Source organism: Bombus vosnesenskii, unplaced genomic scaffold (assembly GCF_011952255.1).
Source record: "Bombus vosnesenskii isolate JDL3184/JDL3185 unplaced genomic scaffold, Bvos_JDL3184-5_v1.1 scf7180000013273, whole genome shotgun sequence".
NCBI classification, from domain to species: Eukaryota; Metazoa; Arthropoda; class Insecta; order Hymenoptera; family Apidae; genus Bombus; species Bombus vosnesenskii.
The window spans coordinates 4,038,054-4,101,010 of record NW_022882931.1 but is presented as its reverse complement, the minus strand read 5'-3'; the positions used below and the strand labels follow the sequence as shown (position 1 = coordinate 4,101,010).

Sequence of the window (62,957 nt, the reverse complement as noted above, 5' to 3'; positions counted from 1 at the left end):
TTAAAGAGCTCGGTAGTAATTTCACGTCGAAGAAAAATGGTGCTGCCGTTGCCTCGGTCGTTCGTCATGATACGACCAAGTTCACCGGCGGAGAACAAGAGGCCGACGCACGGGAAATTGAAACGATGCCCGGTCTCTCGTAGGATGATCGGCAATATCTCACGCGATGGAACGTGACGCGGCGTTGCACGAGGTTTTTGCAGGTGACAGAGGAAAATTATTCGCAGTCACGTGCCGATATTATCGTCTGGTGGTCGGATACGTAAATGGTATGTGTCTCTGGCGTTCCAAGAAAAGTAATTGCATAGCCATGTTTTTAAGATATAAAGAAATACTCCCTTCGATTTCATGTTTGCGTAATTTTAAGAATGTCTCGGAAACTTTAGCTTTAACTGCGATACGTTACGATTCGATTTGGATTCTTTTATGTCGGTTTGGAGTTTATGAGGTGAGTTTAAGTTATGGGAACATCAGTTTTTGTAGGAACTCGAATAATGGAGCGGTGTGTTCAATAAAGTCGTTAGGTAAACTATCCGAATAATCATTGATCGAAGCATCGTTCTTTTTTCGTACATAAAGACCCGCACTTTCTAAAGAATAAATAGCGTAAACTTTCCTCGCTATAGCTTTACGCGAAAAATATACGCGACGTGAAAGACTTAATAGGAAGTCAGTTTCCTCGCAGGATGTACCACTGTAAACAGAGAAGAGATGCACACCAGCCATTTGACTTTCAAAGTGCATTTCGCGAGGGAAATATTAATAGAACGACTCGTAGCCGAGTTAAAATTCAGTTAGGGAAAGTTTTTGAAACTTACATGTTAGGGAGAACATTTTTCTACCGATACCCCGATTCCCTGGAGCGTACGTTCGCTTTTTTCCTTTCACCCTTTTTCCACGGCAAAAACTTTCCTAACCCGTCAAACGCCGAATCATTGCCCGACTCAAGGTTTTCAATCCCTGATTGCCGATTCAGGATTACACGGTGTTAATGTCGGCTCATCGAATCGAACATTACGCGATCCATTCGCGCGTAACCGCAAAAAACTGGCATCGATTTTTCTTTCGTTCCGGAAAATTAGATTCTCGTTACGTTCGTGACTATTATTCTCGTTTGAATCTCCGATGATGGGCACAAACCCGTTTCTTGCAAATACGAAGATCGTATAAAATCGCTTTGATTGCTATTTTTATGCGGGTATTTTCACAGGGACAAAGAAAAAGAAACGAATCGGCCTTGGAAAATCGGAAGATAAATAATGCGGCTGGCGAATCTGAGTCGTGTGAAACATTTGACGATTGCACGCGAGCATGCGAAAATTTCGAAACTCGTGCTGTTGCCTCTTCGCGCTCTCTCAATATTCCATTATTCAATTATTATTCAGTTCCAGTGGAGAGCCAATTAGTCAAGTTAGACGCCGCAGACTCGGAACGTATTTGACGAGCGCGGGTAAAGTTTGCGAACGATCCGAAGGTCCGTGACCTCCGTTTCAAATATCTCGCTATTTTCCGATTTCCGCCGTTTCGGTGTTCATTTCTAAATCTCTACGAATTCGTGAATGCAATTCTGTCATATATTAAGCAATTCGTGTTACGCAATTCTTTAATCATAATCTAGCTCATCCTCGGTATTCAGAAATCAGAACTGGCTTCTGTTTCAACTATATTCGAGAGTTATGTTGGAAAAAGAGAATTAGATTTTATCGAACCGACTTTGTTCTACGATAATTGCCGGGACAATCGAGAATCTCGACATGCTGCAAAAATTTATGAAAACTATCTTGCTGAAAATTTATGATAACTATCTTTCAATAATATATTATGGAAATTTACTACGTACGTGGAATAATATATTAGCGAAACGTAGAAACCACGCTATCGCTTGTCATCATTTGTTAAATTTGACCACTATTGTTGTGTATCGCGTATCGTTTTGCGGAATAATTGTCATTATTACGGTTCAACATGCACGAGATTTATTTCTTTGATCAGAATGCTCGATAAAACCTACTCCTTGACCCAGTTGTTGGGGACATAAATAAAGTAATGTATTTTTTTTCTTTTTTCGTTTTGACGGGGAAGATTCGTGAAAGAGAGCAGAACAGACCGTTGAGATATCGAAAGAACAGAGAAGGCAGAGTGGGAAAGGGTGCAAAGGAGAGGCGGAAGCGTGAGGATTTATATATTGAGAGCACGAAGTAAAAAGGGGATGAGACATAGAGAAAAATGAAGACAAAAGAAAGTAGAAAGATGACAGGAGAAAGGAGATGGCGAGAAATCATGTTCAACACGTGTTACTCTTATCACGTTCATTTTAAAACACAGAGCTCTCGCCGTTCTTTTGACGAGAAGCGTAATAAGAACGAAAGGCTTGGGATACTCCTCGCGAGTTTCATCCGAATGTTACTCGTTAATACGAACTTCCTGTATCCTACGTGTTCTTTCGAGGGGATTCTATTTTTCTTCTCTTTTGCTCTTGTAAACGTTTCGAATTATTCCGCGATATTTCGTCCCAGGCTTTTGGCATTAAATATAAAAAGATGTGTCGATGTTGTACCGTGTCACGTTTTTATTCGTTCTCCCTTTTATCGTAATTATGTAAAATACGAAACGAAAGAGCATGTGTTGGTATATCGGAGAAATCTGCGTGATATATTTTCTTAGAAGGTATTACATTATATTTTACCGTGTACACTAAAGAGGCAGAATTGTTTTGGTATTATGGAATAATGGAGCAATCTTGTGCTTCACAATGGCCATCGTTGAGAAAAGACGGAATATCGCATAATGAATAACAAAATTGTAAATATTAGAACAAACAATTGAAACGCAAGGAAAGGAGGACATTCAACCGAGAAGAATTAAATTGTAGGATCTTCAACGTAGAAGCGTGTTTGTTAATAATTCCAGCAATTTCTATTCCAAGAAGAGACAATATTTAAACCAAGTCATCGTAACGACACAGAGAATCATAATACGATATTTTGTGGCTTTCCTTTATCGAGAAACCCATCATCCACGGGCGAAACTCATACCAACTATTATTATCCGCGATATCAATGAAACAACGACCAAGATATTTCATATACTTTCATCTTCTGCTGTTGGCAGGGGCGTGCCTTCGTCGAGCAGTAGATATTCGATCTAAGAACAAATCAGAAAAACACAAGCGTGGTGGAGGAAGCGATGACGAAGAGAAAAGGGGTTTGTATATCGAGACAGCGGAAGATGAGGGCATAAGAAAAGAGGGTGAGAAAGCGTGCTCAACACGTGTTTCTCTTATCGCGTTCATTTCGAAGCGTGGAGTGCGACCCCTCTGATACCATCACGGCCTGTACTCGTCGCAGAAACAGCGGCAGCATCGCGAGCACACACCAGGGCCTGATTTATTTCTCTCTTCAATAATTCTCTTTTATTTTCTTGCTTGCCCACCGTTGCTTGGCCCGCAGCTACCTTTTGATCTATCGCTCTCTCCCCCGCGACGTCGATTCATTTTTATTTACGAGCCGATGCCCTCTACTCCATTCTACGTTCTACGTTTCTTCCTCTTTTTTTTTTTCATGCGCTTCTCTTTTCCTCTTCTTCAACCTACTATTGGAATCATTATCGACGTATCGGGTATCGCGACACACGCGACCATCCTTTTGCAATCGAATCAAAGCAACTCATCTTCTCGATGAATTTACTCCTCGTTATTTTTCGTTTTTTAATTAGATCGTCCTGGGCTCGAGTTGCTTTTAGACCTGAAGCTTCTTTGATGGAAATGGAAACTGCGAAACTCGCGAATAGATACAGAGATAAGTCTACCTCTGTTCTCAACGTTCTGTTCTCTAGTTGAATTTCACTTTATGTTGAAACGTACATATACAGCGAGAGTTAAACGGGGTTACTTTGAAGGCACGAAATTTATTCGAGAATTCCTAAAAGTATGTTGCATCGATTGAAGATTGATTGAAAAGGTATAAAGTATGATGCGCTATGGAATACCAACTAATAGCAAAAGCTAACTATAACTATAACTAAATTTGTAGATAAGTTATTTTTGTAAGGCTTACGCTCACTTCCGACTCTCGCTGTATTTTATTCTAAATTTCGATATCTACGATCAAATTAATAGCCAAGTCATTTATTTTTTATTAACCATTTCCCTTAGATACGATTAATATAGATAAAATATACAAAAGTGTTAAAATCGTAACGCGTTTACCAATCCACAAATAAATTTAGAAACAATTTTTCTTATTTTAAGGGTATTAATCCGTTACGTGATATCTGATCAAACATAGAAATCGTTGCGTTTGTTGAGAACCGAACTCGTTACTATCCTGAATAAGTCGTGCTTTGGTATACAAGGGATTCCGGAAGGTGGCCAACAAAACGAGATTTCAAAAGATTTGTTTGCAATTGATGCGCGACTCGTATTGATTATTAAGAAAAACAGACTGTCGGTCATGAACAGGGTGATGGGAACAACGCGATGTTTCCGACACGAAGGAAATATTTGTCGAAGCAAATTCGTCCGCGTCGAATCAGCAGACTGTAATTGGATTTAATTGCCGCGCCAATTCTGCTAAAGTACGAGCTTTATCATTAATTGTCCGACCCGGTAATTAAGTTATACGCGCCAGATGCAAGGCCAAAGAAAGAGAGCAAAGGCGAAAAACAGAGTAAGCTTTTTATTGTTCAATTACAATCTGGTCTCGCGTGAGCCGATGAATACCACTACATCACCCACGTTATATCAAACGTTTATCCCATGGTTTTCAAGATCGAGCTATCGGTCGAAAATCGTCCGCATGCAGGGAATCTATTTTCGCGTCCACGGGATCAGAACTCGCGATACGCTGTTTATGGGGTTTTTATTGCATCGTCGAAACGAGAATCGAACTCGCCCATCGACGAAGAAGCATCTCGTAATCGATTCGATTTTGCACGAACGAAAAAAAATGTGTTACAAGCGCACACATAGACAGAGGGCAGCGATAGGATGGAGGAGTGAGGAAGATCGAGATCGATGCGGGAAATGTTGCCGAAATTCGAGGTGCGGGAACAACGTGCATTCCCCCGTTTATTTTTATTCAATATAACCACCCGTTGGCGACGATATTCGAATCAGGCACGAGCGATCTCTTGAACCCTGTTAAAAATGGCGTGCGCGTTAAAACGAGCAAATAGAAATAAAGGGCAGACAGCTGGTACAACAAAAATGGTGGCTCGTAAAGAGTCGACGATTTAGGATCGCGGCTCTATTTCGATCAACGACGGTCGAATCGAAACCGAACCATGCATATCGTAATGCTTTTCCGGCCGAAGTGGTGCACATCGTGTTCCGTGTTCAGCGACGTGTTCCCGTCGCACCGGGTGAAAAAGTCGCGTAAAATTTCGACCGACTAGGCGAACAATTCCGCTACGTTCAGAACTTCATCAATTCGCGGATTAAACAATGAACGAGATGAAACCCGACGGAGTTTTCTGCCTGTTGGACGCTGCAAGAGCTTTGATCGCCTTTTTTCTTTTTAATTTTTTGTAAATTTCTTTTTTTTTTTTTTTTTGCCTCTCTGAAGACTGGAGCCCGTTAAATCGACCGAATTTCTCCACTTTGATTTCGCTCTTAATTACGTGCGTACGCTCTCTAGTCCATCTACATGTTCTACACCGTTATACTATGTCGTGTTGAAATGTTTCCAGAGTAGAATCTCTCGATGGTTCGATACCAGCGAGGGGGTGTTATTAAAAGAATATTCAAGGCGACACGTGGACAGGAGACGCGGAAATAACAGCTGTGAGACATCTGGCATCTGGCATTTCGTTGCTGAACGGTTGAAAGAATCTTTCTCTTGTAGCGATTGCCTCCTCGTCGATGCGTTTTACGTCCGAATGAATTCTCTTTATTATTACTTGGTTTGCCAGGTAAAACCGGTATCTGAAATTGAATAAAATTAAACGCGTTTAAAAACGATTCTCTGTTTGTATACGACGAATATCGGGAAATAAATTTTTCAAGAGATATCTAATTCAATTGGGTAGATTCAGTCGGAAGAAATGTAACAAATTAAAAATGTAGAATGGCAGACGCGAGCAGTTCGTTCGTGTTTGTTAGAATCTTCCCTGGCTTAAACGATGTCACGTGTTTGCGGTGACGTTAATTTTTCCTGTGGAAAATATGACGAGAGAGGGCAAATACAGGCCGCTTGAGAATTTCAAACTCTGCAAATCGTGAAACATTACGCTGAACGATGAAATTTCTTTTTGCATAAACCGTCGGTGAAATTCATAAATTATAAATTTTAATCGTTCGAACGTTTCATGGTGAATGAGATTCGTCTTCTCTGCCTTCGTCTCTGCCACGGGCGAATAACGATACTTGTTTGCATAAAATATTCGTTAGTCATGGGGCTAGCGGTTGGAAACATTTTGATAACAATGCGAGCGATTATCGAGCTTCAAATGGAAACTCGCGAAGATCCTGATTCTTTATAAGATGCTTGTTAAGATGTATCGAAAATTTGTGAAACTTTTTCATATAATAAAACGCGTATCGTCTCTCGAATGCGGTATATTTCATACTTTCAGGTTTGGATAATATTCTCATGAAGAAACGGGCTAAAAAGTTAGTTTATTAAAGCATCATTTTCTAATAAGCTTGTTTATTAAAGTTCCATAAGATTAAGCTCCTGTAAAGTTTGTTCGTTAAAGCGTGACTTACTCGAAACCGAAACTACTTTGCTACGGACGACAAGACACCGATCTATTTAGCCGTTCCTCCGTGTTTCGTAACTTTTTTAATATGACATCGTAATTAAACATTATTCCACTATGAAAAGTACTATACATGTTCTATATTATTATTACTCGTAGAAACGTCATTTAGTTAGCTATTCATGATTACACAATCAGGGTACAATTACAGCGGTAATTAACATTCAAATATCCATTACACTCGATGTTGTTCTATGTAAGTAGAATAGGCCAGTCATTTATCAGCCATTCTCATCGTACGTTTGTTACCGATTTCTCAATTATTTATGCCGCTTCAAAAAGTAAACGTGGCACTAAAAATTAATCAGTTTTGTGTCGTTAATGCCGTAAGACATTTACAAACCACAAAAATTTATAATTTTTCATCGAATATAAAATCACACTTTCCACTTGTTTTCGTGACGTAACAAGTTTTTCATCTTACAAACGCGTTACTGGAAAATGTCAACCGACGCTTCACAGAAGAAGGCAGGAACGCAGCATAGTTCAAAACCGTTGGTCGTACGAGCACACGAATATATATATATATATATATATATATATATATATATATATATATATAGACAATCGTCGACGGAAAATATGATTATACGACATCAGCTGACAAGTGAGGTATGCATCATCTTGCGACGAACAACGCCTTATCGATTCTTACCCAGTTTCTGGGTACAGCGTGCTTAAGGGTAGCTCGCGACGTCACGTATCCAATAATTCTCCAGGGCTTTCGAAACATACGGTCCATCGCGAGCAACTTCTGTCCCTCCTGTAAATCACATTAAGCCCTCGCAGTCCTATGACCGCACGTTACTAGACGATATATCAATAGAAGGCGCGTGGTTACAGAGGCAAATTTCTCTTTCGAACTGTCCGCATTTCGAAACGCGTCTAAGTGGACGTAATACTCCGTCAAAATCTTTATGAATGGCTTGATTCACGCTCTTCAAATCTGCAAACGATAGGACCACGACTGGTAACGAGAAAACGATATAATTTCCCCGACTCTCGAGCGTGGTAGACGAAACAGTAATAATCCTGGAGAGTAAGACAGAGATAGACAGATAGATAGATAGAGAGAGAGAGCGGGGGAGCGTGAAAAAGGGTAAAGGATGAATTCAAGAGACAGCAGAGCGGTATTGGCTCGAAATATCTCTCGTCTCTGCCACTTTTCCAACTCCGACGCGTGCATTCTTGATATACGAGCGAACTGTCCTCGATTTTCTCGAGTGCATTCCTCAGATCGGAAAGCCGATAGCGTGTCGATAAATTACACCGGCAGATTCCCCGACCGATTTTTATTTATTCATCGTGGCAATGGGCTACCCTAGCCTTGCCTGACCGACATACATGGGAACCGTGTGGACGATGGGGAAACTCCGGCTTTGCCTTATGGACCGACCATGTACGTGCACAGGGCGAGGGGCAAGATCGTAGAGAGAGAAACGAAAGAAAGAGGCAGAGTGGAGGGAATTACGGGGCGAAGTAAACTTCTCTCGCGTCAAGTCTGATAAGGATGAAGCGGCTTCGACGCTGTCGCCGGAAAAATACGGGATCAACCGTGTCGATGGTGTAGTGTACGTGCACGTGGCCATTGTTCCTATTTTGGGACCTGTGAAATTTTCACGCTACTGCTTTTAACTCCTTCGTATCCGTGAACAAGACACTTCTAGATGCAATTTCCTCTATAAATTCGTAAATATCGTGAGGTATCACGTTTGCGTATGTGAAACAACTAATCGTATTGAACGTAAGTTATATACAATGGCTGGCGGAAGTATTTCAACGCTTGTAGAAACTTTTTATCAGTGTATTGCATACGCTGTACGAAATTTTTAATATTAACGTTGTAACAAGACACGAGCACCATAATTTCATTGGTAAAATTTGAAGCCAATCACGATAGTCCTGTCTCATTAGAGTGCTGGTGAAATTTTAGGAGGATTCGTGTAACACATATAGTATGCTTCATGGTAGGTGTTCGAGTACTTTTACAAGCCATTGTTAAAATTAATGAGTTGTAATCTTGCATGAATTACTAAAATTACAACGTTTCACATGATTCTTTGATAGCAACTATGGCACGATCCCTGAACGATCCTATAATAGGAACTCTGGCAACTCACGAGCGGCTCTAGCTTCTCAATCATATATGCAATACGTTTTTACCACGTACAACTAAGTCTCTACATAGATCTATGCATCTCAATTTTCAATGAATACCATAGCCTAAGCATCTGACACATTTCTTTTAGTTTACTCGTATCTTATCTTACACTTCACCCTTTACGCTTATCATTTACTCTACAGATATGTTTGATTTTTGGAAACAAATTCTCCTTTATCTTTCCTTATGCCAATTAATATGTAGCGACACTCGGCAACAATGTATATCGCCGAAGCGAAGTGCCTAATGAGCCATCAATATCCCAAGGGTCCTTTCGTCGAATGTTCGAAAAGAAGGCGTGCGTGGCAACGGTCGCGGACGCCTAACAAACGCGTGAATAGTGGGAATACTGAGGGGCGACAAAAAGAAAAGAATCGAATCCGATCGACAGTTAGGTTCGAACCAGGAAGCGATAAAATCGAGTAGTAATCAGGCAGCGAGATCGACTAGCGAAACCGAAAGCGATACACGACGCGATCAAAAGAAGACACTTGTTAATAAATATATTGTTGATCTAAACACCGAGTGATTATTTAACGCAGTATACCCAATAACACCTCAAATATTTAGCCTTAATCCTCGACAAGCGGAGACTAGATCATATACTGCCAGGAATATTTTACTATGTACGGATGAAACGTAAAGTCGACTGAATGTGGTAATAAAATTTACTTAGAAAATAAAATCTTCGTATAAAGATCATAAAAGAAAGTCTTGATGAGTACCTCTGTTTCCGTGTAAAAAAAATAGATGTGATTTATCGCGTTCTTGCCTGCACTGTTCACATAAATGTAACGGAAAGTAACGAGTATAAAATTAGCCTTCTTTATTCGAGGGTTAAATATTGAAAGATATAATGAAGTATCTTGTTCATAGCGTTGTACGAAGAAAATTACGTCGCGAGATACCTGATCCCCGTGACTGCATAGATGACGAATGAACGTTCGAAGAGATGGAATAGATGAAATGTGGTGGCGATCGAGGGAAATGGATCACGGATATTGCTGGTGCAGTACGCGGCTGAGAATCGGTTTAAAGGATAAGTAAAATAGAGCGTAAAATTTTACGTAACGACGGTTTCGTAGCTTCTTTCTTTATAGCTGCGTAACGAAGCACGGAACGGGCAAGTTAGAACGATTCTTCTGATTCGAATCGTACCGCGTTGCGGCCGTGCATTTTATCTCGGCCGTATTTTTCTACGGTTTCACTTTTAAGCGCGATCGTCGCCGCGATATTACGGCGCTCGGTCGTGATTGAAAGAACGATAGAGCAGCAGGATTGTTTTTAGTGCATCCGCCGGGGGTCACCGAAGGGAATTTATGAGGTGATTTTAGAATCCGAAATGGGTTGTAAATCTTCTTTAAGTGAGAATGGTGAGATATTGAAGAGAAAAAGGGCTGAACGGGTTAATCTGTTTGTACGACGTAGTCAGAGCTTCTTGATACCCTTTTGCTTCTCACGTATGACGCTATTAAGCTTAACATTATCGAGTAATAAGTAGCACGCAAAATGTCGTGCTTTGTACTTTGGTAGTAAACATGTTATCGACTGGTGTTAAGGAATCGTACTGAATGCTTCATGGGTCGCTGTGATAAACCAGGCTTCTCGTATAAACTACAAGGCACTTGAAAACTTTATTCGCCTTTTAGTAGTGGTATTTTAACTGTTCGATATATATAAAACAGAGGGGAAATTCGATTTATTATATTATATGCTGGTCTCGTGATAAACTTTCCACGTTGTCGTTAAACGAGAAACAAGAGAAAAAGTATGATTATCATCCAAGTGGAAAAGCCTATAGCGGAAATTCCGAAAATTCAATTGTTTAGACGAACCGCAAGCTAAACGAAACAACCACGTTCCATCCCTACGTTGAACGGGTCCCGAGGAAATTTGTAAACACGAATAATCGAGCCCGCTTAAGCGCGCTGCGATACTCGATGTGTTACACGTTTTAACAGTGCATTAACTACCGAGAGGGGGCGGCGTGGTCGATGGGAAACATTGGGTGCGAACGCGTGCTAACGCAAACGCGTTGATTAATCTTCCCTCATTCGTTGGGCCGCGACGCGTTACTCTTTCACGGCTAAATGAAAAATCCACACGCCTTCAACAATGGCTCATCCTGACGGACACCTTTGAGTCGCCTACACTTCTCGTTCTCGTCAAAGAAAAATCCTCCGTGACATTGTTACGCATTTAGTAGAGCAATAAAATATACATTTCTATTGAAATTTGAAATTCGAGTAAAAGAAGTTGTAATGTAATATGTATAAAGAAAGCGATCGTGTCAAAGTGTACAAGTTATTGGAATTTAATATAAAGAATAACGAAGAAACAATACGGAGCACATAATGGTTCAAGAACAAAAAGCTCTTCTGTCTTTCACGGTATGCTATTTGTAGACTTTCTTAGTCGATTAGTCAGTCAGAGTACGATTTTTGCCTTAACCAAAGACTCAAGGTTTTCATGTCAGGTATCGTAGATTTTGTAGAATCGAGAGTTATAGATGCGCACCATATTCTTGAAGAAGATACGTTCTGACGTTTCTCCAGAATTGTAGCTAGTTTCATCGTCATGGAGTCGATTGACTTTGGCACATGTATCTATGATCAGTATCGGTCAATCGATCGCCTGAAGATGAAGTCACCTGGAATGTTCGCGAAACGTATCTTCGTATCTTCCTGGTATCACAACGTATTTTCCTGAGAGATAGGTATGGCTCACACTGGAAGAAACCACGATTATGAAGATTATAATATATACAATTTATATATTTAATTTCCTGGTAGCAAAGCTACCTGCGGTACAGGTGAAACTTTCTTCAAAAACACGCATCATTCAACTCACATCTGAAAGTTTCGATCTTAACAATTCTGCAATTTCTGCTCCACATATTCCGAATGTCGTTCGAGAGTTACTCGTCAAAATCGCGTGTTACCGTTTGTTCGCAATAATCTACGATCTTACGACACAGTAACGTAATTACAAGCAGTTTATTATAGTGTACGATATCATCGTAAAGATGATCGTGTGGGTTTCGTCGACCGACCGCATAATTAATTTTCTTCTATGCGAGAAAAAGACCTTAACAGGTCATATCGCATAAAATATAGCTTTTCTATTGCCAGTTCTTTCTCTCTGCCTCTTGGTGTGTTATAGAATATCCTGGTTGGAGTAGTTTAAAATATCATGGCTGTACGCGGAAGCTCCCCCCCTGGCAAATTCTTCCGAACGCATTTTTGCCGGAAGTAAAAAGAGAAGGGTCCCGGATGGAGGGAGAACGAACGGGTTCCTGGTGAAGCTATCGGTATTCTAATTACTCGCAGCACGAAAACAGCTAGCAGGAAGTCGGAACGCGTAATTACAGTCGGGGACGGCGCCTTATTAAGGTATCTCATTTTCTTCGAGGCTGCCGGAGGTGGGAGGAGGGGCGGGGGTTTCCACCGACTGGTCGATGGCTTCTCCGTACTTCTTCATCGAGTTTTATCCAATAAAGCCCGCGCGTTGATCTTCGTCGTTGGAAAATACGATCCACCGAGCTCGGTCACGAGCGAACAGCCACGATGGTCAACATCGATGGCTAATACCGTGAGCAAAAAGCACCCTTTCCGGCTTAGTTAGTTTCTCCTGGCTGGTAGAGAGAACACGAGCTCGTTGGAAACGAGCGAAGACACTTGGCAATTGAATTAGGTCGGACGTGAACTGCAAGATCCTTGTTAACAATGAAGCGAAATTTCGCGATACGTTCGAACGCGTCTGCCACAAGGAAAATCCAGTTTCCGTTGGGTTAGATGCACAGTCGCTTTTACGCGGGAAGTTACGATTCGGCGAGATTGACGCGCGGCTTACAGGCCACACAGTGGTCAATGCATTAATGTAGGAAACCGCGAGACTTCATGATTTTCATAGTCGACGATGATAATTAGTTTCAATTTAGTTCAGAGCACGGCGAACAGTTGCCGTCGTGCGACTATCATCGCTCTGAATTAGACGAGCCGCGGCGACTTTAATACGCGAAACGATAATCACGGATAATTCAGTCAAATGGAAATTATCACTCAGGAAAATCAGGGGAGCGAATTAGCACTAAAAGCGACGGATCTTTTAAACGGCTGACGTGATTATCCAGCGAACCGCTCACGGTGCACACAGATTTCTCAGATCGCAGTTTCGATCTCGCTCCTCGATCTCGCTCCTCGATCTCGCTTCTCGATCTACTCCCCCTCGATTCAAATCCCGCGTTGGATTCGACTTTTAGTTTTGTGCAACTTCATCACCGAGATTCCAGGCTTTAATGACAGAACTTTACTCGTCATTTGCTTTTCGACGCACGCCGAGTACGTTGGCTTTTACTCTCGGTAGAGAATTTAAAGGCAATCCCCTTCTCGCCTATACTACATCGTACACCGACATCTACAAGCTTTTGAGGGTAACACAGCCGCACAAATCAAGGGAGTATAAGGACGAGACTGTGCTGGCTTGTGGGCGTTTCAGGCTTACATCAACGCTGATTAATTTTGGAAAATTAGCAAACGATCTGTTCTCTCTCTCTCTCTCTCTCTTTCTCTCTTTTTCTCTTACTAGTATTAAAGAGAAACAGTGGAATGGTGTACGAATCAGCAGTGTGTCGGTATCGAATCGCGTTAATTAGCCAACGCCTGTTAGAAGAGGAAGAAGTAGAAAGAGAATGAAGGGAAAGGTTGTGACACACGAGGGACTCGAGAATCTTTCAGCAATCTGCGAAACATTGTGAAGTCTCGCGGATTGGCTGAGAGTTTAACATGCTTTCAACCTAAAGTTACATACATTCGCGATTAAAAGGAAAGTACTTTCGAGTTGCAAGAACAGTTGCGAGCCTCTGAAAACGGCGCGCTTTCTTGGCACGTTCTCATACGCGGGCTTTCATGCGAACGTTACGACTATTGCAGTCTGGGGAGTTTCGAGCGAGAATTAGCTCGGCGCGATTAAGCTTACGCCCCCGGATCGAGATAATCGTTAGCGCCAAGTGATTTAGATACGGCTACGGTCGCCATGGAAAACTTTGTATGTATCCCCGGCGCCGTTCTTAATCCTAACGGCTCTATTATGGGAAGACAATAGACGCGTGCTGCGATTTCTTTTAAATAAGATTATAGCGAAGAGAAGATTAATATCTGCTATGGTTAAGAATTTTATGATCCGTTTTAATCGTACCGTTGGCCATCCCATTAAGAATCAAGAGATAAAGTAACGCTTAAAAATTATGTAAATGAAATATTATTAAAAAACTTAAAACAACTAACATATTCTTTTGCAAAGGTATGTGAGTGTAAAGGTATATAAATAATGTAAAAAAAAGATTTTTAACAAACGTTTGGTATTTCCGTTTAGAAGCATAGTGTTAGAAAGCAGAAGCTAATAACGTAAATAAATTGAAGAAAAAGCTGCAAATAAAACGTTAACGCAATATTGGTCCTTTATAGGTCAATCGTATAATGTGTAGTATTGGTAATTGTCATATTTTCAAAGGATCATTTGTGCCAGGCAAAATGAATGGATTGGAAAGAATTTAACAATGAATATATTGTTTCAACAGCAAATAACACAGGTTTAATGTAATTTATTTGTGGAGGTATGATTTATTTAATGGTAATCTGTGTTTGAGTATTTGTAGCGTGTGTTGGAAAGGGTGTGTCTGCTTTATCTTTACGTACCATGATTGATGAAAAATTTCTAGAAAAATAGTGATGCGAGTAGACGCGAAGTAGATATAAAGTTCATAGTGGTGAATGATGAACTGTGGAGTGACTTGTGCAATAAAATTATAAAGCTGGATCATGCAATCTGACGAATTAGGATATGCGTTTTAAATGGCTCGAAGTAAGTTTAATTTTTTAGTTGGTTTAATGGATGGTTTTATTGCTGTTACGTGCGTTGGTAAAACGGTTTAGAAATTTATGGGAAAATATGTGTGTTTTGGAGAGTAAGAGGTTAAGAAGCTCGTAAATTTGAATCAGAGTTTGGGAACTGTAGAGTAATTTCTCTTTGCTAATTAAATTATGCTGGTCTTCTGTAACTCGATTTCTAATTAATCGTAGAGAAAAATCATATTTGACTCCAATTTCTCTTCGATTGTTTGTTAGCGTAATAAAATAGTATGATAGACCCGTAACAAGTAAGCAAACGTAAAATTTAACACTTTCAGAGCGAATGTTTCTTTTAATAACGAAACCGATAATATAATGCTATAGATTATAGTATACTCAAATTAAAAAAGGCGAAAGAGTTACGTGTAATTTTTATATTTATGATGAATCGTATAATTCAATATGTTTCATATCCTGGAATTCATCGTTAGTCTTACTAGGATTAAAAACATAGATGCACGATTTCACGAACCTAAAACTAATGCAATCGTTCAAAACAAATTCACCACTCTTGAAACAGTCTTAGCTCGTCGTAGATTCTTCGGTAGATTCGTCACGTTATAAACGATCACTGTAAACGTCTCGTCTTTCTGTCTAATTATACAAAGTGAATTATTTAAAATATCTATTGCAATCGCATTTTCTGATTAATCATGCGATTTCTACTACACGATGCACATAGGCACCAGACGAGAGACGAAATCGGGGATCGATAGAGCCGTGGTGCGATCGGTCTTTGGGGAAATATTTGCAGAGGCAAGGGGTAAGTTCTCGGTTATATAGACGCTGGTGATCTTATTTCTGTCGAAAACTGGACGTACCTTCGGACCGGATGGATTTTGAGTGCATTAAAGATGGAGGCAATATCGGCGATGGGATTATCTTTGGACGGGCGATATCACGAACGAAAATACTCTCGTTGCAGTCGAACGGAGCGAACAGTTCGTCGCAGGACCGTGTCCGAGGATTAAGCGAGAATTACCTTGGATTCCGGATCTCGAATTCCGCCCACTTAATCCTGTTTCTGTCGGTCTACGTATACGCGCGCAACTTGAATGCCATTTTCTTGTTCGTATAATTCTTTGCCGGTTAATCTTAAATCCTCTGTTAATTGCATCGTTGTAAGAGACACTGCGAATGCCACCCTCCATGGAAATTTTCTTATTACCTTTTTCCTTGCTGCGTTTCGAGGAATGAATAACGAGACTCGTGTTTTCTAAAGAGATTGGGGCTCGCGTTGACTTGCTTTAAAATTATTCTTGTGTCATATTCGCGGCGGGCCGAGAGAAAATTAAGTGTCACAAAAACCGCAACAACTTTCAAGATAATAACATAAACTCAAAAATCTCCATTTTTATTTAAAGCGCTTGAAGCAGTTTTTTAAATTGTATGTCGCTCAGCCCTGTTCTTTTCTTATGGTATATAAGACCCGAAATGAATGTATATTTTAATAGGTAGTGTTAAAATATAGATGAGTTTTAAATATAATTTTACTCTCTTTTATATGCTCTACGTTCTTTATGAATAAAATATTGCAAAAAAAAAGATATCTAAAGAAGTACAAACACGAAGAGGAAGTAAAGAGAATAGCAAAATTAATTATTAGATTATACAATATTTATTTTTTCTAAGAACTTATATTTTTAAAAAACAAGGAAAAGGAATTCACAAGGAAAAAGGTAGTAATTTCCCAAGTGGAATTTCAAGGATCGGACAATTAAGCACGGTTCCGCGGTGCACTCGACGACCACGCCAGCCTGACGGATATTTTTGTTTCCAGGTGAGACTGTGCTGAAACGACACGTGCTCCAGGGATGCGAGAAATCGCCGGCCCATTAGAGTTCCATCCCGTGAGGCAAGCGTTGCCGAGCGGAGCGTAAAACGAAGCGTATCCACCTAGGATTCTTCCAGAAACCATAAGAGAATGCAATCCTCTAGAACGCTGGAGGGATAATAAAACAGCAGAGCATTCCTTAAACGACAAGGCCATGGGAAGAAGCGCGCGGTTCTATCGAAGAACCTTCGAATAAATATGAAGAAAGAGGAGTTCCACGAGATTTCACGAACCGAGAGGAAAACATTGTCTACCGTCGAAGGATCTTCAATTATCACATTTCGGGTGGAACGAGCGTGTTTTCGGTTGTCTTAATCTCGGTTCGATTCATGCAAACCTCAAAACGACGTGAGAATCAAAAGAGTAGCGAGCTGTTGAAACTGGATGTCGTGAACATGGTAAAGATAACCGATCGAACGAGATCGTATCGAGCCTCCTCGTGATCTAGCCAATCGTTTCTCATGAAAATAACCGTTGGAATCGAAGAACGCGGTGAAGCGAACTCAAAGAAACCACGAAGAGTATAGGAAAGTGGCATAAGAACGAGAGTAACCCAGTTCTCGTTGGCTCGTCGGTTTCATTTGGATATCTCGATTCCCTTTATCTTGGTCGATTTCCATTCCTGGCGACGAACGTCCCGTCGTTTCACATCCTCCCACGTCGTGTACATAAAAATATAACGAGCACCGGCACGGCTTATGGGGGACAACGGGGGACCAAGGGTGAAAGGGAAGAGGATAGAGCGAGGCCACGCGATATACTCGCAGTATTGGCCGGTATAATGTCATAAAACCTGCAGAACAGTCCATCTACGTGAGCGGTAAAGCCGTGGACGACGTCCTAACGCTCGGAATTGGTACACTGGGCATTCGTCCCGGACACTTTCGACGGTTGCTTTATAGTATTCCACGCTATAGACGAGGACTGCTTCTTCAAAGAATCATCGTCCATCTCGACGAATTCTCTCGGTCACTATCGCAACCGGATAAACGTTTTGTAAACAGTTCTCTCGTGTTTTTAGGCCAGACGATTTCTGATAGATCCTTCGTAAAGCGAAGCAAGAACTATTTTATACGAGTGTTACCATCGTTCGTTCGAATAAGGTAGTCAGCGAACTACCAAAGATTTTGAATTTTCCAGACGCTTCACATTTAAAAAGTATACTCGTAATGGAATAAATTCTCTCGTTGCAAAAACTATTGCCCATTCCAGCTTTCAAGTCTTGATGTAAACAGGCCTTTTAAGAACCATCAAAACTTTTTATACGAAGACAATGCTTAATCTCCAATATTCTTCGTAAAACTATCAACGAGATAAACCAATTTCATAAAAATTCTAAGAGTATCACTGCTTTTATCGTTGTTATGCCCACGTGCAAGTGTTTCCTGCACACTTCACTGCACGATATCTGAGTACGAATCACGAAAAATGGATCAAGTGCACGTGAAATCGTCGAGGTCGACCTCGAGGAGCAATCCGACGAAAATGGCGTGCGAGAAAGCGAGCAGGCGGCTCAGGACGATCTTGGTGAAGGCATCCCGTCTTGGCGTCTCGACGACGGAAGTTGCCAAGCTGCCCAGCGCCAAGAAACTCATCCCGCAGAGAGATCACGGATGGAAGTTGGCGGTGTTCCTCCTGGTGATGTTCGGCGGTGGCGTGATCGTTGCGTTAGCCTGTACGGCGAGGAAAGGCTGTTCGAAGCTGGAGGAGATCGTAAGTAACATTTTCAATGAGTTTCTTCGTCGAAAACGTCTGTTTAAAATTTATCGTTTTGGCTGAATTTCGGAAAACGATATGTAGATCTTTATATGTATATATAGATCAGAGGAAGCTTTCGATATTTTTGGTGAATTAGAATTTTTCGTATTTTTTATCTTAGCGAAGTTTCAAAACTAATGTGTTTTTCAAAAAATTTTCTATGTGGAAGATATTATTATTTAATTGAAAAGTTTATAGAGAAGATTGTTAGACTATATATAAACTTTTTATAAGGAATTATGAAATTAACTTAAATATCAGTGGATAGAATAAATTCAGTATCGAAAAATATTATTATGACTAACGTAGAACTAATTTAAACGTTCGACAGCATAAATTTAACGCAGAGAAATAATAAAAAAAGAGATTCAGTTCGAATGTTTATATTATCTGACCTTGTTTGCGAGTTAAAACTGTTTTACTGTTTCAATAATTCCCGCTGGATAGCGTGCTTGCGTAATTAATTCCATTCAAATATTTACGAGCCATACTTTCATATCTTATGTATGATTCCGATGAATATTTGCAAACGCTCTTTTGATATTGCGTGAATTATATCCCTTCGTAGCGCTCGATAAGAGTAACATATATAAAAATTGTCGACCGATAATTTTTGCTAAAATACGAATTATCTCTGATATATTTCTATCGTTCTGAATTTATTCACAGAGAGTCTCTGTGTTTCAACGCTCGTTTCACCTGAATTAGTATTATTTTAATGTTTCTTCAAAAATGTTAAAAAAGAGCAATGGGAAAACTTTCACGAGCAAAAAGAACTAACGAGATAGACCGACTTCTCCTTTCTTTTAAATGAAATGGTATATCTTTTTCGACCTTTTCTTTTTCTATAATGGACCTTCAAACGAATCACTGGACGCACGAGAAGAGGATAATTGAAGACCGTTTTAAATCCCTTTGTTACGAGGCAATGTTATACATACTGATGAGGCGAATTAGGCTCGTACGGTTACACGAGTGCTCGTAAACGAGAAAATGTTGCGCGTATAAGTACGGAGAGATTTGAAAGCACGGTCACGGCAAAAATATGTATAGACTTGAGTACAAAGAGATCTAAAATGGCCGTCGATGATCTGCATTCATAAATCCTTGCATTCGTCTGTGAGAATTCTTTGTCACGCGAAGAAAAGAAAAAAAGAGAACGCATTTAAAATTCACTATTCTTTCTAACCAGTAAAGTCCGTGCTTTATTTCAAATTTATGGAATAAATCTTCCCTCGAATCCTGTCTCTCGGGTGAAAAACATTTTGCATTTGGGAAACTTGAAAACGGCAGTCGCGACAAATAGCCACTCTTCTAAATCTACTCTAATATCTGTTTTCAATCCGCGCTGCAGACAACACCTATACTTTACCGCATCCGACGGAACCACGATGATAAAACTATATTCTCAACTGAACCATCCCGATAGGAAACTAAAGATCCGGATCAAACTCTGTGGGGAGATTTCCATCGATCTAGGGAAATAACGCTTTACGTCTGACTATGGTCGCTTTATTCTACTGTCGCGGTTCAACGTGACACTAACACCACTCCGTTGTGGAAACAGAAGGGGCATGAGATTAAACGTGACCTTTCGCGCGACAACTCATTGGGTTTTCTCCTCTTGGAGCCTAAAACTTTCTGGATAGTGGTTGTCCGACCACAGGAGATAGGACGTGCATGCGCGAGATATCGACTAGAGTGTCTGTGCCAAGAGAGAAAGGAAAAGGGCGAGAAAGTAAAGCGTCGGAACGGCGTGGAGAGAGAAAGCCATCGAACGGAGTGTCTGGCTCGTGTACAAGAAACTAGCATGATGAAGAGAGAGTGAGAGGAAGTGGGAGCGAGACAAAGAGTCAGAGTGAAACGGAGCGAGAGAGAGCCGTGTTAACGATGTTTCGTGTAGAGAGGAGACCGGGCGCTGAAATTACAGATCAAGGGGTTTCTAAACAATTACGCTGTCGGCAGGAGGTCAGACCGAACAGCGTGAGGTTAGAGGTTACGGCTCGCAGGAGCCGAGGCTTGCGGCCTGCGGCTGGTTGCGGACGAGGGTCGAGGCTAACAGGAAGTGCTCTCTCACCGCTGGCCAATGGCCGGGTTGGCTACATCGGCGACTGGCTAGAGGAGCGGAGCACCACTCTCCTATCCTCTGATATTCCCTTGGGCACCGACCGGGTTCCATTGTCCCTTCAGGGCAAAGAGAGATAGATACGTCGAAGCGGGTGAATTTCGGAGGGCGATGGTAAGAGTGGGATGGTTTCAGCGGGTGTGGTACGGCGGTCGAGTGTGTGCTCCGAGGCGAAGGCGAACCTTACCGCGGCTTTCTCCATGGGAAAGCCTGTACACAACGTTACGCGCGGATCGATCGGTCGCAATAACCACAACTTGGAAAGTTCTCTCTCTTTGAATGGTCGGCAGGATTGGTAGCGATTTTCACTGACGCGGCACGAAGCCGGTCTCGTGATCATCGGGGCTAACCGGCTGATTGCCGGTCAGAAACATCGCCTCCGGGCTTCTCCAACCGAAGCTTTCCCTGACGCGTTAGCGAACCGAACCCTTTCAAGGTATTCCCTTTTTCTCCTTCTCTCTACGCTTGTCCGTCTTCCTCGATCCCTCTATTCAACCTTCCTTCCTTTAACCTCCGCTTACGTCACTAAGTTACCTCGTGCTGCTCGTGTTGCACGTGCGAATCTGGTTTCTTGAGCTCGATTCAGGGTCCTTGACGTACTAGTCTACCCATAGACGAGACCAGGAAGCATGACCGAGACCCTTTGATGTCCGCAAGCAGATCGGTCTCCGGGCCATTGCTTATATAAAGCTTGTTAACGCTATCTCGCTACACGGTTGATGGGCGTACATGCATATTCGGTTAGGCGAGCCGAGATATGGAACACCGGCCGAGATGGTGCGTGAAATGTAAAGTAGGACGATCTCTGTTATCGTAGTTGCCCATATCTGAGCAAGTATCTATTCGGAGGAACCAGCGCAAATTTCGTTATTCCTGTATACCACGATTTAACCGATTCTCACCTTAGTATCATCTATCAAAACTGATATACGGAAGAAATTAGAAAGAAGATAGACGAGAAGTGGGAATCCCACAATCGTTATCAAAATTCCATAAATTAACCGACCTCCGCTTCATCATCATCTATCAGATATATAATAAAGATATAAAACCCAAGGAGCTAAAAATGTAAGAAAAGGAACAGCATTACGGAGATATGGAAGAATGTACGATGTCGAAAGGTACAAAAATTGCCACGATCTAGAAGCCAGAGGAAAAGGAAGAAGGAAGTAATCGAGAAATACGAGGGCAATGAAACAATAGACAGGGTAAAACTGGACTGGCCGCGTTTCCACTGGCGATTCCACGTTGAAAATCCACGTCTACGCCGTCAAATCCCATCACGGGGACGGCATAAATTTCTCTGGCGGCTGAAACCAACCTCCCTTTTCATTCCCTGGCTCGCCTGGCCCTATAGATACCTCCTCGCAATGTCATGACTCGCTTGCGTTCCCGCAACCGTGTCACACGAAGCAGAGAGCGGACATTTATGATTCCGTTCGTTCCTCATCATGCGTGGAGAACGCGCCTGGCTACCGTTCCACACTCTGCACACACGTACGCGTAGACACGGGTATACATTCACGGGCATGTAGCACAAGCTTGCGTGAACGCACGGCTCGTTGTATATAGGGTGTTTTTCGAAATTCTAGTCACGCTGACTCGATTGCAATAATTTCTAGAAATTGAAGCCACGAAACAAAATCGCGTTCGTCCCAGTGTCCCGAGGGAAGAGCGGATAGGTGTATATATTTTTTTAATTGGACCTGGTCGAGCGAAAAATTTGCAACGCGAATACCGTGGCTGAGTATCGCCGTCAAACGAGAGAACACTGTAAGCATTAGTTCGAAAAGTTTAATTTTGTGAAAAGGCTGGCTCGAATAAGTGGTGTCCGCGATGTGATTGGTAAATCTTTCGCCATTGGAACTGAATATAGCACGCAATCGATTTTTTATAGTATGTTACGAATGCGCGACAATGGTTTTAATCGTCGTTCTGGTCGCTTTTTTCTCTATTTTTCATACGTGAGTTCTTTTATCACTTTGAAATTTGTCCAAAAGGTCTATAGATTTCCTTTTAGAAATCCTGAACCTGAAATCGAAAGGTTCGAAGTTCAAATGAAAGAAAAATACGAATCTCCGGATCGTCGCTCAGCGATTGAATCGGTCGATTCGCTTCCTCTCTGCAATTTGTGTTTGTGTTTCAACGTCAAACGGCACTTGGTCACGGAGGAAATTCTCTCTGAAGAATACTTGAATTAACTCTTTAAGCGGCGAGAGTGGATATATCCGAGAAAGTAAGTTTTTCATACGATAGATCGAGTGGATATATCCATCACTGTCTTTATTTGTTTGGGGGAACGTGATTGCCCGTTCGGGTGAGATCCTTTCCTTTATTTCCTTGTCTGTCCACTCTATCACCGATGGAAGCGTTCTTAACAACTCTCAACAACTCTCAATCGAGTACTTCCAGTTTAACTATCCTATAAAAAACATTAATAAACTCTCACACTATTATCTCCAATTTGTCATTCAATTTTAAAATTAATACTCTAATTAGAAGCTCCATTCTTTATATATATTTGTTATTTAATTTTATTCATACATAAATATTGATTTTTAAAATATTGGTTATAAAACTTCATGAATTTGTCGTCTATTGCTAAAAGGCTTATGTCTTTGGATCGCATAGGTTGAGACTCTTCTTAATTATATCATATTAAATTACACTCTTAATCGCTAAAACTATAACGATATTTTACCATCCATACAATTTGACTCATCGTATCTTTCTCTTACTATCTTCATTTTTCAAAGTGATATATATTCGTGAAAGTAATATATTCAAAGTCATATGATACATAATTTAATCAGGTGAAATTGTATTATTTAAAACCCACTATACATCAAAATAAAATTAGTCAGAGGAAATAACAAGTACCCTCCACTAGACGTCACTCGATGAATGCTCATCGACCAACGAAAAGTCAGCCCCCATGGTTAAGGCCATAATGATCAATTACACGGACCATCGTTGTATGTTGTCGCGTATGGACGTACGCTGGTACGACTCGTTAGAGAAGACAGGTGGCATCCACGCTGTCGGGCGTTGCACGCGAATCAACTAGAAATCACCCGATCCGCGGACAGATTCACAGAGACCAGCACAATTTCGAGGTAACCTCGGGAAAGCTGTGTGGGATGTCCGTCAGTAGTGTCAGGAATATGATCCTCGACTGCTCGTCGCATCAGATTTGTCTCTACGTCTTGTAATTAATTAATGCATTGATTTACCCTCCAGTTACGCCATTCGATTTCCCCGCTTATGATTAATCAACAGGAATACGAAAAAAGGCGATTCTACTCGATTTCGATGAAATATTCGTCTTGGTGGGATTTCCACTGGCAAATACTTGTGACAAAGGATGACAAATTGTCAAACTTGCACGAGGATTTATCAGGAATGGAAATATGAGTAAACTAGAGGATTTCGATCTGTGATTAATGAACACGGATTTCAGTTTTATTCCCCAACATGCAGGAAATATTCTTTCGAGATATAGTTTTTAAAATATGTAGCTATAAATTTATGAAAAAAAAGAGATTTTAAATTTGGTTGATAGGAAATCTCGTGATATGAGTCCAGAATCGAAGAAGATACGAGATTTGCACATGTCGAGGATAAAATTCGGCTGTCAAGAGAATACGCGCAGATCGTAGATACAAACGAAGTTGCAACTGGGACACATTCTTGGCAACAGTGTGATAGGAATCAATAGTTGAACTAGTTACAAATTAACATTCAACCGAAGTACGAATTTGGATTTGAGCATGACACAAATTAGTAATAGTGTAAATATATTTTATGCAACCAGTCAGAGTTAACCCACGTTTGTTTGACTGTAAACTAATACGTATACGTCACAAAGTATTAGTACGCTTCATCTACGGTGTTTCTATGTTTCCATCCGTTATTTACATATGTACGTATGTTTCTAAGAAACTGCCACCAAATCAAATTAATATCAAATTAAACTGCATTAGACGTGGTCGATTAAAATGAGCCTGGGAAACGAGGGACGCAAGCGCGGCAGTTAGTTGTTCCGTTGTCTCGTAACAATAGAACGACAAGTGTCATTAGGAGCAATTTTCTTCGCTAAACAACGCGATGTTGGATGTTTTACGGTGCAATCAGGGTAACAAGCAATCACTCAAACGGATTAAACAAAATTTCGTAAAGGTTAGTCGGCCCAGGAAGAACGTCGAGGGAAAACACAGATAGAGACATAACGAACGAAAATTGGAACGCTCGAGCAGCAAAGTAAATCACATTGAAGCCGTGCAAAGGATCCACACGACCTTGTTTCGTTTCCTGTCACGGTATCGAGAAGGCCGACATGACGATGGCGCGCTGCGACGCTGCTCCGCGCTAGAAAAACGAATGCAAATGGAGAAACGCTTTCGAACGAGCCACGTCGATCCGATTACCGTCGCGACCCGTGGACGGGTGTCACCGGCCATTAGTGGGAACTCGAATTTCAAATCCCGTTTCCGTGATTACCGCGCCGGAAACGAATCCGTGAAAGAGAAGAGGTACGAAGAAATGGAGAGAGAGAGAGAGAGAGAGAGAGAGAAAAGAACAAAAATACACGGTTGGAAGGTGGTTGAAGGGAAAGCACGGATCTGTGACAGCTGCTGATCATTCCGTGGAATCCTTCTGTCGGTGATCGAAAAGTCGAGCTTCTGAATATCAATTTGTCCGCAGAGTTGCTGACATTCTACGCCATGTGACTTTAATCGCGGTTCGGGATTATCAAACGGGAGAGAGGGAAGTTTTTGGTCGCTTTATCAAAGTCGGCCCTCGGTAATAAGTCGTTGCTCGAACGAATCAAAGGAAGAGCCATTTCGAAGTTGAACCAAGATGGATATCGTTGGATTCTCATCTAAGGAATAACGAAATGTTTTTTCGAGGTCGAAGAGATTCGATGGAAGTTTGCATGGGACTTACAGGGTCGGTCGATGATTTTATCACCAACGATTAATCTGTCTTTGACCTTTCGAGTCATTCTTCCCCAGGCTAATAAAGGATGTTCGCCCCGACTGACGCAATTCAAAATTTCAGTAGATCGATGCAAAAGGCAGAGAACTAAAACTGGGTAAGATCTCAGAGCCAAGATATCTTTAAAGATGGATAAGAATTCAAAGAGAAATATTGTTGCAAAGATCTCGAGTAGAAAAGGAACGCGATAGTCAGACAATCGAAACCCACGCTCCTATCGTTATAAATATGGCATCACCGCAAAAAATACAATCTCCATTTCAACAAATCGACCTGCCCTAGACCCATCCATCACGCATCGAATCGAAATCAAAATCCACGCGGCATCTTTCATATCAGCCATAACGCTGAACGATCCTACACTGAACGGCGTTAGCAGCATGCAGTGTTCCACGATAATGTCGAGCCTTCGTGACATAAAAGGTGGCAAAAGCAATGAGGAGCGGAGGAGGAGAGGCGGAAGGAAGCAGTGTAAATAGAAAACGAGAGAGAAGGTAAAAGAGACAGGCATAAGAGGGAAGAGAAAGAAAGAAAGGGAGGGAGCGAGAAGGTGGTGAAAGAGCGAGTGGAAGCTGGCAGGAGGGGTTAGGTTCGTCGGATGGGTCGAATGGGTGGTGGATGGGCGGTGGATGGGCGCTAGAGCGTAACCTGATATAGCTGCCAGCAAGCTGCCGTAGACCGGTATCGTATCCTCCTCCCGTTCCTCCCTTCTCTGAGTCTCTGTCCCACCTTCAGCTTCCATCCTTCTTTGCCTCCACTCTTCGTCTGACTGCATACGCTTCCTAGAGATGCACGGTTACCCAGGAATATTCCCAACGTAAATGCAGCATCGATGTTTTCTCAGCGTCGAGGCATGTAGACGATTCTCCCTGTCTTTCGCTTGTTCCTTTCTCTCCTCCATCGTCCATTTCGTATTCCTATTCTCCTTATTCTTTTCCTCGATGCTGGTTCTGGTTTATCAGCCTTTCTTTCTCTTCTTTCTCGTCTGCTTCGGATGTTACATCGTACCGATGCCTTTTTATTCGCTGATCCAGAATACAGCAGCTGTTACAGCCAGGAGACAGCCTAATAGGGCAACTGCTCGATATTCGCTCGAGACAATCGCGGGTCCTTCGACCTTAAACCTGAGCGTAGGCGTAGGCGAGACGATCCCCGGAATTGAATATCGTTTTGCAACGGCTGCCATCCGGTTAGAAGCGCACCGTCTTTTATCTTCGGTAGCTTCATTGCTCCGAGAGAAATTTGTAGGAAGTGGTCTGATTACGTAACACAAGGTGGCTGTAGAAATAATCTCGCTACTCTGCGGTAAAGTTTCTACGAAAGCCAGGCCGCAAGAATTGTGTCGGAAAATTCGAACGCTACAGCTCTACGATTATGTTCTACTTCTTTTCACTTGGTATTCTTTTCCGAATCGAAGCGCGGCAAAGTTTCACTCGGGATCTTCGATATCTAAAATTCATTGTTTCCGCCCTAGCATCTTCTTAGCTTAGAAGAATTTCCGAGCTTTCATCTTGAAATTACCTCGCTGCTCTTCTTAACGCGGAGAAACAAGAGGAAAAAGGAGCAACTATCGAAGAACTTCGCCGAGATGAAAATTGATTACGCGATTTCTCCTCTTTCATACCCTCCCCTAACGCTTGCGTTACGTCATAATATTACGCAAGGGATGAAAAAGGAAGGAGGTGCAACGAATAAATAGTAAAATAGCGAGATTGTACGGTCTCATTATCGCAATTCACCTGTGATAGTTATGAAATATTCCTAGCGTCATTACGGTTTCTGCAAATACACGCTAGCAAACTAAGGGCGGTGAGTTCCGCGCGGGCTATCAGCGCGTTTTCGCCGCACGCGCCGGCTGATGGTAGCTGTTGTGCTTGCTCCTTTTGTTCTCAGTTGTTTCGCGAAATTCTCGGGAATTCATTGCCGACACACGGTAGACAAATGCAGCAAATAGAATTACCCTACTCGCAGTGAATTATTAAACGTATATTCGTGATGTATTCTTAATTAAAGTCCCTGTGATTCGTCGCGCAGAACGTTGATGAGTACTCTTAGCGTTACCCACGTAGAAGGGTGGATCTCATCGTGTGGTCGCAAATATTATGAATTTTAATTAAAAACAAACTAATCTTCACGGTCTTTTTGACAGTCGGTTTAGATGTCGACAGGTTATAGGTCATTCTGGATTTAGCACTTTTCATGATAAAGAGATCGAAAGAAAGTCACGAATCGCGGTTTGTAGAACGTTTGTTTATTTATTCACAAGCTCGATGAAAATGAAAGTTCCTGTGGTAGGAGGTAGTAAAATATTTTAACCACTATTCTACCGCTTTCTCTTTTATATTTCAGTTACGTATGACATGATTTCATACTACGTTTCATAAAAACGCGATTGCCTTTCAAGGAAACGCTCTCTAATTAAACTAAAAGACTATTTAAAATATAACCTGCAATTTTTCTGAAAAGCACCACGCTGTACCGTGAAAACCAAGTCTATAGTATTCAAAAACTTCAATCCCTTTTTAAAAGCAACAATAGAAGTAATCTTACATCATTAGTCAACACTCTAACTGCTCCATTAAACCAAGTTAAACGACTTTATTTAATAATTTTCTTCGTAGATGAAATTAATTCTCGTTTAATAACGCCGAGTCAGTGTTGGCCATGAAGTTTCATTTTCGATATTTACGTCCTTTGTTCCCTTCTTGTATTTTTCCCGCGGAATTGGAGCGCTAGCTCTGTGAGTCACATGTAGTGGCAGCCACTCAAACAAGCGTAATTTCTCGTCGATCTGGGGTAGGGGGGTGGGCCTATTAACCTCGGTAAAACGCACCGGCTAATTAGCTCCGCCTCGTCGATACTCGTTATAAACCGTTCTTATCGATATCATAGGTTTGGAACGACACCATTACCGAAGTTCAGTCCGTGGAAACGGTTTTGTCCTCCGTTTAGGGCAACTTGAGAACTCCATTATCCTCGTGGACCGCTCCCTGCAGGCATTCCCGAAAACCAAGCAACACCATTGACCAAGATCCTCCAGAAGGTGGAACGAGGATTGTTGTAACTAAATGGCCTTGAACTCTATTAGATACCGGAATTCGGGTATTAAAATCTCTTTTTACACGTCCGCATTCTCCGCCGGCCGTGTCATAACGGCGTAATGCAGCCGATTAATGCTAAGGTTACGCAACTGGTAATTAGACGGTGTGGGTATTCGTTAAGCGTTAATGTTGCTTGTAACGTGTGTTTATTATGTTGTTGGAACACGATCTCTAATGGGCTATCTTGGTTACGAGTGTTGGAATTGTTTTCGAGAATTGGAGGATGGTCTTCTGTTTCATTAGTGGGTAGATTAATAAAAGAAGAATTCATAAAACTAATGCATTAGTAAAAATCGTCATTATCGGAAGATTGAATGATATACTGGCGTTTTAAGGTTTAATAGTAGTAATTAAGATAGTTGGAGATCTCGTTGCTTGGATCGAACATTGCCGTATAAACTTGAAATAGCTGGATATCTTAAGAGTAGTAAAAGTTTGAACTACCGTGATTATCTAAGTATTCGATTAAGGGCTACGCTCATGTAACGCTTATTATCTCGTCGGTAACCTATTAGAATTATTTTCCAATTTTTCCAGAATACACTGTGCTACTTGTATCATTTAGTTCGAGTAAAGACTAAAAAATTATATATCATTCGGTTTGCTAGATTATGTATTGCACAAATCTTTGGAACTTAAGTATTTAAAATAGGAAGGATATTCGTATAACATTGATCATATCTTTTCGATAATCTATCAAAATTGTTTCGTAATTTTTTTAAAAGATCCTACATTATTTTGTCATATTACTTGTAAAATTTAATCGAAATGACAAATAGAAAATACTTGCTAAATAATATACGTTTCAATGAATACATTGATCATGAATTTTACAAGCATTATTTATAATAAAAAACACGTTTGTTTAAAATCTCCTCAATAACTTATCAGAATCATTTGGCAATTCTTCCAAAACATCCGGTAAACTTTCATTGTATTACTCGTAATATTTGGTCCAAATAACAAATAGAAAATATTTGTAGCGTGCTGTATATCAATCAGGAAGTTGAGTCATGAATTCCACAGGTTTGACATTTTATTGGAAGACAGGTAATGAAAGTGTTACAGTCCATAGATTCGCGTAGCTTCCTTGAATAATAAAATTACACGCAAAATTAATTTCCCCGCCAGACGCTTCTGGCGCAGCTTGGCGGCTCGTTAATCGCAGTCCGTTATGTTTACATCGCATTAAAATTACATCCCAACTTAGGAAATTTATAACACAACGAATTTTCCATCGGTCGATTCACGCGAGCGCACTGCGCCTATCTTTTACAATCATCAATCATCCTTGCCAAGAGATCAACCATACCAAGAAGACGATGCGAGTGAACAGTCAACCCTTTACTTTACTCTGCCAAATTCTCAAAATCTACCCTAAATAGAATAACAATAATTCGAAGAGAAACTTTTTAACGTTTTAGATTTTCAACCTTCATAAGGAATAGATAACATATTTGTGATTCTTAGGGTTTCAATCCCATTCTGGTTCATTTGCAGACCTGAAACTGTATCTTAAAGGGACAAGGTTAGGTATCTGCGGTGAAGAAGTGAACTGAAATGTTACGAAACGTCAGAATAAAGACACAGCTTACTGATAATACGATTGAAACCCGAAGAATCACAGGTATGTCAATTTTAAACGTTACGAATCTTGCAAAACTCTTGGAATACTGATTACCGAGGAAAGATGGATTATCTTACGTCTTTTACGCTTTAAGCTTTCCATTAAAACCCTGTTAAACCGGTAGAAGCTGAAGTCAGTGGAAGTTGCTGGTAAGGTAACCATCAGTAGCGATTCACTGGCTGCAAATCTTGGAAAATCCTAATTGACTACGATTCGTTAATCCCGGCACCTCGAAGAAGATCGTCGGAATGTCACGTTAGGCGAAACATCCGATTCCCTGTCGATCTATCGATATTCTTGTAAAAATACGCTTTCGCCGAGCGTGGCTGGCAGCTCGTCGTTGCTCAGCCGTCCATGGCCGATAAAACGACGAGACGAGCGTGGCGGACAATTTCGTTTTCGCCTGACGAGAGTTCCAAACGAGCCCAGTAACAGCATCGGTGCCAGCAGCAGCCAGCATCGAACCGATCTACGTAGGATCTGGCAGCAGCTGCAGCGGCGCCCGTGACTGCAGCTGCATCGAGGTCGACCGTATGGAGGAGAGAAAGAGGTGTGTGCACGTGAAGAGAGAAAGAGAGAGAGAGAGAGAGAGAAGGGTGTGAGAAAGGGAGAAAGAGAAAAGGGTGCGGGGGAAAGGGTTCTTGCATCCGGCAGGGTGCAAGTGCTGACGTGTAGCAGCGTGCACGTATTGCAAAATAGAGGCAGAGAACGGCTGATGCAGGGTAAAGAGTGTGTGCAACGATGGAAAAGAGAAGCTTGGACGATGCACCAGCCGTGCAGCCTACCACGTGGACCACCCGTTTTTAAAGAGCTTGTATCGAGATTCTTTTTGGACCGGACTACTGTCCGGGAGATTGCCTATTTCAAATCGTTCTGGATTATGAATTTGCAATGTACATTTTACACTTCTAGCGGGACGCGTGACTATGAACAGTCTGGCTATTGGGATACTTGGAATTCTTATACGGTGTCAAGCTATTGAATATTTTATCGTATATGTAGATTCGTATAAATGTTTTAATTTCTATTGGAAATGTTCACGAACTTTACTTCCACCGGGCGCACCAGTCCTTTCATAGGTAATTAAGTTAGTAATTTAAAAAATTTCATTTTAAAAGAGGACTTGTGCCATAGCTGAAACTTAAAGTAATATGTTATATACCATTTTCAACTTTTTGTTTTACTAAGAATTTATTTGTAATTTTCAATAGCATAAAATTAATCTTCCAATTTAAAACAATTTTATTTCGATATGTTCGATCTTCTGCGTTAGAATAAAAAAGTGACTGTATCTGGTGAATAATTGTCGAAATAAGAATTCCTGAGCATAGCCTGATTTCACAAGAATGGGCGAAAACCGTAGAATTTAAACGCACGTATTTCTCAAACAAATTCGAAATGAAGAAAATAATGACTTACACTGCGATTCCCTAATTTTACTTGAGCTACGTTGTATTTCATTTTTAAAGAAGTATTGACATTTTGTTTTATTGGCTAGAATAAGTACGGTAAAGCTACTTCCTCTGATACGTATCTTAATAAATTAAAGTATCCTTTGCTAGTTGAATCTATTGCGTAGATCCAACAGGTATGTATTGATATTAACGTCGAAAAATGACCAATAGGAAAATTGGTAAAGGAGGATGTTTTTAACGTCCAAGTATTAGATTCTTAATTCTGAGGAATTTCATATGGAGCATGTATGAATTATCTCCGCGAAAAGGAAAACAGAACCATTAAAATCAATATTTGCTATCTTCTCCATTCTTTATTTAGCTCGTGAACGATGTAACGAGATATCAATATTGAATTTCCGTACGATATAATTAGATTTTCTCGCACGAACCACCTGCGCACTGTTTGATGAATGAAACGTGGAACAGTCTCTACTTACGTTGACGTTTCATCAGCAGTTTATTTATTTTTTCATGTGTCCCTGTACAAGATAGGTCTCGCGTATCGTAAAATGTCGACAGCCGGTGTTCCCAGGATGAAACTTTAAATTCTTGATGAACGCGGTCGGAACGATGTAATAAGAAACTCCCTGAGAGGAAAAGAAGTCTCTTCCGCTAACCTCCTTCCTTTTCAGGTGCTTCTTGCATAATTCGCGATTTCGTAATTTGGCAAAGGGTGTTAATTAAACCGGCAATCTGTTCCCTCGTTTCTCCAAAGCAACGCAGCTGACGCCACGACAACGCGCAACTTTCTGTTTGACACTAGATACGTGATATTTCGCGAAGGCAATGAACCCAGCAACGAAGGGTGTACTGCTCAGCTGGAATGAATTTAAAGCTCGTAAACTCGCTTTCGAACAAATCGCATCGACGAGCCTCTGAACGATTCCACGCTTCGCTAATTATTGTGTCTTGATGCACGTGAGATTCTTTCGTGCGTTCATTCTCTCTCTTTTCCTATATTTTTATGTATGTATACTATCGGTTATAAGTTTTAGCATATCCGCTCGTTATATTTATCGAAAAATTCTGATAAAAATTTTACTTGATTTAAAATTTTACAGAATAAGGCTCATACGATGCGAGAAAAGCGACTGTAAAATAAGAGAAAAAATAGCAGCAGCGAGAAAAGTTAATTGTTTCACTGTAGGCATATCTTATGACTTAACACGGCTGGCTTAACTTTGTTAACTTGACTTGAAAAATGCATTCTTCTTTCATAAACGATTACGATGTTAAGTTACAGTGCAGTAGTCCTAAATTAATCTCTTTGTGTTCTAGTTAACGTATCCATTCTGAAAGCTCTGTGCTTGAGTTTTTGGAATCTAGATTAACTTTTAATTATTTGTGGAATATAGACTATAGGATATAATGTTGTAGTTAGCTGTGCATGATCGGTCTGTTTTTTGAAAGTTTGACCCCTGAAAGCGAAACTTTGAATAAACAGTTTTTTTAGGAAATGTATTAAGAGAAATTTTACAATCATTTACGGCTGATTCTGTTTTCGTAATACGTATGACGATTTACTATCTAAATTCATTCGTTAAAATAACAAAACAGGTTTGCGGATTGTCAGTCAACTCTTGTAGAAAATAGACGAAGTTTGGCCTTTGGAATGAGTAAACTTCCGCTTCGACACGTTCTACCCTCCTGGTTAATTCGAAACCCGCTTCAATTCGAGATACGTAAATTCGACGCGACGCATGGTGCTGCATTTGACTAACTGACTGATGATATCATCGAAAAATAAGATCAAATTCGAAGAATGATTGTTTCGATTTTTGTTCGCTTATGCCGCAACGAGAAAAGAAAGTTTCAAATACATAAGCAAGCCTCGTCGAACCATTACGCCCAATTAGAAACGAATTTCACACATACGTCTCTTACTCGCGTCCTCTCATTCGTTGTCTCTCGAATTTCAACGCGTGCGACGCACGACTGATCGACGGAATTGCCGTGGAAACTAGTTGAACGAACTGTAATTACGCGCACACGGGACGGTGTCGCGCTTCGATTCGAGTCGCACGGGAGACTGGCCTTGTTTCGATGGTACGCAATCGCTCGCCGCGAATTTCGTGCCTCGGATCCGCGATACACATCACTGATCACGATGAACCAGACACCCACGAAATTATGAACGCGATAATTAATTAACTCTCGTCGTTTGGAGGAAAGTTGGAGCGCGGTGAACGCGACTGCCGGCACAATGCATCGACGAGAACTTGCATCGGGAAGTTTGATTCACACCGTAGGAAATGATTAGCCGTGTAAACAACCGCTGCTGAATTCTGTCGAGGCCGTGATCATTTGATAATTATCGGCTTAAATATAAGACACGACTTGAAAAGCGGAATTTCGGCAAATTTTTAATAGGAAAATAAAGAATATTTATTTAATTCCGGAATTATCAATCAAACTGACCAATTCGTAATTTTTCATAGAAATCGTCTGGACTTACAGTAGCTGGAAAAGGTATTGCGTACACTCCTATTTTCCAATAGGATCAACCAATTAGATTCTACATTTTATTTTCATAGCACTAAATTTTTGTAGCCTAATAAAAGTAACTTTAATATATTTACAGGCAATCAATTGACTAATTAACGCACCGAATGAAAACTTATTTCTCCCTTGCATAGCTTATTTTGATTTCCCTGGAATTGATTTTATACTTTAGACGTTGAAAATTGCCAGACTAACATTGAATGAAAATTCACGAATATTTTATTCATCGCTATATAAATTTTGCGAAAGCTTTTTATAAAAAAACATCGTGCATTGAAAAACATTGCGAACAGTTCGACAGTTCATTACTCACAGTTCCTATAGTTCCACTAAAGTCCTACTAAAATCAAAAGGGAAATTCAGGATGATACAAGGTCAGTTCTAATAAAAACCAGCGAATACGCCAAACAAGCGTTGAGTCGAAATAAAAATTAAAATATTAATAAGCATGTAACAAAAAACGCAGAGGAAGTTTGAAAAACATTGAGCTTCGTGAACGTTCTATATACGGTGTCTCATCGAAGATATCCATAGAGCTAAGAAATCGCCGCGTCAGTGGTTCAGGAGTGGTTGATAACGCGGTTAGATGAAGGAAAAAAGAAAGAAGAGAGAAAAAAAGAGGAGATACACACACGGAGGGTTAGAGCAATAACGTAGAGGCGACTGGTTTCTAAAGAGAAGGCAAGAATGCGCAAAGAAGGCAGGGGAAGAGTGGAAAAAAGTAGGGAAGGACGTGTTCAGAATAAGAAGACATCGCGGAGGCAAAAATCAGTCGGTGGAAATATTTTAGCACCACAGCATGAATCCCTCGATGACAATTGTAGCACGCGAGACCTAGTCCCGCAGCTTTTTCCTTTTACGGCGTGGTCGTAGAGCGTCTCTTTTTGCGCTGCGACAAGCCACGCACTTCTGGCCGGAAGCGAAATTTCCGTATTACGCTCAGTAGTATGTCTCGTTGCCTCGATATCGTTTCGCGTTCTTCTCATCCCACCGGCGCAGCGGCTCGTTCCTTGCTTTGATCAACGTTCCTCGGGAAAAGGACATCGTGTTGTGTGGCCCTTTGTGCGGTCCCGGCGTGGCATGGTAACCGTTGCCTGAAAGGTTACGCTACTGGCTGTGCACTCCCTATCGACGACACGACACAACGATGGTGCGCGATTCTCTCCGCCGAAGAGGGAGGAGTAGGGAACGAGTCGACCAGACCCGGAAGTTGGGACGCGAAATTAATATTAAAATATGCATGAAGCGCGGTCGCGTATTGCCGTCACGGAATTCGTTAGCGCGTTCTTATCTCGGGCTGGTTTTCTGGCCCCGGCACGAAAGCAATATTCTAGTGTTACGAGGCACGAGCAGCCCAATATACCCCGGTTCGACTGACCGGCTCGATGGTTCGATCGGCTTTGCTCGATCAAAAGACACGATGCAACCCTTTGCGCCTGCCGGTCCTTTAGGGGTGTAGCATATAAATTGCTCCCATCGATTCTACGTCAGCGATTGTGCGACGTCGATGCAACCAGCTCCCGTTGTAGCCTTTCTCGTCTATGTATGTCGGGCTGGATGAGCTTAGGCCAGGTGGGGGTATGTGTTTCGTAAAACGGGGAATTGCTGCGCGCCGTACCGATTCTGTGAGGGGACCTTTGACCGAGAAAGAGAAAGAGATTGTGATTAGTGTTTTGAAAGGGAAGCCAAGTATTCAGCGGATTTTAGATTGCTACGTATATGCGATAATTTGTTGAGAATGTTTAAAACCTACTGTGCGAGCTCTCGTCTCTTTATTTTAAACGGCTTCCGTTACTCGTCTTTTGAACGAACGTTCAGACGAAAATAATTGTTTTGCCAAAAGAACGTTCGGGGTAATTCAACATTATAAAACGCAGAAACACGCTCTAAACAATAACTTTTAACTAGCGCAAACGATACTGGCACTTATGGAGAGATTGTTTAAAATTATACTATTTCCTGTTAAAATGCTCAGTAATGAATAAAGTAAGTATTCAGAAGGGTAATATTATACGGAACACTATGCGCCTTTATTCTCAGCATATTTCTACCCTTATATTCTACAGAATTACATACTAAAATTATTAATCCACTTCTTTATTCTCGTACTAAAACGAGCCGTTTTGTTTCCATACTATACTTCAAAAAAATATTCTTGTCTTCCTTACTTTATTAATCAAATAATACAGCGTACATTTAACTCATTTAGTAACAATTACACGATTCATTATGTGAGTTAATAAAATGAATACAGCCAACTTGAATAACTGAATATTGTTGTTGTGTATGCCATGATTTTAAGTTTTTCTGATGCGCTTTTTAACATTGGTGTAGGTCCAATGGAACAAAAGCTCTACTAACAAATTATTTATTGAACAAACAATTATAAAATATAGAAATACGTTACAATATCCAGAATGTCACAAAACACGCGAGAATTAATTCTAGACACCAGAACAATGAAAAATGTTTCTGCACATAAACGTCATTCGAGAATTATTTTTAAAGTTAAAAACCATTTCATGTTACGCTTGAAATATCTTTACATCTCAAAGGACTTTCCCGTTTCTGTCCAAGTACATAATTAGTACCTCATCCTCTCAAAAAGCCAGTAACTCACTTTCATACGTTCATTTATTATAAAGAGATAGCATAAACAATTGTATATTCGAAAGTAATTAAAAAGTAATATTTGTAACATCATCACCGTTTTTCGACTTTCAATTCTTGGAATTGAATATCTGTACGATCGTGTGAAATTTCAGTATAAAAAATATCGAAAAGCAACTTCAAAATTTTTTCTAAAACAGCATGAGTATCTTGAGAAAGGCGTGCCCTTGAAAATGCTTTCTGTCTCATCCCGATATCTCGAAGCATTCCGGAGATGCGAGGGGTTTAACGCGTAGTATTACGATACAAGGAATCTGTTCAATAGCCATTGATATACGCGCTATGACGGTCTGACCTACATTTTTTCCTGGAAATGCGTACTCCGTTGTAGGAGCAGTGAAAAAAGTCGTCGAGACAGCATCTGTTACTGACCAGTGTACGCGGCTCGAGTTGGGATAGGTCAGAGAAGACGTGCGAGAGTATGTAGTCTGAGCGACAAGGACAGAACTAAGGAATGCTAAAAATTCATCTTTTCCTTTGCACGGCGATATCTCGAGAACCATAAGTCGTATCGGAACGAGATGAAGAGAATTTTAAAGGGCAAAATTTCTCGCTTCTAAGAAGTTCCATTTGGTCGAAAACTTTCGCCCAACTTCGGAGATATTGTTGTTTAAACTTTCAGTAGTTTTAATAGGATTTAAGCAAGTTTCTAGAAAAAAAAAATGTAAAAGAAATCTGTTTAGAATGTTTTTCGTTACGGCGAGATTAGCTTCTTCGGAGACCATAGAAGTAAATTCTTTCAGATTTGAAGAATTTTTGAATCGTATAATTTAAACACATTTTTTTAATTTCATTTACATCGGTTTCACGAAGTTGCTGGTATATTTAAGCGTACCAATGTGTATTTTGCAACTGTATTATTCAATAAACAGGCGAGTACTTTTATGAGATACACCGGCTGTGTCTCGTAGGGTCGGTTTTGCAAAGTTTTCCTTCGCGTAATTCACTTTCATGCGACTTCCCGCAAAATGTTTGCTTTTGCTCGTCGCGCACTAGCACGCGCGTGCACGTGGCTCCATGAAAATTTACGTAAATAAACCATAGAATATTTGCCGGGAACCGTTTTTTCTCCGATATTTTTTAAAACAACATTGAAAGGATAAACTTTTTGAGGGTAACCAAGAAAATACACACGGCTGAAGGTTTATCCGGTGGGCCTACAAAAATTTCCACCTCGAAATTCACGTTTGAGAAGCTATATTCTATAGTTTTCTTTGCATCTGCCCTCCAAAATATTTCATATAAATTCCAACCTTTCGTTTCGCTGCGGAGTTCGTCCAATCGGATAAAGTAGTGTAAGCGAAAATGTACCGACGATCTTCCAGGTTTCTTTTTCCATGAAAATTCTATCGATTCGTATTCATTTATTGCCGTGCGCATTTCGTTTACTCGAGAATTTTCCTTGAAAGATTCAGGCACGCGGCCAAGAGTAGGGACATTGTCGTTATCATCGTCGTTGGAGCATATGTCGAGCCGAAGGAGTCGCGCAACCGGAATACCGATATTCGAATCGACCAGCTACTAGCGCGAGCATCTTTCACCCGGAGTAAGCAATATATTTGCTGCATCGTGTTGCCTATCAATCTGTTAAACGTACCAAGAAAACGAGTTGTTCGTTTTCGTTTATTCCCTGCACAAATTGTCCCATCGATTTTATTCCTGGAATCGTCAAAACTTGCCTATTCGTCGATGGACCATAAGCGTCCAGCGGTATATTACACAGGAAAATTCCAAGTTGGTATTGGAAAAGAAAGAGGAATATTTCGAACGCAGGAAAGGAAGTAGTGACGTAATTTCCAATGTACAAGAAAGACCGAATGGGCTAGACGGACGTTTGCAACGTGTATCGAACTCGAAGTTGCACGATGTGAACGCATAACAAAGTTACAAAACAGGCGGGGATAAAAATTGATTATCGAACTTGCTATTGGTTTCATCTGTTCGGAACACCTTTGCTGCTTGCCAGTTCTTTTCTTCCCATTTTCCCCTTATTCTTCTCTTTCACCTGTTTCTTTTTTCCTTTCGTTTTTTTTTCTTTCGATTTTGTCTCGTACAAAACGAGAAGTTCTCGACCCTGGATGGCCTATATCGTATCGATTCGGAGACCGACGGAGTTACTTTGAAACTTGAAATTGCATATTATTGGATTCTATCGACGTCGAGGATATTTCACGCGAAACTAGAATGACCGCGTCCAAACGTATCAATTTCAATTTTTATATATACTTCTGCGCTTTTTCCGTGACCCTCTCTTCTCTCTTTTTCTCTCTTCTCTCCCTTCGGTATCGAAATTCTGTCCCGGCACGTCCGAACGCTTTTATTTTATTCGCATGGCAGCGAGTCGCGTGTTTTGCCTGTTTACTGACTGGAATTGTCGCGTGAATCGAAAACAACTGTACCAGCCACGACAGAATACTTTTTAACTACGGACAAAAGGACACGAACGAGATTGAACTAGTACTGACAATTTATTTCTAATTACTGTCCCGCATACGTAGCAACGTTTTCCGCGGTAGTAATTGTTCAATCGTTAGTCAGTAGGGGCGAAAGAATTGTTGTTCGACACGCGACAGTTAAATCGGCTTTCGTTTATAAAGCCGCGTAAACGCACGGCAGAAAAATCGTCGTGGACGTTGATGGATGCGAAATCAGCCCTAAAACAATCCGAAGAAAATTGCTCATTCCCTTAACTGCACGGTATAATATAGCGATCAACGAAGTGGGATTAGTTTTTTAACGAACCACCCCTATAATTCAACTCGTGCGACGCTTCGTGTGCGGTTCAGAGAATCGCGTTACGTAAACTGCGTGACTACATGCGCACCTAGAACCGCTATAAAACAACAGTATTTCGTAGACAATTTATCTACGCATTAACTTTGCAAAATGGATTAAAAAATATTTTGTTACGAAAAGAGAGGGCGAATAAAAGCAATGATTAGAAAAATGTATTGCTTCACGGAAGATTGGAATTCAAAATTTCTTTCAAAATAACGGTTTATTTCACGGCCTATGTAAAGCTAGCAATGTTCGATAAACGCTTGGTAGGTGGAATCATAGGAAAATTACGAGATACTCGAGAACGAAAGGGTGGCACCTTCAGAGAAGAGCAACGCGCATACTTAAGCGAAAAGCGGTTTCGTTTCTAGCGCAACGCGATATCAATTTGGGCAATTAAACGCTCCCTATCCGTAACGCTTAAATGCGTTATCTACGCTATTATATCCGTTAGCAACCCTTTTGCTTTGGTCTGTAGAACCCCGTGGTGAGACTCGTCGAAACGCTGTACCTTGGGAACACGCAGTCGCGACAGCCACCGCGGTATCTATCGGCCTGGTGAAACCTTGTTAGAGGTGAGCACAGTTGGCACTACAATCTCATATCCTGCTCGGCGTACTTGTTGGCGTCGTGAGGACTGTTCCGACCAAATGAAACCTCAGCCTTTCGCCCGCAAATATCGTCGCAACGCTGCGATAAGGGAGGATCAGCTCAGATCTCAGACGACGCCTTGAGAACCAGAATGTCTATCCGTAATTTGTTTTTTCTTGATATTAAACTACAGTGTCTCGCAAAAGTATTTGGACACATAGAATTTTTTTATCGATATATTACGTATGTTACGTAGAACATCATACTAACAATGATTTACGTTCCTTTTATAATGATTAGGTGCTAAATAATCATCGAAAGATTAATCGTTTTAATACTTCATCGAAGGTACAAGTTATTTATGAGATAGAATTTAGAAATTTTCAATAATAATTTGTTGAAGTGTTAAACTATCTATATAGAGTACATTTTTGAGGCACGATACATAGCCTCAATATCCACCTACCCCTATAAATGTGCTACAAGTTACGTGAAATTTAGATCAGATTAATTACCTCCCTTGGCCTCTAATTAAATTATTAAAACTTTAACTTCAATTTTCCATATTTCGCACAATATTTGTGAGCTGAATTTGAAAATCCCAACAACGGTTAAACTCAAGATTAAATCTACAACCTTACTTTCCTTATTTCCAGGTAATTAATATTTCCATCCGTTATATCACTCAAATACTAGCCAAATTCTAATTAGACGTGAAAGAACGTGATTTAGGAATCTGTAGAAACCACCTGGTACGAAGAAGTTTGTTTATCCGCGGTCAACTTGGAATTGCGTAACTTTAGAAAAAATAATTAGCCACGGAACCCGTGTCAGAATGTTGAAGTTAATTCCAGAGATAATCGTCGGAACTATTCGGGGAGTGTTCTCGCGGAAGTTGATCCTCGGCAAATTTCGCGTAAATCGTAGGAAAGAAGTCGAAAGGAGAGCGAGAGAAAGATAAAGTTTTTCCGCTGCGTCTTCGAACTGTGCAATTACTAACTAATCGACCAAACTAAAGTTTAAGCCTTTCCTAACGAACACTAACAAATTTTAACTAGATGTCCTCTATACGAACCAGCGAAAGTTGAAATACGCTTTTCGTCGATCAGGGACGACATAAGAAGACGTAAGTACACATTTTAATTCAGAAGTTGAAGAAACTAGCTGGCGTTCTCTTCTTTTCTGGTTGGCAACTTGAAATTCCCGACAGCAGTTCTCTTTACTTAAAATCAACTCACAAAGTTTCTGCCTATAAAAGTTAGAAACACTGTTATTTTTATCAAATTGTCCGCTATATTAATCAGAGTTAACCAAAGACTACGAAAAATTATAATTATTTTCCAAATCGAACAATTTTTCAAAACAAGATATTACTTCCTACGAGCAATAAATCGTGAAATATACACAACGATGAATCGAAACACGTGTTTTGAAAAAGGGAGCAATAATCGAAATGAAACATAACCCACAAACAAAATCATACCGAAATTTGCATCGATTCGATCGTAGACATCATCTCAAAGATGATTCACCTTTATCCTTGGAGGCACGCAGGAGCTTTCCCGAAAGATTTACGGATTATTCTCACGATGGCGTGAAACACGACGGATGAGCATCGTCCGGGACAAAAGAAGCATGCAGAGCGCGTTCCATCGCTAAAATGATTGCACCACGGTGATTCATGTGCACGCGAGCAGCCAGCTTCTGTCAAATTCATCACCGCAATATCTTAGAGTGCGCGATGTATTTTAATGCAATCTTCAAAACTAAAACACAGACAAACATCTTCTAAACGATTCCATCCTCTTTCCAATCCCATACACGTTACCCCATGCTGGAATGTAGAAAAACGCATGCACGTAAACCAGCCTATACTATTTGATAGTTGCATCACTGAAATTCCGCTAGACGAAGTTCGTTGGTTTAGCCGCGGCAAATAGGTGAAAATTAGGAACGAAGGGGGGTTTGATTGGGGAAATACGGGTAAAGGGGTGCGTATAATCGGGCCGCCTGTCGTTCCTCTGTAATAACCGCACGCTATTAAGGGCGGTTGGTTCACAGGCGGACTAAGAGGGATGAAGACGATAGGAGAGAGGGGATGGAAACGTGGAGAAGGCGAGCGCCGTCTGCCGCAATTAGTTTTACGCTGCTCCTTTCCTTTTCAACCTACAGACGGGGTAGACGGTGATCAGCTGCTATCGCTCTCCCCTTTAGAAGCTCGCCCTCTTGCTTGTCGTTGTAGAGAAATTCAAACACGCGTAACGAAGGTTAATGTCGTGTCTACACAGGGTCGCTTGTCCCTCTTTTTGCTTCCTTTTTCTCCTTTCCCCTCTACATCCCCTGTAGCCCGTGTTCGTTCCGGCAATTCGTTTATAAAGAAGGGTGGCTGAAGACAAGTCGCGGTACTTCCTCTCTCCACTGCGGCTGGCTCGTTAAGAATTCATGAGTCGAATATGTTAGGCTGTCGGGGAGGATTGCTTGAAATTTCTACGAACGCATCGGCGAGGGATGTATCCCTTAAACGATTCGAGGGCTTTCGTCGAACTTTCCAATATCGAACCATTTCTCTCGCTCCCCCTGGGTGGAAATCGGCCGGGCTGCTTCTATCCCTCGTTTGATTAGCAACCTCATAAAATATTTATCGACAGAGAAAAATCAGCAAACCCTGGGACACGGGATATTTCGCCACGCTACCGCACTATGGTAAATATTTTATGTCAATTACGTATTCCGAAAGCGCGGTCCTTTGGGCGTCCACGTTCAAAAGAATTTCTTTAATTTTAGTTCTCTGATCTTTTATGAAATTACATACTCGCTCGTAGGAATAAAAAGCTGCGAGGAACAGAGAGGGACAAGAGTAACGATACTGAAGGTAGAAACTCTTCTACATTTTCCGAAAGGGGAAACGTTGGCAGTTCCACTGAAAATATGTATGAAGGTACAAATAAGTGACAGTATACCCTCGCATCATGCGCATGCAGAGTTTCGTGGCATGAGATTCTAGCTCATCCCTTGTGTGTAAACGTCGCTTTGGCATTTATGGGGGCATTTATATCGGCTCGGGGGTTATTCGCCGACCAGAGATAGTTAGAGGCACGATAGCATCGGTGGAGGTGGCTCCAATCATTTCCCAATTAGCAGCTGATTGCGTACAGTCCATGATAGAACTTTGACCTACCGCAGATTGGTCCGGTACGGTTAATTCGGGAACACCAGAGACGTACTCGATGTATGCCGAATGGGGTAGACCGGCAAACGGAGATGCAGTGCAACCAGGTATCGAGGCAGATAGGTGTAGGAGATGGAGGAGGTAACAGGGGAATGGGAGATTGGCGAGAGAAGGGAGGTTTGGTAGCCTGGCGTTAATATCTCACGACGCGACGCGAAACGAGCCGGCAGCAATATCGGAGATCGCGCAAATTGCGATCGGCAACAGAGATCTTCGTATCCGTGCGCGCACGCGGCCATGAAGGATTTATAGGATGTCCGTTTTTCATCTGCAACGCGGCGCCGCTGTAAAATTAGTCGGCGAACAGTCCTATCACGATTTCTCCATTCCCAGTTCTTCGTCGTCGTGCTTGTCATCGTTTTTTCTTCAACCGGGCATTTTTACCGAGATATTCGTGTTGGAGAATGAAGAATGTTGCGTTTTTGGATAAAGGAAAACAGCAAGAAGTAATAAGAATGGATGTGGATTGATAGAAGTGCTCTGGAAGTTATTTGGTGGCTGGTAGACAGAAGCGTAAGGAGAACGAGACCGTGTCTGGTCAAACACGATCTGTGGTCTTTCTACTTAGATATATGATAGGAATTTAGATCTTTCCTGGAAATGTTAGCGGATCCTAAGGATGAAAGCAGTGTATTGTCACATTTTAGGAGTTAGAATGCGACATGCCCTTGATTCATGGAACTTTATTCTAATTCTTGCAATCACCAAATAACTCGATTACCTCTAATGATTCTATTACACTTTCTTTACTATTTTAGTGCAATATATAAAAAGATACTGGTGTAATGGAATGGCTTTCAATTTTTCTAAACTCACCTAATTTTGTACAGCCACTTTCCACTATAGCAACAGAATTTTTCTCTTTTTCCATCGTTAAGAAACAGAATCGTTATTCTTCGTTCGCTGTTCCAAGCATCGACACATCCGATAACGAACGTCCTCCTATAACGTGGAAAAGGACGAAGAATTAGTATCCTCAAAGGAGGTGCGCGATATTTCATCAACGATCGAAGTCCTTTGTCTCGTTAACGGACATTGTCGCACGAAATTAGAGACCGATTTTCCTTTATCCAGTTCCCATGCGGAATTTGTCTCTTTAATTCTCGAACAATGTGCGGGAAAGCTGACGCGGTACGGAACGAAGCAGAGAACGAATAGAGGGATGAATAAAAAGAGACACATGCACACATACACACTAGTAAAAAGACGACCAAAAAAAAAAAAAAAGAAATACAATTAAAAAGAAAATAAAGAAAGAGCGAGAAACAATGAGATAGGGGAGCGGTCGAAGCTGAAATCGCATGTTTCACGCACTAGGCGTTTTAAACCGTTTTAACGAGAGTCGAGAGAGCGGCAAGCATCGTTCATCATTGCGTGTCATTGTGTGTTGCAGAACCTGGCGACCTAGCCGTCGCGACCCATTGTTCCCCGCTGGCCAACAACGAGCGAAGCAACAGCAACGGCAGCAACAGCACCAACGGCAGCACGAATGCCAGTGGCAGTGCCGCCAGCAAAAGCTATTCGCTCGAGCACCGCATCCAGCGCGTGTCTACGCTCGGCCGGAGGCATTTGGCTGCGCAACGATCCTACCGAGGATTATTCGGATGCCGTAGAAGCATCTTCGCTGCCGCGGAATGTGTCGATCAGAAAATCGGGGATTCTATGCCGCGAGCCGTCGCCTGTCCTCTCCGTGTCGTCGTAAATGCAAACGCTGAAATCGGCAGGATTTTCAGACGAACGCTGACACCGCTGTAACCAAATGAATTACCAAATGAAGGACGCGTTTGAGATATGATACACTGAATTCTGCTCTGCGAATCATCGCACATTCACCTTTCAATACTCGAAATGATCCCGAATCTCTAACGTAATAGTAATTTTCACAACACGAAATCTGCTATTGCTATGGTGAAATATATCGACAGAAGGCTCAAGAAATCTTTACGGCGAAATATGAAATCACAAGTACCTACAACGCTAAGCTGAAACAACTTGTTTAAGAACACGAACACTCCAAGTAATCCGCAGTGACGAGACGAAGCACAGACTCGTTTCTCCAGTCGAGCAAGAAACGGTTTCCGCTCTGTGCGGTTTTGCGCGGTCTATTTGGCCGGCTAGAAGGGGGTCGAGTGGCCGAGATTTTTCTTTCCGTGGCGAAGTTGCACGCGCTGCGGAGGAAGTCAGCGGGAACGCGGTTGTTACTGGAAGATAAATTAAGGAAGAATACAACAAGGGTTGGAGGCAAACAGAAGAAGAAGAAAGGGCGGAAAGGAAAGTTCATGAATGCCACGAGGAGGCACGCACGCATGCTTGCGTGCTGCCCGCGAATTACAGAGCTCCTGTGTATTTGTATCTGTCTTTCCCCGACAGGCCGTTTTCCTTGCCCGCATAAATCATCGGAATTAGCGCAATTTCGACGTCGAGTGGCCCGGAACAGTTTCTGTCTCTCTGCGTTTCTTCGCGGTAGGGGAGGATTAATGGACGCGACGCGCGGCGAGGAATGAAAATTCGACGAGCGACGAGTACCCCGGAGCATCATTAAGAGGAGGAACTCTGGAGATGAAACGGGAAAGAGGGTTAAAACGATCGACCTCAAATTTTCCTCGCGGGAAAGAGATAAATCACTTTCGTGAAAATAAGGTAGAAAAACGTTGTTGGAAAAGTTTTGTAACATTGCGGAAAGGGTTAACAGCGAAAAAACAACGGAGAAATATTACCACCATGCGTGATTGCGCGGTACTGTGTAATTACGAAGACGTCCTTTCCTTTTCTAATTCCTACTGTTCGTCAAACGATACGCACCACGGTAGGAGAAAAGTGAGGTTGCCCAAATATGTAATCGTCAATTTTTATAGCATCTCCAAAATGTCAAGTCAAAAAACTCAGAAAGCTGGAGACATTACGAAAGAACGACAATTTTTATCCAACGTTCTTATCTCGGCGTTTCTTTGGGGAATGTTAATTACCGTTTTCACGATTTGCCAAGCGGAATAGATAGTCAAACAACCGCTGAGCGAGAAGCAACGGATCACATCGGTGTGTCGCTTATTATTTTTAATCTTAGCGAACCGGATCTCTGCTTGTCTAACTGTGCACATATGTAGACATACAGAGAGAGAGAGAGAGAGAGAGAGAGAAAGTCACATAGAAACGCACACTTGTAACCGTTTCAACCCCTCTATTTGATACAGCGAAGGGGAGGAGGGTAAATGAGACTAACGCGCTAACGATGCCAACGTTAATTACCGGGCCGGAAAGACCGCCTAATCGTTGAGCAAGTGCACGCGCTAATTACGCGGGGCTGCTTGCTGATCGAGCGAATCGTACGGTTTCAGTCGGGAATCATGGAAGTGTGCCGGAGTTGCATGTTTCTTGCGATCTCGTTACTTTCACGAGGCTCTGGCCGCGATGAAATTGACCTGACACGACCGGAATACCGTTCGATCGACGTTGTATTCGTTCCTTTTTGTTTACGAGGTAAATCGGCGGAAAAAGGAAATAATTCGGCTTCAAAAAGTTGAAACATTAAAATATTTAAAGAAGCAATTTTTAGTGACGCCAGTTGAAATAGGTGCAAGAATTTGTTTTTTAACGCATAGGTAATTGATAGTTAATTTCGAGAAATATTTTTTACTGGTTCGAGTGCAATCTTTTTACGAGGATCACAGGATAAAAAAGTGAAAATTTTGTACGAAAATATTTATTTTTTATTTGTTGTTTTAATACAATTGTTATGAATGGTACCCTGGATCTATTTTTTATCGATTCGAGTGCTCTTTTTTGAAAGGCTCGAGATAAATTTTTTACCGTTGTTTTTCGCGTTTTATCGCTTTAAATATACGCTTTTGAAACTAAAATTTAATTTGATAAAAGCGTTGAGGACTATCGAAACATTGAGGTAATTGATTTAATAACGAACGCATCGAGAATAAGGACTTTCTTTTACGAGCTCTACTCCACATCTATTACCGTTCAGATGCATAGATCCTCCGATTGTGGGGACGTGCGATGAATCGCGGGCAGAAGAGCGAGAACCAATTCCTGCCAATTTTTGTACGAAAGATCCCACCGCGATTTCGATCGATCCAACACTGATAGCGTCTAGAAGTGGTGCCAGAGAATGGATAGATAATATTGCCAAAGAATGGAAGAACGCTGCCGATGAACACGCATAGCCCGTTCGAAGGGCACGATCCTACCATCGTAGTTTTTAGATTTATTAAGAAACAAAAAAAAAAGAATTACATTTAAATTGTAACGTTTAGAAGGTTTCCTACATAGCGACCACGTGGTAAAAAATACCACGTGCATCAAGTCTAACTGCTTAAGAACACATGAAACATACACAAACGCAGACAGACACGTACACATTCCTACGCGTAGACACACAAAGACACACACGCGAAATACGTGAAACTTATTTGCAGTGATATCCGATATATATGTAATTTTGTAAATACACTGGTATAAATGACGAGGGACAATGCGTTGTGATTGGAAGGCGAATTTGAGCTACGTAAAGCGAAAAAGATAATGCTCCTTTCTACACTAACTTCCCATGAAGCCCGTACGAAAAGAAAATCTTCCCAATGATCAGAGTCAGGTAGATCAACGAATAGCGAGCCACGAGAGAGTAAAGCATCGACTTTTTTTAACGAAATACACGGAATTAGTCACGTGAACCGTTTTCTCATCGAGTGATGTGTGAGCGTGCGATTCGATGAGTGATCCGAGTGACATCGCGAAGGGGTCAGCCAAATATATTTTATAAAGTATAAGCTAGAAATTCTTTATAACAATTAGATTGTATTATCTATAAACATGAATTTTAAAATCTTTTCTCTCAGCACAAAATTGATATGGAAAGAAGAATTATACATTTCCGAAAATCAATACGAATATTATACTAAAATTCTCGATCAACGAAACGAAATGATGAAAACATGAACCCCAAAACGATGGACAAATGACAAGCAGCGTGAGTGTTGGTCATAGCGTGGTCCATTGATAACTGTGTGAACCATGAACGAAAGAGAATCCTCGTCGAGCGTGGCCTCTGACATCTTTTCTAAAATTGAGCGATCGCGATCGTGATTGCTCTGAAATATTCCTTTCGACGAGGTGGCGTGCGAGTGTCTATCGAAACGATGAAAAGTGAGGAAAATGAGCGCGTGTAACACAGGGTAGACAATAGGGACCATCGAGAGGAAGAGACAGAGAGCGCGGCCAGAGACGAGCGAGAAGGTGAGGTGGTCCAAGGCAGTTTGTTTCATGAATATTTCAGCGTCTGGCGTTTCTGGTAAACAGCGGACGTCGTGGAATTATGTTTCCAGGCTGTTTTCAACGTCTGGCGTCGCCTGGTAGAAGAACCGCCGATTCTCGTCCGCCGCAGAGCCACAGCTAGCCACAGAATACTAATTGACTACGAGGCGGCAAAGGTGTCCGAGTAGAATTTCGCCCTCACCCCCACGCTTTCAAACCTTCTACCTGTGTATCCTTTCATACAACCTGGTTCTACTCTCTTTTCACTCACCGTTCCACTTTTGTACACCTTTTAAACGTGTACTTTTCATTCATACTTTTGCAAACTTTTGACTAGGATGACAGGTACACTACGTATAATCTTCATCGTATTTATCATTCGTTTTTATGTGCACGCGCGAGGTTTCTTTCCTCTAATCTAGATTATACTCCCTATTCACTTATTTCGAAACTTTTATCGCGATAAAAGCTAATGAAAAGCTAACATATAAGTAGATCTTGTTCTTGATTTAGTTGGCGTGTCTGACGAATTTTCGTACTAAACCCAGTAACACGGAATTAAGTAAATGCAGTCGTATTTTAGAAGATGGAGAATGTTATCGTGTAAGGTAGATGAGAAAGAGCAAGCTTGTCTCTTTGACTCGATCGATGAAGAATTTATGATGAACAATTTAGAGGATAATTGTTTTTTATCGACAAGATTTCTTGCATTTCTAGTAGCAGATATGAAAAATACATGCTTCCAAAGTTTCGTGGAAAAAAGAATTAATAATTACTCGTTAATAGTTGTTAATAGTGAAATATATCATATATCACTATTGACGGATTGACTCCAGCTGTTAAAGAATTAATCTTGCTCGAAGTAACTCTGTCCGTCTTTTTTCCAAAGTTATCTTCCTCTAAAATACAATTACTTCCAATCGAACAAGATAAACATTCTCACCATCCATATTTACAAAGTTCAGTTCCAACATCTTCATTGAACCTCCGTAAATATCTCTTTACGGCTGCAATCTACGTCGTTTTTACCATTTGCCATCCCGAAGAATTCGCCCGCAGAAAAGTACCGGTAATTTCGAAACGTTCTCGGTCCAACAATCGGCCAGACATTCTGCCAGCTACGAGCCGTGTTACAATAAGAACATCAGACTCACATTTTCGATCCGCTAACGACGTTCCGAGGCCGTGAATTTTCTTCGAGGCTTGCCACCAAGGAAAATGCAATTTCTATTCCGGTCGGTGCACGCGGCCCGTGGAAGCTTTATTGCGAGACGAATCGCGGGGGCAAGCCACACAACCTCGATCGAGGAACACGAACGAGAATTCCTCTGGAGAGGATTTTAAGCGCGGTGGCAACGGGGTTAGAGAAAGAGACGAAAGGGGGATGAATGGGTGAGCTAGAAACGGTCCCTTCGTCGTTGGAGGGAGCGTCAATAATGACGGTGCCGCGTGAAATCGCACGTCGTCGAGCGTGGAGCGAGAGCGAGAGGGAATGTGCCACCTGTTACACCCTCGCTTGCAGACTCTAACCCTCCCTGCTCCTCCCCGGCGTCGGAATGGGCGGTGTAAACGAGCATAAAGTCGAAAGTTCGGGTTCCTTCGCCGCTCGTAGTCCCTGATACGATGGAGGTCGGAGATCAGGAGCGACTACTGTCTTTGCTGGATGCGAAATTTCCACAACTTTCCTCCCAATACTTTCCTAATTGACATTTAAATCATTTGCATCTTAATTTTCTACTTAAACTACATTTTGTCAATGTTTCTTCAATTCTTTATCTTTCTATTTAAAGATGTAAGTGTTATTTTCAATATTTGATAATTTTTGGAATACGTGTAGAGATTGGTTTAGTGACAGATGTGAAATTTTCAATGTTTTCTACATAGGATATTTAAATCATATGAATGCTACTTTTCGCCTTAAATTGCATCTTTATGGTATCCCTCTGTTTTTTTCCTTTTTTTTTTTTTTTTTGTTCATGCGATTGGTGTTTGTAAAATTTGATAACATTGGCGATGCATATAGAGATGGGTTTAGAGACAGCCGGACCAAATTGAAGGGGACATATTCGAAATTTATCGATTCGTCGCGAAAGCGATGTAGGGGCAAGTCCTCTGGGAAATCTAGTCGGAGGATATTCGATTTAATGCTCATGTTTCATTTTGTGTCTTGGAAAAACAATATGCGTCGTTCTCATGAACACAGATCCCCGTCGTCGAGCTCCTGAACTCTGAAAATCATGGCCGTGGAGAGTCTCTTGTTGAAGCACAGCCCGTCAGAGGCACGCCGTTCTTTCACCAACATCAGTAAACTAAATTTTAGAACGCGTGCATCCTCTGACGTAACGTGCCGTGAGATCGTGCGTGATGGTCAAACACAATAAGCTTGGAACTATGTACTTAACCTGATAAAAACACGTTCGAATAAAAATGTCACGTGATACAAAACGGAGTATATTCATTTCTACGTTCTACATCGGCAAAGAAAGGAATTAAAAAATTCCTTCTTTTTATTTAATTTTATTTTTAAAACATTCTTAATATTTCTCTATGATTCCATGAACAAAGAAGGAGACAATTGTTAGAAAGCAATTGTACCTAAAAATTCAAGATATTAAGATATTTCTATGTTAAGTTACTTGATAATTTTCTCAGCGTGTACGATAGTTCGTGTATTAGGTTGTCCGGAAAGTTTCTTTCTTTCGCAAACGTGTTTCTTACAACAATGCACCTTTATACAAACGTGAAACCGAGTCTGTGAAATGTCACGGTGTTTATCTCAACAAATCAAAATGGATCGTACGTAATTCGACAAAATAATGTAAAACAAAAAACGTTGTGCGTCTATTATTTCCTCATAAAACGAAAGAAACTTTTTGGACAACCTAATACTCCTAAACTATATTTTATTTACTACACCATTTTAAGTTACCTTTTAATGTCTGAACTATAGAAAAAGAAAGAACTATAGAAAAGATAAGAATGAAAAGTAGGAATCTGTAACGAATGTCATACGAGAGACGATTAGAATTTATTTTGTAGAAATTTCTTGAACAAAAAAGAACAACGAGTTTTGTAAAAAATATGATCTTCAACATGTAATCATATTACAATGAACATAAAATTCGCGTGACGACACGAGGTAAGTGTTTTCGTTTCTTCAGCCAATAGCCGGTACAAATTAAGTCACACGCGGATTAAGCTTGCACGCCAATAATTTTCAAAACGTTCTCTTTAGTACGCCTACGGTTTGATACCCGATCAATTCGCAGTTCCGTGCATTCGCGATGGACCGGTAAAAGCTGCTGGCAATGGTCACGTGAATATACACGCGTATCTGTTTTACCTTTTAGTGAATCGCACTTTCGAATGTTTCGCCGCTTTTATCGTGCACCAATGCGTTTTCCACGCTCGATCGAAGTTTGACCACTTTCCTGGTTGAAACGCGTTTCGGCCAGCGTTATAGTATAACCGTATAACCGAAAACCACGTTAGCTCGATAGACCAACACACAACGTTTCATGTCCATCAAAACGAAGGAAAAGTATGTTAGCGGCTCAGAGGCCAAGCCGATTCGATATTTCACGACAGCCGGGTTCCAACTTGTGAATATACGCGACTCGATCAGGAAGATCGTCGAATCTTCACCATATCCACGAATTTTCACTACCTGTGCCTGTGTGTTCATGTGAGTATTCTCGACGAGCTTTGCTTCTTGTACGTCTTAGTACGTTTTAGTACGCTGAATCATTTTTAAAACGTACACGAGATACACAGGGATGCTTGGAGCGAACGTATAAAGCTCTTTCATCTTTTCCGCTGTTATTTAAATCTTATTTGGTTGTTGCTTTATCGCCGTCTTGAAACGCGCCATCGAATCGAAGAAACATCGCGATATTCGATATTTCCTGACCGGAGGGGGTAGGGAACTTTTTCCATCGCGAGCACGCGTCGCCCGGTTGCACCGCATAAACCATCGAGCTAACGGCAAAGGAGCAATCCTTTTGATGTACTGCAATATTTTTCGCGTGGTAAACGCCTATCGAGCTGCTTGAAATCGAAACAGCGAACACGTTACTTGCAAATAACTTCCTCATCGATTTCACGGCGAGATGAAAAGAGCCAGGAAAATTAATTTTGCTCGATCGGAAAGCGACAAAGATGAAAATATGTCTCGATGGAACATAATGTGTTTTCGTATGTGTAAAAATAAAATGAAGTCACATGTGCATCGGCGTACATCACCAATCGTCAATGTCAATCAGAATTCATACGTATATGGTTCATGGATCGATATAGTTGTCGGACCTTTTGCAATCGTTTCGTGAATTTTTTACACCAGAACATCGATCAGAGGATTCGAGACAGTTTTACTTTTTACCTTTGATATTTGAGTGGCCGTAACGCTGGTCGAATCGCCGATATCGATACTGAGAACGCGGTTATCGGGTTGGTTTGTAAGCTTCCCACAGCGGGAAGATCCTCTAGTGAAATAACCTGGCCAACAAAAAGAAAAAAAGGAACGATTAGGAAGGAAAGGAAAAAGTGAAAAGGGAAAGGGACATAGCAGGACTGCGCAGCTGAGTATCACGAACGATCGTAAAAAGTGCCATAGGGATTTTCTAAGAAAAGGTTACGACAATCTCGCGACGACTAATAAACTATAAAACGGAGAGGGGTGCGTGTACAAGAAAACTCCCATTTACTGCATGCGCGTGTTTTGTCAAACATAGAAAATTCCACGCGTGCCACATTTTCTCAGTCGTTTTGTTGAAAAATTTGTTCAATTCTCCGTGTTGCGTTTCCCCGAATTATTTAAATTTCCAACTGTAATTTCCACGCTTTTCCTTCATCCGTTTTGGACAAGAACAGTGGCACAAATAAATTGCGGGAACAGTTTAACGAACAAGTAATTTAATATTGATTTGATTTCGCAACACGATACACGCCACAAATACCGTTGCGCGCCGCTTGCATTTTCCACTAGAGAAATGATACACGTTACGCCATTCTTCCGTTACGAATATTTCTGCGATGTATCCGGTGTTCCACGGGAATTTGTGGAAAATTGCTAGAGCGATAATTTATTCCTTTTTTTATCCTGGTTAATATCCAGTGTAATATCACGAGACTCAACAGCCCTTCATTTGCTCCGCCCACTTGTAGATAACGTACGTGAGTTCGGAATAATTACGGGCTTTTAACCTATAATCATAGCAGCTTAATCCATTAAAAAAAGTTCTTGTTTCATTTTGGCCCATAAACCCGTCTGATGAATCAATCTGTTTTAACAATGATTCAAGTCTTACGTGAAAATTCTCAGCATTACGTAAAGTAAGACCGACACATCTCAAAAATCGTAAGTTTCCTTAACTATAATATAAAAGCTATCATTAAAGAATATTTCATTAGATATTTTTAAAATCCAAGAGCCGTTACCTAAATATTTCTGAATGTGCTATTCAGGAAACAAATTGAAGCTTCTGTGACAATCGCTGTTAATTTCTCCGGTGTCAATTATTTGATTTTTGAAGAATGAAATGTTAATCGTTAGTTCTAGAAACTTCACCTATCCTGAGATTCAGAAATTTTCTAAAAATAGACCTGATCAGTTTCTTGACTGATCCAACTGAATTATTAAGAATTTCTTAATTCCAACTTTCTATCCTATGACTGGTTGAAGGGTTTATTTTCCATGATCGTATAAACGAACGATGTGTAAATTTGAACTAACCAGAACCATAACCTAATCTATTAGTCGGGCCATTCCACTGACAAAACTATCGTCTGACCAAACGATTGATTTTCTTCTCACGCAAGCTTATTCTCATAGATGCAGCGCGTAGATTGAGACACTTTGTGGTAAAGTTGTTCGTACAATTTGATCGTGAGAGAAACGAGTCTGTGGTAGTAAAATTCATGCTGTAAGGGGATGGAGGCACGAATTTTAGGTGGAGAAGCAAGATGGAACAAGGTTTATGGCTTTTTAACAACCATCGTTAAGTTGAGGATCCCAGTGGAAATTTTGCACGTTAGACTTAACACTGGTAGTCGTCTGTTCTTCTACGAGCATTTTGCAGATGGAACTCGAAATACACTCCCATTCATAAGTATTAAGACAGCAAGGGAAAATGATAAATCGGAACCATCATTAGGAAATTCTGGAAAACCTTTAAAAATTATTTCAGTCCAAATCACAGATATAACGAACCAATATATTCATTATTATAACGATAATCTCATTGATTTTGTATAATAAAGTCCAATCTTATTTTATGTTGGGTCTTTCAATCATTATTGTAATCAATTTTGAAGTTCAGATTATTATTTCATTTATCGATACTCGGTTCCATATTCAGCTCCTAAATTATTTTCCAATAAATTATCTTCAAATTTTGGACAGACTTCTTGGAATTTCTTACGTAATTTACTAAAATTTATTTCCAATAGAATTTACACAAATTGAAAAACCGCGTATGTTAACACATAAGTATTATAATTACATGACTCTAAATAGCTTCCACAAATTTTCTCTGCGTGTATCGGATTACAATTTTGTACGAATGCATCCAGCATAATTGTCTTTTTGACAAAGTAAGTTAATTATGACATTTGACAGGAAACCAATAAGTGACCTAATACTTATGAACGACAGTGTATAATTCCGTGGTTTGTTAAACGACCATATTTGCTAGACATAGCGTCTTTATAAGAGGGATGCAACAGTGAAATCGTAGGAGAAAGATTCGTCCTCGTTGGAAGAATGGAAGAATGCCGAGAATATTTTGTCAATGAATAAGAAATAGTCGACAATGGCCAACGAAGAAAATGGAATAATTTAAAAAATGACGAGCACACCGCTGCTCCGGAAACATTTAGGATAGACGGTGTTTGCGAATTTGCTTTGCTCGGATGACTCGTTTCTTTCCGACAGAGACATACTCGCGGGATTGAATTTTAAAAATCCGTGTTCTGTATTCGTGTCACGGCGCATAAACAGAAATATTCACGAACGACACACCCGAATTTGAATATTTTTCCCATTTTATCCGCCCGTATCCCGTGTAATACGTGAAAGTGCGTTATCATTAATCAAATTACAGGAAATTCTCAAAAACTTCTTTGTGCAACCGTACATTCTTTGATTAATCCTGGAATATTAGTAGAGAACTGCATTTTCCCACTTATTTTAGGTATTTCTGAAATATCTCTCTGTTATTTATACTTCTCTGGGTCCTCTTGCATAATAATTTAGCGACTAATAGCGTTTGTGAGTTGGCAAGGTAATATACAATTTGTAGTTTACATATTCGTCTTTCACAATTTTATGATTTTACAAATTTGCAATATTTTATTAGGATTATCAATCAGCAATAAGTTAATTAATTCGTAATTTGTAATATTCGCTTATGTTCTACTTTATTTGTCGTATCACGAAAATTATTTTTTTCGATCATCTCTGTCTATCCAAGAATTATAACTCCATCATGAATTATAAAAAATAAATGATACCCCGTTGTGCACTGACATTTTAAGGTTGAATTTCGTTCTATTTTTTGATTTTCTGAATAAAAGATTGAACGATTTCAAGAAGGAACAGAAAATTTTGTCGCGATATTCTTCAAGAGCAACTCGACCACATGGGCTTCAGAAATACCACGAAGACCAAGAAAATTGTTTTAGCCTGAGTTAGTGGTTAAATGCTCACTCAACCTACATTTAGTAACTTCACGAAGTAATTTGCTACTCTGAGCTGTCAAGACCCTAAAGCGATTCAAGTACCTAAGGAACTGTTGTTCAAGCATCGCAAGGAACAAAGAGAGATTGTTGAAAACTCTAACATTGTTACCGCTCTGTTCGAACAGTACCAATAGCAGAATTGTAAAATAGAAAGGGGAAGAAGCGTCGAAGCGAAACGAGTCCGATCATCGATTCTACGCAATCGAGTAATCGCTTTCAAAGAGCTTACCAGCTAAATCTGATGCGATTAATGAAGATTATGCAACGGATTCGTCACTGACGGTCTGAGAATCTGAATAGAGGATCCATTTGTTATCAAGCAAGTCGATTACAACATTTTCCTAGCCCTGTTCTTCTTACGTTTGAAAGAAAAATTTATTTTCAGAGCCAAGAATTCTCTGTGCATCGAAGAGAATAGAAGAAAAAGAAAGCGATACAATGAAGAATTGTGGAAAAAGCGAAATTCATTTTTGATATTAGAGGAATTAGTTTACGCTATACTAATAGCCTACGAAGAGTTTTATATAACCCGATACTATCAAAAACAGATGGTAATAACGACGAATTACAAGAACAGATATTAAAAAGAGAATCACGAGTGAATTAAAATAGCATAGAGGAAATGCAATCGGTTGGAACATTTTAATTTCACCTCTCGACGTCTCTTTTTTCCAAGAATACATCTCTAACCAATTCTGCTATAAAACTAGCGCAAGAAAAGAACGCAAATACCGCGCATCTAACCCAGCATTTTGTGCACCCGAGCAGAATTCTAAAAGTATCCTTACATAACCGAAACCCGTGCAGTTTTGGAACCTAATCTCAGCCGCGCAGCCGGTTGTCCGCTTTATCCCACGCAAATTCCCCGTTACGTGGTCGCGTCGGAAACTCATAATTCTCCGTGCACGTCGACGCATCTCCCGGTGGCTCGTATCCACTCCCTCTCTGGTTTCGTCATCGTTCGTTTTAACCGATCAGGCGAACCGGTACCAACACGCGACGTCGAAATGATTAATCATGCAAATTCGCCGACGCGATTCGTGGACGCGCCCGCGTGTCCACGGCAAAAATTGATAAAATACATTCATCGTCGGTACCAAGTAGTACGATGAGGGACGGTTTACGCGATCGATCGGCCGCGACGCTGCTTGAACGCCGCTTGTACACGCTCACGCGACTCGACGAGACGCGGAAACCACCTCCGCCTCTCTGCCCCTCTCGTTGCTGTGTATGCGTCTCTGTCACGACCTGTCTCCACCATTTCCATGCGCCACTTCAATTTCGTTGGTTTCGTGCGTGCCACGGCAGCTTGCTTAAATTTTCGGAACGTCGGCCGTGTGCACGAGCACGCTACTCTCGCGGATGGAGGCTCTTTCTTCGCACTGACTGGGATGCTCGATGTATAGGCGACGTCTCTGCGGGGTGTCGCGGCTCGTTCGTCTTTCGAGACACTTTGAGATATGAAAGGTGGCTGGTTGTGGGTGATTTGTATGGAAAAATTGGCACGCTGAAGAAAGATCGGGGGCCGGAAATTTGTTAAGCTTCGGCGTGACGCGACGATGGGAATTGTAGCAGAATGGGATTTGCCAGTGGATACTGCGAAAGATGGAAAAAGGGTTTGGATGGTATTGAGCATCGGTATCTATCGCAGTTGGAAGGTTTGGGAAGAAATTATTTAGAAAGAATATTTTAGATACCTATTTTGGTATGTAAAAGGGATATTTTGGGTATTTATTCGGAATACCAACGTCACCTCAAAATAAATATTTCATTGTATTTTAACTTCACGTATGTTAGAAATTTTAGACTATATTACGAGACACAAGATTGAGCTAAGGTTAAGAATAATGTATTTTCTATTGAATTTTTGAAGAATTATCGCTTACATTTATATGTCTTAGCTACAGATTGATTTGGATATCAATAAATTGTAAGATCAAAATCGGTCAATGACTATCTCGACGTTTGTCCACGCCACACTGTGCGGCGCTAAAAAATACCTGTTTTTCGTGGCGCTGGTTAACGAACGATACAAACCTATTTGACGAAATATTAATGGCTATAAACGGGACTGGTCACCAGCTACCGATATGTGACATTAAAAAGGGATTTCAGGAAAGCTGCATATTATATGCATTTTTTTGTCTTTGTCTTGAATTCTTGTTCAGATGCCGCATTGTACTTATTCTAAATAAGTACCAAAATTTGTTTCATCTACAATGATTAAAAAAATTATTTGTAGATCGTTAAATCTGTTACAGTATTTACATGCTAATTAAATAGATCCAAGTGTATTCGTATCATTTGGTAGTATTATACCTTCATATGAGTTCAATAATTTGATACTGTTACTACGAAATGAAAAACCTGATTTAAAAAATAAATTAGACAATAAGGGTACGTGCATATACTTTTTGCAGCTACCGAATGAGAGTGTTAGGGAACAAGCAATTTATACTTAGAGGAAATGAGTTTTGTAAGGCTCTTGATTCTTGCCTAATTTCCGAGGTATTAGTATCTATAGAGTGGTTACGGAGTTCGTTTTATTTATAAGGGATACTGAAAAACAGGAATTTTTGCTGGGATAAAAACGAGCTTCGTTAGAAGTAAAATAGACTTACTGTTAAAAAATTCCTGTATCAGATTTTCATCTAAAACAAAGTCTCTCGCGATTCATAATAACTAACATATAAAATATGTAGAACGGCGGAGAATTTATAACCGAAAAAAAACGAAAATTAGTACGAAAGAAGTGTCAAAGTTCGTCTAATAAAATCGCGGAGGAATTTGCATTCATATATCGATACCAGAATTCATCAATTTCCATGGAAATCCGCGAGGGGATCTTAAAAACAGATTTTTCCCGATAAATATTAAAAGAAGAATAATCCGGGGGCAGGGGAGTTATTTATATCGACGACGAGCAAGCGATACTTTGAGCCCGACGAGCGAGAAGAGTCAGTGAAAGGGGTGGCCGGGGGAGTGAAAAGCTGGAAAGAAGATCGGATATTAAAACACACAATCGCGCGTATGCATCGAAAATTAATTACGGCCGAAGCAAAATGAAATTGCTAATTTCCGGATAAACGGTATAACGATGCGCGTCAGCGAGGATCTACGAAATTACCGGTTACTAAGGAAACAGCTGCACGCCGCCCGTTTTAAAGAATAATCGATACCCGTTAGAATTTCGCCGCTCGTGAAACTCAATAATGCAAATTCGCGCGTCACCGTATAATAATAAGGCCCGGGAACGAGCCTGGCAAAAGAGATCTTTATTACCAAACGAGATAGAAAGAGAGAGAAAGCGAGAACGAAGTGAATCGATCGATTCGAACCGATCGTCTAACCTCTGCTTGTGCTCCTCGTCGTGCACCCCTCCTATTTCAACCCTTATTCCTTCGTTTTCTTTTTTTTTTCTCCTGCTTCGTACTGTTAATTACAATTCGCCGAGATACGTAGCCCGTGTTGTTTGTCTCGGCGGCCATTCATCGCACATTTAATTCAGAACAATGTTTACGCGCGGGCTACGCGTTGCATCGTATAGAAACGGGTCTCGTATTCCACGGAAGCACGAAAAATTCCTGGCTCTGCTTCTTACGCCCCGGCAGCAAATACAATTACAATCCGAGGCAATGAAAAGAGATGAAAGGAGAAGAAGGGCAGGAAGGAGAAGAGCTGGTAATTTCTCGAACGTGCACTAACCGTGACAGAGCGACCCACGATGCATCCCTGGACAGTCCAGCCCTGGAAAACCACTCCTTTTTCCACGAATCATTCGCCTCGACTCGTTGCGGTTCGAGTTCCCGCGTGCCGCGACATAACGGCCCGTAAAACGTAATGGGTAATGAAAATACAGCTCTAATATGACCATACACGGGGCGCATTAAACACCGCAACCGAAGAACCATTCCGGACAGATAGAGGAACGTGCGTCCTTCGCGAAAGCGATCGAGACTCGTGTGATCGAGGGTGAGATTCATAAAGCGTAAAACACAAACGTACGTACAAGTACACGTAGGTGATACACGTATATAGAAATGGTTAGAAAGAGAGAGAGAGAGAGAGAGAGAGAAGGGGTGGAGAATATATCCAGTAAATTTCGAAACGTAGCCGCGACGCAGCAGTCTTTTTATCGCTCCCCGAGGCACTTCGGACCCAACCACTGGGTTGTGTTTTATTCTCCGCAAGGGCAACGGGCATAACTCGCAAGTTCATGGTCGTAAGTTTCGACCCTTGCACGGAGGGTTGACGCGAGGGCTGCGACAGAGGACTTGGCCAGGTTTCGAGACACTTCTCGATGAGTTTTTCTTCTCTTTTTCTATGTGCGATTATGGGGATATTGCTTGTAGGGAGAAACAGAACTTTCAGGAGATACAAAGCAGTCGAGTAAGTAAATATTACGAATGCTACTTCTGTTAAAGTTATTGGAATTTAAAAGATGAGAACCGTTGCAACAGAGAGTACTAAAATTATCTGGAAGATTCTTATACTTGAACAAGCGAAACGTGCATAAGCGAATAAATACAGATGTGACATTCAAATAGTAATTTTAGCTTTGCAACATTATGTACGATAACTGCTATAATTTACGCATGAATTCTCTTCGCAATCATGCTACACTCTTAAGGGATTCACGTGGAATACATGTTCTTGTCACGCGAAGCGAAATTTTCACGTGGCATCACTCATCCACTTACATCTTACGATTCGCAACTATATCGCTCGAAATACAGAAATTATCGTAATTGGAGGTGTCTCGTTTCATTACATCACCTACTTACGATCCATTAACCTACGTATTACCACTTTAGAAAGCTTTCAAAAGACGACACTACGATCCTTTGATACAAAATACCCTCCAGGGATTTTCAACGTTATTACAGTCAAAATTATTGGAATTTGAGAAATCAGAATTATTCGACTAGAAATTTTAGAAACACAATACATATAACGTTTCGTGGAACATCTTTTGATATAAAGCACTCTTCGAATATATCGACACTGCTGTCGAATTTATTGGAATTTGGGAAATCAGAATTATTCGGCTGGGAATATTAAAATCATCGAAACATGCTACAAACTTTCAAACGATCTTTTGATGTAAAATACCTCCCGAATATCGTTATAATATTCTTGAAACAATGTCATTATCAAGAGTATTAGCATTTTTAAGATCTGAATTCGACTGGGAATATAAAAATTATCCAAATATAGATTTTTGTACATGTCTATACAAAGCCATGGATGATTAATAATTCATATTTTTAGTAACATAACTAAAAGCACTAGAACCTAAATAGAAATTTGTTTTACCTACTAAGCATTACAATGAATAATTTAATTGAAATATTTTATATATTTTCACACAGTAGGTATATGCATCCTTTAAATTTAAATTTGTATCTTTAAATTTTCAAAAAATGCATAAAAATCCATAGATTGGAAATAACACTAATTCTTATCGTTTTCTTCTACTATTCGTACGTACTTACGATAATCTAGATCATAATATACTGCGGACAAGTTTTAAAAAACGTGACACCTACGGTCCTTTGATCTTTCGTTCCGCATGAAGTTCATCGCATCCAATGCACGTGGAATTCCTGTATCGGCGCTTATGCTAAAATCCTGCAGGCTCACAGTCGCGTAACACGAGTTCGAGTTTGCAACTAGCAACGGAGACAGTTAATTTCACGCTGATTAGGAAAGCCAGGTGGGGGTGGATGAGGGAGAGAAGACGGGGGAGTTTTGAGCGGAACTGTACGCGAAACGGATACGTGTTCGTCCGTGAAATGACCATTAGGTCCAGCTGGCCGATAGATCCACGCAGAATTCCGGAACAGCAGGCTAGATAGACAGCAAGCTAAGCATGTAACATATGCGCGAAGCAAGTGCACACGCGGCTCGTTCTGCATACGAATAGAGGGTTAAATTGGCCGCAGCCATTCGCAGAATGGAAGAGAAAAGGGAACTCTGCCGGTCTTCTAATATTTTCATGCGCGTTAATCTCGAGTAAGAGTAGAATGTCGCGCCGAATAACCGGCTTGGAGAATAAGGACGATTCGGTTTTCAGGCTGTAACTGTCTCGTGCGTGGTAGAGTAACATGAATTACTACGGCAAGCCAACAACAAGCATGTCGTGTTCATTCAGAAAATATGAAGGGTCTAACATGGACACGCGAACGCGCGACCCAGGAAAATACGTTTCAAGAGAAAAACGAGAACGACCAAGACCGTTCGTGTATCTTGGGAATACTCGACGTGATAATCAAGGAGAACGTATTCCGTTCCCCTGTCTCTCGGAAATATCTCGGTTGCTCGCTTTTCACGCGTATACTTTTTGGCTCGAGAAAGAACGGCTTTCGTGATACAATTAACAACCTGACGAGTTGTATCGATCGGAGAATACGATCGCAAAAGTAGAAGTCTCGGAACGACAAAGCGAATGGAATCGGC

The 62,957-nt window shown here is 40.9% G+C and overlaps 1 protein-coding gene across 1 annotated transcript; it reads left to right on the top strand.

Moving 5' to 3' along the window:
- The first annotated feature begins 17,729 nt into the window (after nucleotides 1-17,729).
- Nucleotides 17,730-47,740, top strand: LOC117231579. Its single transcript, XM_033490143.1, has 2 exons — nucleotides 17,730-18,376; nucleotides 44,893-47,740. The coding sequence occupies exons 1-2, from the start codon at nucleotides 18,092-18,094 to the stop codon at nucleotides 44,905-44,907; spliced, it is 300 nt and encodes a 99-aa protein (XP_033346034.1). The 5' UTR covers nucleotides 17,730-18,091; the 3' UTR covers nucleotides 44,908-47,740.
- Nucleotides 47,741-62,957: the final 15,217 nt, after the last annotated feature.

Bases quoted from the DNA above. Each gene is read 5' to 3' on its own strand.
- LOC117231579 (XM_033490143.1), top strand. From the start codon at position 18,092: ATGGATCAAGTGCACGTGAAATCGTCGAGGTCGACCTCGAGGAGCAAT.